Source organism: Poecilia formosa, unplaced genomic scaffold (assembly GCF_000485575.1).
Source record: "Poecilia formosa unplaced genomic scaffold, Poecilia_formosa-5.1.2 Scaffold5, whole genome shotgun sequence".
NCBI lineage: Eukaryota > Metazoa > Chordata > Actinopteri > Cyprinodontiformes > Poeciliidae > Poecilia > Poecilia formosa.
Genome location: NW_006799944.1, coordinates 2,805,690 through 2,877,396, shown reverse-complemented (window position 1 = coordinate 2,877,396; position 71,707 = coordinate 2,805,690). Strand labels below are relative to the sequence as shown.

Sequence of the window (71,707 nt, the reverse complement as noted above, 5' to 3'; positions counted from 1 at the left end):
TATTGCATAAATGTCACATGGTTGTAAGATTTGTGTTATGTTGACGTGTTTATAGTGTTAATATGTGAAGATCTAGGCTGCCTTGTAAGGCTATACTTCAACCCTACACTAATAAAGAGGCCTACAGTCCATCTATAAAGAGGCGTGAGTGTTATTAATTTAGGGATTTTAATGATTCGTTTGCACTGCTCTCTTTCTACGGTGGATTTTTTTATTTAACAAGTTATTAGCCGTAAAGGACGGCGTAATTTATATACGGTCTAATAAATATTCTATCAGCTATGAAACAACATTTAGAGTGACGTGAGCTAACCCAGCCTTCACTCTGCAGTCACTCTCCCCAATGCCGTGCCAGTATTCTCACCACTATTTATACCCCGATGAGCACCTGACACAAACTGTAAACAGTTCATATATTCACGCTAATGATTGTCTGCTGTCCACACTGACTCTCTGAGTTGCCATACTTTTTTATCTTAATTGAGACTCTGAACTTCAGCTGTTTACGCTCGCCAGTGGCAGACAAACGTTATTGCTGTTTGTTTCTTTTTTTAAGGCGAAGACAATAATGCGTTACAGCAGCTCAACATGTCATCTGTCCTCGCCGTTCCATGTTACCCAACATTATGAATTACGCTCGCGTGTCAGTGGAGGCTGTAGTGTGGAGCCTGTAATGTTAGAGGCCCGGTATTTAATAACAGAGCGGAGCTGAGGTTTGTCCTGGCTGTGTTCAACTGTTTACCGTATTTTCCGCACTATAAGACGCACCTAAAAACCTTCAATTTCCTCAAAAGCCGACAGTGCCCCTTATAATCCGGTGCGCCTTATATATGGACCAATATTGAGCCACAACAGGTCCAGCAATGGACCTTACCACAGGGGCCGCGTTTCATTGGCTAATGCCCATTTTAGGTCACAGTGCAGCTACCACGTGCGTGACCGTCTCACAAACACAAGCTAGTAAACATATGCTAATGTACATTGTGGACCATCAAAACCATGAATGCCGACTTACCCAGCCTTGCAAGAACAATAGGCATCAGTGATCTTGTCCACAGCTATATTTATGCTGAGGGTGTGAGGATCTGCTGTTTTCCTCATGTATCGGTAGCTTTTAGCTGTGACGCGCACAATGTTGGAGGCATCCAGTGGCTCAAACACCTTGATGTCGTCCAAAAAAGATGACATGAACTTGTTGGTTCCCCTGTCCATTGTCGTGGCTGATATGTTGTGAAAATCCGGCAGAAATGCTACGCTAATTAACTCAGATCGAAATGAAAGACGTCATGTTTACACAGACATGCAGTAGGCTGCTTACGTAGTTGGTCCACTACGGTAAGCAGCCGCCAACTTCTTTTTCCCCCGTAGAAGAAGTAGTGCGCGGTGCATGCTGGGATAGTTGTCAGAACACTGGTTTGTTAATAAAGTTTGATAATACATTTAAAGGGGGGGAGGGGCAGGGGAAGAGAGACAGAGACTGCAGCGGCAGCGTGTCGGTTGGTCTGTGTTACCCAGAAAGCAGTTGGGCATAATATCGCAACACCAACACCGTGAGTGAAACAACGACTGGGCCAGCCTACTATATAAAGTACTCGGGACCATTTCTTTACTAATGTGGATGTGTAATAATAGAGTATGAAGCGTCTATTCTATGCGCCTTATAATGCGGTGCGCCTAATGTATGAAAAAAGTCCTAAAATAGGCCATTCATTGAAGGTGCGCCTTATAATCCGGTGTGCCTTATAGTGCAGAAAATACGGTACTTAGAGACAGTGATGCAGTGTTCCCAAAGTAGGTTCCAGCCCGTCAGCTGACTGCTTGCTACAGTGGGTCACGTTAGACATAATCAGCTGTGGAATGTCTTTTCTCTCTCACTTTTTTTACATTTTTCCACCCTCCCAATTTATCCCTTGCCCTCAAACTAGGATCAGTGTCTTTCCTCTTTTCTATTTCTCTCTCTCTTTCTTTTTTTTTTTTTTTCTTTGTGCTTAGTCACAAGACTGCAGGGATGGTGTAGAAGCAGCGCTGCATCACGCAACTGTGTCTTGGTTTTAAAAGAATGTCCATTCAGATTTTTCTGAAATGCAAGCCAGTTGTAATGGGTCTTGACCGGAGCGCTGCAATGACAAAAAAAAAGCATAAATCATAATAATAAAAAAATGCAATGCATAAAAAGAAGAAACCTTTGGGGGTGGAGAATAAGCTCAAATCAAATAAAACACTCATGAGGGATGAAAAACGATAAACAAAATTATCAGAAGAAAGTGGGAGCAATCAAGCAGAAAAAAAAAATAATTAAAATGCGGTAAAAGCATGGCAGCGAAGTACTGGCAGTCACAAAAAGATTCCACACAAGTGTTTATCAGTTGTTGTTTTTTTTATATAATTGACTAATGGCCTCACCGGACGCATGCCCAATGTCTTCAAATATTATCCGCTTATGTTGGTAAACTTGTACTGTGCATATCCCCGTTGTGTTGATCACACACAGGACGGCTTACATTCAGTTGTGTTGTGTTTCAAGGTACGGCATCCGTCCCGAGACTGTGATCATCTACGGGCAGAGCATTGGCACGGTGCCCTCGGTGGACCTCGCCTCTCGCTACGAGAGTGCCGCAGTCATCCTCCACTCCCCGCTCACCTCTGGCATGAGAGTGGCTTTCCCTGACACCAAGAAGACCTACTGTTTTGACGCCTTTCCAAAGTGAGTGCAGCCCGACGACAGATGGCATGCGTGTGTAAACAAGGCTGACTGTGGCATTTTTACCGTTGACGCATGCCATCTGTCCTTTTAACAGATAAAAATGCCTATAAAGACAATGGACTGAAATAATTTTCATCTGATTAGCTCAAGAGTGGGTAGAAAATATTGTCAACTGCGCCACCTGCTGGGTAGTTGGTGAAATGCAGTGCAAATATATTTGTATCCCTTTTCGAATTGCAAACACAAACTTTAGGATTGCATTACATAAAGTCCCAATAAAATGCGCTGAAATCTGCAGTACTGACATTGTCCTCTTTTTCTGTTTCATTGTGAAGCAATTTTTAATTGTTATCTTCTCCAATTTGTTGTCATTTGTTTCTCTTTGGGGTTTTTGTCTCGCAGCATCGACAAGATTTCCAAGGTGACGTCGCCAGTCCTCTTGATCCACGGTACCGAGGACGAGGTCATCGACTTCTCCCACGGGCTGGCGCTGTACGAACGCTGCCAGCACCCAGTGGAGCCCCTCTGGGTGGAGGGCGCCGGACACAATGACATAGAGCTCTACGGACAGTACCTGGAGAGGCTCAAACAGTTTGTTGCACACGAGCTGGTCAACTTATAGAGCCGCTTGAAATAAGAGAAGCAGGAAAGGAAGCTGCAGTTTTACAGACAGCCTGACTTTATCGTTTTTGAATTATTAAACGGAGAATCGGTGTCTGTCTTCAACTGACTCGGTGGCGACTCTCTTCACTTAGTCGAGACGCTCTCCCCCCTCGCTCCCCTCATTTGGCTTTCCACAGGATTACCCTGATCCCCCCCCCCACTAGAAACCTCACCTCCACAAAAATCCTTTTTTTCTTTTTTTTTTTTGCTTTTAGATCTGCTTATGTTGGACACTGCAGTTTGCGACTGTGATAGGAGGGCGAAGAAGACATGTGGAAGGACAATATTGGAGTTAATACAGTAATTACAAAGTAATTAAGTGTCATATTCTGTTCCTGCCTTATAAGAGAAGGTTTGTGGTTCTCAATGGAGACTTGCATTCCGGGAAATGGCCTTTCTACAGACTAATTAGTCTAAATCGACTGAACTCCATATTATCCTAATCACTGCGTCTGAATATTGGTTCCATCTCCTCTGAGGACTCCCTTTTGTGTTTTATTTTTTATTTTTATTTTTACAGAACATGTCGGATTTGCACATATTGTCACTTAAGAGTTGAACTAGACAAACTAACACTTCACCCATCTGTGCCAGTTTTGCCAAATGTTTTAAGACGTTTCAGAACCCTGTGTAAATAACGAAGAGTGCAACTTGCCGTCATCTCCGTGTCTCTGTAAAATGTAAATGGTACAGCTTGGTTATAAATCCTTTAAGTAAAGACGGTGATCAGCAGTGAGAGGGCCTGAGAGTGGGTTCTTTCCAGCCACTTGAAAGGAGTTTGATTTGAAGTATTGTTGATTTAAGACACCCATCCTCACACTGCTGGACATCATAGTTTTCAGATCATGCTGGGCACATCTGTGGACAAAAATCTGACCTTTTGGTAATAATGATTCACCAGTATATAGAAAAAAACGATTATGAATCCCAGTTGTGTGCAAGTTCTGCCTCTGGGTTTTAATGTATCGAAAACGGCAAATAATAATGATATGTCTACTTTATGTAACTGGGTTAGATTATTGTACCTTTTTTTTTTTCCTAATACACACAGAAACGAAAACTACTGTGACAGCTGCTGTCATTTCTAGTCGACCACTATTGCTGTTCAGGATGAATTATGATCACTGCTAGTCTTTGTATGTTTCTCAGTTTCAGGAAGTGGCTAAAAATACTACAATGGGTTATTTGGGGTCGAAGTATTATCATCTTCCTCCAGCATATTTACACTGGACAATTTTTACTCCACGCATGGTTCTCGAGTCTCCACCGTACTGAGACAATGAGCTATTTCAAAGTGATTAGCTCTGCATCCAGGGACTCGGTCATGGCCAAAATGTTTGTGTCAATTTTATCTTTCTTCACCATAACATTTCTGAAATCATTGTTTTTTTTTTTTTGTTTTTTTTTTTGTTCTTCTGCGAGAGCCAAAATAGAGCTCCCGTCTTGCCATCAAACTCTTAAAATGAAAATGTCAAATTGCTGCTGCGTGCCATGGACAGCGTTTACCTTTTTTTTTTTTTTTTTTGTCTTTTTTGGCATGCAAGCATTCAATTGCAAAAGACATTTCTTTTTCCTTCTGGTTATTTTAAGTCTTTGGACACTTTAATTTTATTTTTTATTTTTTTTGCAGTTAACAATAAGCCAATCGGTGCTACTGTAAAACCTTCAGGTCTGACCGGCTGCCTGCTAAAAGAGCAGAAACAACTAGCTGTTTGTCAGATTGACCAAGATCCACGCCAGGATTGGGGACCTCCTCTTTTTACGCGCTCATGTGTTTTTTCTATTGTATTTTTATTTTGATCTATAAACATTTTTTTTGCTTATTTTTGTTCACTGTAATATGCTCAGAACGTATATTTACAGTTTTTCTTTTTTTTTTTTCCACAAAATTGTTTGGTTGGACTTTGTCTTTCTTTTAAAACCCTCGATATGCCAAGGCCGTCACTCGGGCAGCCTTTTGTACTCGCCACTCTGATGGGTGTAATCTGATTTGATTTAGTTTGTATAGGATATTTCAATGCAAAGAAACTATGTATTAACATTAATATAGTAATTCTGATAATGGATAGAGCAAATAAAATTGTATGTGGAATAATGATCTTATTTGTGACTTATTTGATTATATCAGAATCGGTTGACTTTTTTTTTTTTTTCTTGCTTAATTATAAAGGGCCACAAATCAAACGCTGTTCATTTGGCATGAAGTGAGTTTGGTTTCGACCCAGTTCCTCTAGGAACTAAATTATTTCAAAATGTTAATTTGATGTGTGAAAGTTTTCAAAGGTACTCTACAGTATGACTGTTTTAGGTTGTGAAGTACCTTTTGTCCCTCCTGAGGACCAGCAGGTGGCGATGTTGCACTAATCTCACTCACTGGACACAAATTCTTTAAATAACTCCTTGGAAACCCATGTTTTCTTTGGAAGTCAAGGAAAAGGGAAATCAACATTCTTCAGGTAGGAAGCAGGAAAGAAATCTCTGCACAAGATAACATTATCAAAAGCTTTATTGTGTAAATATATATATATTTTTTGCTTTGGAACAAAGTAGGTTCCTGATCCCTCTGGCTAAAAATAGTGTTTTTGTTGACATTGACTCAAGTGAAGGGCATTCACTGTTTTGCAGATCACCAACTTATAACTGTAATGCAGAACAAATCACAGTGAATGTGTATTTTTGTGGTGATTTTATGTATGAAATAACAGGTAGTGCTTTGACTGTGAAGTAGAAGGAAAATGAAAGATGGTTTAGAAAATCATTTCCAGATAGAAATCAGAAAAGTGTGCAGTTCATCTCTATTCAGACCCTGAGGGAATACTTTGCTGGACTTACTTTCACTCAGATTAAGGCTGTTAGTATTTTGGGAGGCATTTCTGTGAGGTTTGAACATCTAGGACTTAAAATCGTACCTGCTTATCCTTACAAAAATACTCCAGTCAGATTGGATAGAAAGCATCTGTACGGTCCCTGATTTTCTGTCCTTATCGACAGGAACTCGATAAGGACAGTAACAGTTTTTTGTTACCCAAAAACTGTTATTTTTTGGGTAACAGTTTTAAACTGTAGATGACAGTATTGAAATATAATTATTTTATGGGAAATAATGACTTTTGTATATTTTTATGCACACTGCTACTGCTGCCTTTAGTCGACTGCCCACAGAAGACAAGGTTCAGGTTTGAACTTGAGCTAGGCCAGTTTGCATGTTCTCCCCCAGCATGTAACTCATGAGGGGGTCTTTGTTGTTTAAAACTATCGCCACTTTAGTTTTGTGAGTTCAGCAGTGCATGCTTAACTCTGTGTGTCTGTGTGAGCTGGTCCTGTGATGGAATGGGAAACCATCCAAACATCCACACTGACCTCTCATCCACGGCATGCTCCAGTTCACCCGTTCATTTAGTTAAAGCAGATATATATATATAAAAACAAATACAATGGACGGGGAAAAAAGAGAGGTTTGAAAATATCTGACAGGAGTAACCATAAAATTGACGTTTTAATACAGCACTTAAGTCCATAAACCACGTTCTTCCTATTGTGTGTAGTTTTTTCCGATAGCCCTTAAACGCACCACAACTTCCTTTCTCTCCAAGCCGCGCCTGCTCTCTCTTGGTGGTGTTGGAGGCTGACCGACGGACGAAAGACAGCCTATCAGCAGAAGAAGAAAAAAACATGTGGAAAATGCACATATATAGAGGGAAGTAAAACCCAGTAAACTTCCTTGGCAGATAAGTTTTTCACTCTTCTTATCAGGACGGGGTGTTTTGCTTCTTATATCGGTTCGCCTGAGAGCGAATGGACAGAGCGGTGAAGGAGCAGGACAGCCTCACCACCAGCGGTAGACCTCAACCGTCCACACGGCCGTCTACATTGTGTCTGTGTCCGTCCGTCAACCATTGGGGGTGGAAGAGGATTCACCAGGTGAGCCTTTCAGTTCACGGTTGTTTTTGTTTATTTATTTATTTTTCTCAGGGGAGTGGTACTTCCTAACAGCTCTCAAACTTCACCAAGAGGTGACAACTAAACGGCGTGTTGCTACGTGTCCCACACTCGTTCCTGCTGGTAATTTTTGGCAATAAAAATCCCCTTTGCCTCATAGGTTTTTTTTATTTATTTTTTTAAAAACAGTTCCTCTTTTGTGATGCATCAGTTAGCAAAGCTCTCGGTTTTATCCCTATATCGCCCAGCTGCCTATTTTATTGCGGGAAGTGTCACGTTAGCCAAAAAACAATCATATAAGTTGTGACTCCCCATTTACAGAAGCAACTGACCCCATCAATAAAACACATCTCATGTCTCAACGTGGACCAGAGCCGCTCTGAAGATATTAAAGAGCGGTGACAGCGCAGACCCAGTTACGGTGAGGAAACACATGGTTCTAGGTATGTCACGAGTAGACATCCAGAGAGAGACTTTTACAGCTGAGGAATGCTTTTGTCCGTCCGTCTTTTACTCTCAGTGACCCCCACCCTCACATCTTGATATTCAGTAGCTTTTAAATCAGATAAATATTAGCGGTGAGCTGATTTCGCCCGGAGCTGTGCAAACCTCTGATTAATGTGTTTATGGTGAGATCACAAGAGGCAGCTGATCTGATGCATTAAACACGACTTCTAGGGTATTTTTATGCTGATTTTCATATTTATTCACATTATTATTATTATTATTATTATTATTATCTAATGTTGTTGCTTGTCTTCTGGTTTCAGCAAAAACGAGGTGCATGTGAAAGCTGTGCATAGATTTCAGAAATGTTCAGTTCACCCCTCTCCAATGCTTTGAAAATTGACAATTTAATGTTTTTTTTTTAAAGATGCACAGCTTGAATCAAGAACACAATACCCATAAGGTGGTGGCAGCATTATGCTATGGTGATGTTTTTCAGCAGCAAGGGCTGGTGAACTGGTCTGAAAGGGATGTTTGTGAGCAAAACCTGTTTCATTTGGTCAGTGCTTTAAAACTGGGACGAAGGTTCACCTTCCAACGGGACGATTATCCAAGCATGCTGGGTGTGTTGTTTGCTTCACAAATGAAATGTTTAAAAGTTGTAGCCGTGTTCTGTTAATGAAATGATTCAACCCCTAAATTTAAATAACGTATCTTCCATGCTGTGAGGTAGCAAAACACACACACAAATAAATGCCAAGGGTGTGAATACTTTCACAAGGCACTTTTCTTGAACTTGTTGGCTTACAAACCTGACTAAAATGATTTGCAATAGTTAAAGTACATGGGTACTAAATGGCATGTTTGTGGGTAGTAAATGGAAGTGGAAAAGGATTAAATGAAATCAAAATGTATTAACACCAATTACCGGTAGATTGGGGAAAAATTCAAACAATAGTATTTGAAGCAATTAAAGTTTTGAAGACAATTGTAACTCTAGAAGTTGAACTCTGGGTTAAACACAATGCTTAAAACCTTAAAATCCCAAATGTTTCACAATCTACGTAGAAATCTGCTGTACAACAAATCAAGTCACAATGCCAATGTGAGCAAATTTCACAACTGCAAATGAATGGATCCAGTATCTGGTAGGATATTATCTTTCATCTGCCGTGGCCTCTTGATTTTGTGCAACCCTAGTTTTCACCAATGCCAGACGATCAAATTGACTTTTGTACCTCATGTGATGCCATCCTACCAAGTACATAAAAGGAAAGTTTGTATTTTTTATTTATTTGTTTATTTTTATTTTTATTTTTTATTTTTTTAAGTCTTGCAGTGATTATCTGTATTTCCTTACCCAGATGTGTTTTACAGTCCATGTAAATTCGTTAGTGGGAAGAAAATACACATTATAATGGGATCCTCAGGCTGGAGAGAGTGTACATCCAAAACATAATGCCATCATTGTACCTCTGCCTCTGACAGCCCCGCTGTACGTAAGATGGATGGTTCTTGATATGTACAATAAATGTTTTATACGTGTTGCACGGGGAATGTTGACTTAGATAATCCAGAGAGTGTTGCGCCTGGTTTATTTCGTGGCTTGCATAAATCACAGGGCTATTGTCTTACTTGCCCCTTATTGTGAACTGCTTTGTTGAGGACTTGAAGAGGTTTGTTTGTTGCTCTTGAGCAAAACAATGACTAATTTACTCATCAAGACAATGGCTTTTTTGTTGTTGTTGTTGTTTGTTTGTGTGTGCTAATTGGTCAGCGCGATGCGGCCTTTCTAGATTTCATTGAGGCCGTTTTCGATCGTCAGTAGAGAGAACTTTCCTGCTCCCTTTTAGGACTCCGATATTAGAAAATCTTGCAATGCTGTGTTGATAAATATTGTGATTGTGGTATCAGTTGCGATAAATGCCCATTTTCTTCTTTCCTCTCTCTCGCTCATCTGTGCTTCTATCACTCTGTGACTTTTTGCATTTTGGACAAGGTTATTGTTTTCTAGTGTGAGCGTCTGCACCTGTGAATGTGTAATGAGTCAAATCTCCCTCATATATTCACATCTACATTTATCTTTGACTGTCCTACTCATCAAGTTGTAAGATACAAACTTCTTTACAACGTATTTGTGTGTATCAGGTTTGATAAAGAGGTTGTCAAACAGGAAGAAACACAAATATTTTGTCTTCTTTCAAGGGTAAACTGCAACTAGTGACTGAACAGTTGATAACATTACTTCTGATCTTCCTTCCCGAGAAAATTTAATCTGTTGTATACTTAACACATACTAATTAGAAGCTTCTTGACGCACAGACGACTTTGTTTATTCACAGTTAGGCTGGGCTTTAGATTGCTCGTCTGGGTATAAGTGTATATAGGAAAAGAAGGAAAGTGGTTGTAGTGTTTAGTGAAAGAGTGCATATTTTTGCACTCCGAGTAGAGTGGAAAAGTAACATCTTACCAATATTAAACTATTATTTTTTAAATGTAAGAATAAAAGTGAGCTAAGAGCATAGATTCCAAAAGGAACTTGACAACTTTCATCCACTTTTCTTTAAAAAATAAAATAAAATAAAACCACTTGAACTGTGATTTTGCCAGGGCATCTTCTTTGCACAGCCTTCTTCAGATCACACCAATGATTTTTTTCAATCTGATTCTGGTTTGGAGTCTGGTTAGGTTTTTCTTACTGAAACCATAACCTTTTACTTGCAAAACCACTCTTTTGTTGATTTGGTGTTGGGCCTTTAGGTCATTGTGAAAGATGCATTTCACCCTCAGCTTTGAAGCAGAAGTCTGAAGGTTCTGTTGCAACATCGACTGGGCAATTTCTGCATGCGTCCTGACTAAGCACCTAGTTACATCTGTATGTAAACAAGTTTACAAAGCATGAAGTAGATATGCTTTTTATTTAGTTAGACCACATATTACCTTTTGAAATGTCCCAAAGATGTTCAGTTTTGCGTTTATCATCATAAGATGTGTATTTGGAAGACTTTTTATGAAATTTTGTAACCCTTGTACGTTATTATTCGTAATAGGCTTTCTTCTAGCTACCTTACCCCAAGCGGATACTCCCAGAACATGAGATTCTTATCACATGTAGTACAAGAACGCTACTTGCATACATTTCTTGCAGCTCAGTTACTATGATTTGCAGGGCTCTTGGTGCACTCACTGACCAGTTTTTTGTCTGGACCTTTATTTAATCTTAGAGGGATGTCCAGTTCTTTGTAATGTCATGATTGCGCTAAGTTTTCTTTATCTGATTGTAAATCTTTTCTATCTCATGCCTTTAAAATGCATTTGCATGTTTAGATCTTTTAGAATCTCTGAGGGATCATAATTTTTGTCTAAGAAAATGTCAGGATAAGCCTGGAAGAACAGCGAAAGTTTATTCAAGATTAATGACACACACGTTAAATGAGAGCCTATGTGTATTGATATGCTTAACATGGGTTTGAATGTGATTATTATTTCTGAACACATCCACATCTCCTTGAGATGCACACTTATGGGACCAGTATATTTTAGGTCTTTTGTTTCCCCTTTTTCCTCTTGAAAGCTCTCAGATTGTTTTTCATTTGAGGTTTACAGATGACCTTAAAGGTGGAGAAAGTTCAGCAAAATATTTATCTTCTTTTTTTTTTTTTTTTTTTTTTCAAACCGCAAGATCTTGACATTTCAATTGGGGTGTGTGTACATATTTTTATATCCAGTGTATGCTAAGTGTTTGCTCCTGCCCATTTGACCTCTTTATGTTTGCATGTCTCATAATCTGGCAAAAGTCCGTTTGCACACTAATAAGGCTGTCCCGCCTCGTCCCTGGGAACGAATGAGGGGCTCTCCCACTCTTCAAAAAATATTTGCGCAAAGTTTTGGAATAGGAGTTAGACTATTTTCGAGGAATTAAATTCCTTAGGACATTATTTTAAGATGATGATGATGATAAAGATGTGTACCTATCCGTGGCCTCAGTTTCTTGGCGTTGTGTTCTCCATTTATGCTAAACAGTCGAGCTCCAGCTGAAGCGCTCTCCCTCTTCCCCACAGTAATTGGTGCCATCTGTTTGGCTGTGTTTTGGTGTTTGGAATGCTCTGTTATGTTGTGATCCATTAATGCTGACAAGAGCAGCCAGTGTCATCCCGCTCTAGACAAATCATCCAAGAAGAAGTTTGCCGCTGATGTGACAAATTACCTTGTGTTTTAAAAATCAAGTCCAAGGATATTAACCTTTAGCCCTCAAACTTGGTGGTTAGTGGGGGATTCTCTGATTGTCCTAGCCCTTAACTCACACCCCCCAGGGTCCTTTACCTCCTACTGTTTTCCTACTCACTTCTAATGTCTGTTCTTCTTGTGTTTACCTCTACTTTGACCTTCTCTTTTTCAACTCTGTTTATTCCTCCATTTTATTGTCTGGTTTTTTTTAACAACTTTTTATCTCTAACCTGTCTGAGTGTAAGAATTATGAATTGTTTATATGACTAACAACACTTGTTTTTTCGAAAATGATTCCTTTCAAAAGATTTCAGTCCACTTAATTGTTTATACTTTTTCTATCAGTTGAAAGTTGAATGTCATAAGTAGACCTGAAATCAGGAAATATATTTTTCCTAACTCTATTCATCTCTCTTGTTCTTTTTTTGTTTCCGTCCTCAGATAAGCGGATAGGAATACCATGCCGACGAGTGATTGCCCAGGCCGCATCCCCACATTTGTGGCTCCATCTCACAGCAACCATCAAAGGTGTCCAGGTTACATTCCCGGTCGGGTGGCTCCAGTCCGCTCGCCTCCACCTGCCAAAGCTCCACCACCTCCGCCGTTGAAGCCACATGGCCTGCGACTGGAGCAACGAACTACGCCCAGCCTGTCGGTGGAAAGTCAGCGCAGAGGTCCTTCTCTGAACGTATGGCAAAGGAAAAACACTCTTATCTTTTGCGGACTCTCGCTGGGGGCTTTCGTTTTTACACTTATACTTGCCCTCAGTCTTGCGAGTGGAGACAAATTAGATGGTTAGTATTGCATGTTTTCTTTTTCGGGGTTTTCTCAAAATTTGTCAAATTCCTACTGTTTGGGTTTCTAATGTTTGTGATCGATTGTACTCTCAGAAAACTGTCCAGACCACCACTTATCCCTGAGCAAGTGGAATCCAGGTCACCAACCAAACAAGGATATTCTTATCCGTAGGGGGGATTTGTATAGACTGGAATCTTCCGCCACCTTTCGTTCGCTTACCATCCAATCAGGAGGTGAGACTGTGATGTTTGCATATTGTTTTGCATTCTTCAGCAAGCAATTTTATTTATAAGACGCATTTCATTTGATTTCTCACAGGTCGTGTAGTGTTTGCTGACAATGCAGATGGAAGCAGAAACATAACATTGAGAACACATTACATCCTCATAGAAGATGGCGGTGCCCTTCATATTGGTTCACCTAAATGCCGCTACCGGTCCCGTGCCACAATCGCCCTCTTGGGTCGCTCGGACAGCAAAGCTGTTCCCGAAATCCCTGTCATGGGCCGCAAGTTCATCGGTGTCATGGGCGGCGGAACTCTAGAGCTGCATGGCACAGAACGTGTTTCCTGGTCTCTGCTGACCCGAAGCATCCCCTCGTCCGGGCTTTCCACCGGAGGCTATGCCTTCCAGAAAAACTTCAGCCGAGGGATCAACTTCCGGGTGTTCGACCAGGACACATCTGCTTTGATCTACGCCGAGCGCTTTGACACCCACAACTCTCGGAACGACAGTCGGAAACTCACTCAGCTGCTCCGCTCCCTGCCGGCGGGTCGCATAGTCGCGCTGGCTGTCGGGGACTCTGCGGTCAAGGGTTTGCTGGAAGAAACCAAGAAAGCCTTTAAAGAGGTGCTTGGCAGCCAATTTGCCGACGATCTTAAATACAGGTAACAACACATTACCAGCACGGTTCATGTCTGGATTCCTCCTGTGGGAGCCATATTGGCTTTTAAGCTTTTTGAAATTATGTTTGGCAAGTGTCTCACAAAGACCTCTGCTTCCCTAATGAGTGTGGAGTGGAAACGTCTTTAGGAGTGTCTTGTTTACTCTCAGTCTCCTGGGCCTGATAAAGAAAGTGATTGTTTTTTTTTGTTTTTTTGACAGCTAAAGTAAACACTTCCACTTTTGAACCCTCTCTACGTAGAGGACCAACATTTTGTTCCACACATATCCTCAGTGGAAAAAATGATGCCCCCCTTTCATGTACCATTGCATTTAACATGTTCACTTGAATCTTTCCCAGTTACTTGTCTTCCTGTTTCCTGTGCCTTCTCGCTGTATCGCACTGCGCCAGAAAAAGGAAGCGCACACAGGATAAGAGGGTTCAGATCAGAGGTTGGAGCATTTGCACAAAATCTGGCAATTCAGGGGAATCTGTGTTCCATATGGTTATTATCTCAGAAGAACAGAAAGAGAAATGTGCATTGTCTGTAGTTCTGTCAGTAGGAGTTGATGGGTTTTAAATTAGCTTTCAGTGGCAGATATCTTGTTACTATCACTCAGGTCCAAGTATGTACAAGGTCACCGTTTCCCATAACTGTGTGATTTGCGCTGAGGTCCTCAGATGCCTTCAGTGTCACATTTCCCATTTGGAGGTGAGTGCCAGAGCATTGCGGTTTCTGACCATATTCCCCTTAAACCCACTCCCACTTTAGAGTAGTTTACATGAGTCACATAATCATGTTTATTCTTAGAGGTGCTTATTTACTAGCAGTAGTTTAGTTTTTCCATATAGAGCTCTGATAATGTATATACTCTCTAACACGTTTCTTCAGTTTTTTTTTTTTCTACATCTACATTTTTAAGATCATTAGAAACAAACATGTTCTATCAATAAATATAAAATGCTGTTTATGAAGTGGGAAAAAAAACTACCCATACCAACCTGGCCCTATGTGAAATAAGCGATTACTCCCTAAACTTAATCACTGGTTGAATCACCCATGGTAACAATGTTTATGATAACTATTGTAATAATACCGAGTCTTTTTCATCACAGTGAAGGAATTTCAATCCTCTGTTCTCAGGGTTGATCAAAATAACTCCATTATGGCAATTTTGGAGTTTCTCTACTTGGAGAGACTCCAAAATTGAATTAAAGACAATTCTNATGAAGTGAGTTTGGTTTCGACCCAGTTCCTCTAGGAACTAAATTATTTCAAAATGTTAATTTGATGTGTGAAAGTTTTCAAAGGTACTCTACAGTATGACTGTTTTAGGTTGTGAAGTACCTTTTGTCCCTTCTGAGGACCAGCAGGTGGCGATGTTGCACTAATCTCACTCACTGGACACAAATTCTTTAAATAACTCCTTGGAAACCCATGTTTTCTTTGGAAGTCAAGGAAAAGGGAAATCAACATTCTTAAGGTAGGAAGCAGGAAAGAAATCTCTGCACAAGATAACATTATCAAAAGCTTTATTGTGTAAATATATATATATTTTTTGCTTTGGAACAAAGTAGGTTCCTGATCCCTCTGGCTAAAAATAGTGTTTTTGTTGACATTGACTCAAGTGAAGGGCATTCACTGTTTTGCAGATCACCAACTTATAACTGTAATGCAGAACAAATCACAGTGAATGTGTATTTTTGTGGTGATTTTATGTATGAAATAACAGGTAGTGCTTTGACTGTGAAGTAGAAGGAAAATGAAAGATGGTTTAGAAAATCATTTCCAGATAGAAATCAGAAAAGTGTGCAGTTCATCTCTGTTCAGACCCTGAGGGAATACTTTGCTGGACTTCCTTTCACTCAGATTAAGGCTGTTAGTATTTTGGGAGGCGTTTCTATGAGGTTTGCACATCTAGGACTTAAAATTGTACCTGCTTATCCTTACAAAAATACTCCAGTCAGATTGGATAGAAAGCATCTGTACGGTCCCTGATTTTCTGTCCTTATCGACCCATTGACTTGCATGCAAGTATTTTTTGGGCAACAGTTTTAAACTGTAGATGACAGTATTGTAATATTATAATTTAATGGGAAATAATGACTTTTGTGTATTTTTATGCACACTGCTACTGCTGCCTTCAGTCGACTGCCCACATAAGACAAGGTTCAGGTTTGAACTTGAGCTAGGCCAGTTTGCATGTTCTCCCCCAGTATGTAACTCATGAGGGGTCTTTGTTATTTAAAACTATCGCCACTTTAGTTTTGTGAGTTCAGCAGTGCATGCTTAACTCTGTGTGTCTGTGTGAGCTGGTCCTGTGATGGAATGGGAAACCATCCAAACATCCACACTGACCTCTCATCCACGGCATGCTCCAGTTCACCCGTTCATTTAGTTAAAGCAGATATATATATATAAAAACAAATACAATGGACGGGGAAAAAAGAGAGGTTTGAAAATATCTGACAGGAGTAACCATAAAATTGACGTTTTAGTACATCACTTAAGTCCATAAACCACGTTCTTCCTATTGTGTGTAGTTTTTTCCGATAGCCCTTAAACGCACCACAACTTCCTTTTTCTCCAAGCCGCGCCTGCTCTCTCTTGGTGGTGTTGGAGGCTGACCGACGGACGAAAGACAGCCTATCAGCAGAAGAAGAAAAAAACATGTGGAAAAAGCACATATATAGAGGGAAGTAAAACCCAGTAAACTTCCTTGGCAGATAAGTTTTTCACTCTTCTTATCAGGACGGGGTGTTTTGCTTCTTATATCGGTTCGCCTGAGAGCGAATGGACAGAGCGGTGAAGGAGCAGGACAGCCTCACCACCAGCGGTAGACCTCAACCGTCCACACGGCCGTCTACATTGTGTCTGTGTCCGTCCGTCAACCATTGGGGGTGGAAGAGGATTCACCAGGTGAGCCTTTCAGTTCACGGTTGTTTTTGTTTATTTATTTATTTTTCTCAGGGGAGTGGTACTTCCTAACAGCTCTCAAACTTCACCAAGAGGTGACAACTAAACGGCGTGTTGCTACGTGTCCCACACTCGTTCCTGCTGGTAATTTTTGGCAATAAAAATCCCCTTTGCCTCATAGGTTTTTTTTATTTATTTTTTTAAAAACAGTTCCTCTTTTGTGATGCATCAGTTAGCAAAGCTCTCGGTTTTATCCCTATATCGCCCAGCTGCCTATTTTATTGCGGGAAGTGTCACGTTAGCCAAAAAACAATCATATAAGTTGTGACTCCCCATTTACAGAAGCAACTGACCCCATCAATAAAACACATCTCATGTCTCAACGTGGACCAGAGCCGCTCTGAAGATATTAAAGAGCGGTGACAGCGCAGACCCAGTTACGGTGAGGAAACACATGGTTCTAGGTATGTCACGAGTAGACATCCAGAGAGAGACTTTTACAGCTGAGGAATGCTTTTGTCCGTCCGTCTTTTACTCTCAGTGACCCCCACCCTCACATCTTGATATTCAGTAGCTTTTAAATCAGATAAATATTAGCGGTGAGCTGATTTCGCCCGGAGCTGTGCAAACCTCTGATTAATGTGTTTATGGTGAGATCACAAGAGGCAGCTGATCTGATGCATTAAACACGACTTCTAGGGTATTTTTATGCTGATTTTCATATTTATTCACATTATTATTATTATTATTATTATTATTATCTAATGTTGTTGCTTGTCTTCTGGTTTCAGCAAAAACGAGGTGCATGTGAAAGCTGTGCATAGATTTCAGAAATGTTCAGTTCACCCCTCTCCAATGCTTTGAAAATTGACAATTTAATGTTTTTTTTTTAAAGATGCACAGCTTGAATCAAGAACACAATACCCATAAGGTGGTGGCAGCATTATGCTATGGTGATGTTTTTCAGCAGCAAGGGCTGGTGAACTGGTCTGAAAGGGATGTTTGTGAGCAAAACCTGTTTCATTTGGTCAGTGCTTTAAAACTGGGACGAAGGTTCACCTTCCAACGGGACGATTATCCAAGCATGCTGGGTGTGTTGTTTGCTTCACAAATGAAATGTTTAAAAGTTGTAGCCGTGTTCTGTTAATGAAATGATTCAACCCCTAAATTTAAATAACGTATCTTCCATGCTGTGAGGTAGCAAAACACACACACAAATAAATGCCAAGGGTGTGAATACTTTCACAAGGCACTTTTCTTGAACTTGTTGGCTTACAAACCTGACTAAAATGATTTGCAATAGTTAAAGTACATGGGTACTAAATGGCATGTTTGTGGGTAGTAAATGGAAGTGGAAAAGGATTAAATGAAATCAAAATGTATTAACACCAATTACCGGTAGATTGGGGAAAAATTCAAACAATAGTATTTGAAGCAATTAAAGTTTTGAAGACAATTGTAACTCTAGAAGTTGAACTCTGGGTTAAACACAATGCTTAAAACCTTAAAATCCCAAATGTTTCACAATCTACGTAGAAATCTGCTGTACAACAAATCAAGTCACAATGCCAATGTGAGCAAATTTCACAACTGCAAATGAATGGATCCAGTATCTGGTAGGATATTATCTTTCATCTGCCGTGGCCTCTTGATTTTGTGCAACCCTAGTTTTCACCAATGCCAGACGATCAAATTGACTTTTGTACCTCATGTGATGCCATCCTACCAAGTACATAAAAGGAAAGTTTGTATTTTTTATTTATTTGTTTATTTTTATTTTTATTTTTTATTTTTTTAAGTCTTGCAGTGATTATCTGTATTTCCTTACCCAGATGTGTTTTACAGTCCATGTAAATTCGTTAGTGGGAAGAAAATACACATTATAATGGGATCCTCAGGCTGGAGAGAGTGTACATCCAAAACATAATGCCATCATTGTACCTCTGCCTCTGACAGCCCCGCTGTACGTAAGATGGATGGTTCTTGATATGTACAATAAATGTTTTATACGTGTTGCACGGGGAATGTTGACTTAGATAATCCAGAGAGTGTTGCGCCTGGTTTATTTCGTGGCTTGCATAAATCACAGGGCTATTGTCTTACTTGCCCCTTATTGTGAACTGCTTTGTTGAGGACTTGAAGAGGTTTGTTTGTTGCTCTTGAGCAAAACAATGACTAATTTACTCATCAAGACAATGGCTTTTTTGTTGTTGTTGTTGTTTGTTTGTGTGTGCTAATTGGTCAGCGCGATGCGGCCTTTCTAGATTTCATTGAGGCCGTTTTCGATCGTCAGTAGAGAGAACTTTCCTGCTCCCTTTTAGGACTCCGATATTAGAAAATCTTGCAATGCTGTGTTGATAAATATTGTGATTGTGGTATCAGTTGCGATAAATGCCCATTTTCTTCTTTCCTCTCTCTCGCTCATCTGTGCTTCTATCACTCTGTGACTTTTTGCATTTTGGACAAGGTTATTGTTTTCTAGTGTGAGCGTCTGCACCTGTGAATGTGTAATGAGTCAAATCTCCCTCATATATTCACATCTACATTTATCTTTGACTGTCCTACTCATCAAGTTGTAAGATACAAACTTCTTTACAACGTATTTGTGTGTATCAGGTTTGATAAAGAGGTTGTCAAACAGGAAGAAACACAAATATTTTGTCTTCTTTCAAGGGTAAACTGCAACTAGTGACTGAACAGTTGATAACATTACTTCTGATCTTCCTTCCCGAGAAAATTTAATCTGTTGTATACTTAACACATACTAATTAGAAGCTTCTTGACGCACAGACGACTTTGTTTATTCACAGTTAGGCTGGGCTTTAGATTGCTCGTCTGGGTATAAGTGTATATAGGAAAAGAAGGAAAGTGGTTGTAGTGTTTAGTGAAAGAGTGCATATTTTTGCACTCCGAGTAGAGTGGAAAAGTAACATCTTACCAATATTAAACTATTATTTTTTAAATGTAAGAATAAAAGTGAGCTAAGAGCATAGATTCCAAAAGGAACTTGACAACTTTCATCCACTTTTCTTTAAAAAATAAAATAAAATAAAACCACTTGAACTGTGATTTTGCCAGGGCATCTTCTTTGCACAGCCTTCTTCAGATCACACCAATGATTTTTTTCAATCTGATTCTGGTTTGGAGTCTGGTTAGGTTTTTCTTACTGAAACCATAACCTTTTACTTGCAAAACCACTCTTTTGTTGATTTGGTGTTGGGCCTTTAGGTCATTGTGAAAGATGCATTTCACCCTCAGCTTTGAAGCAGAAGTCTGAAGGTTCTGTTGCAACATCGACTGGGCAATTTCTGCATGCGTCCTGACTAAGCACCTAGTTACATCTGTATGTAAACAAGTTTACAAAGCATGAAGTAGATATGCTTTTTATTTAGTTAGACCACATATTACCTTTTGAAATGTCCCAAAGATGTTCAGTTTTGCGTTTATCATCATAAGATGTGTATTTGGAAGACTTTTTATGAAATTTTGTAACCCTTGTACGTTATTATTCGTAATAGGCTTTCTTCTAGCTACCTTACCCCAAGCGGATACTCCCAGAACATGAGATTCTTATCACATGTAGTACAAGAACGCTACTTGCATACATTTCTTGCAGCTCAGTTACTATGATTTGCAGGGCTCTTGGTGCACTCACTGACCAGTTTTTTGTCTGGACCTTTATTTAATCTTAGAGGGATGTCCAGTTCTTTGTAATGTCATGATTGCGCTAAGTTTTCTTTATCTGATTGTAAATCTTTTCTATCTCATGCCTTTAAAATGCATTTGCATGTTTAGATCTTTTAGAATCTCTGAGGGATCATAATTTTTGTCTAAGAAAATGTCAGGATAAGCCTGGAAGAACAGCGAAAGTTTATTCAAGATTAATGACACACACGTTAAATGAGAGCCTATGTGTATTGATATGCTTAACATGGGTTTGAATGTGATTATTATTTCTGAACACATCCACATCTCCTTGAGATGCACACTTATGGGACCAGTATATTTTAGGTCTTTTGTTTCCCCTTTTTCCTCTTGAAAGCTCTCAGATTGTTTTTCATTTGAGGTTTACAGATGACCTTAAAGGTGGAGAAAGTTCAGCAAAATATTTATCTTCTTTTTTTTTTTTTTTTTTTTTTCAAACCGCAAGATCTTGACATTTCAATTGGGGTGTGTGTACATATTTTTATATCCAGTGTATGCTAAGTGTTTGCTCCTGCCCATTTGACCTCTTTATGTTTGCATGTCTCATAATCTGGCAAAAGTCCGTTTGCACACTAATAAGGCTGTCCCGCCTCGTCCCTGGGAACGAATGAGGGGCTCTCCCACTCTTCAAAAAATATTTGCGCAAAGTTTTGGAATAGGAGTTAGACTATTTTCGAGGAATTAAATTCCTTAGGACATTATTTTAAGATGATGATGATGATAAAGATGTGTACCTATCCGTGGCCTCAGTTTCTTGGCGTTGTGTTCTCCATTTATGCTAAACAGTCGAGCTCCAGCTGAAGCGCTCTCCCTCTTCCCCACAGTAATTGGTGCCATCTGTTTGGCTGTGTTTTGGTGTTTGGAATGCTCTGTTATGTTGTGATCCATTAATGCTGACAAGAGCAGCCAGTGTCATCCCGCTCTAGACAAATCATCCAAGAAGAAGTTTGCCGCTGATGTGACAAATTACCTTGTGTTTTAAAAATCAAGTCCAAGGATATTAACCTTTAGCCCTCAAACTTGGTGGTTAGTGGGGGATTCTCTGATTGTCCTAGCCCTTAACTCACACCCCCCAGGGTCCTTTACCTCCTACTGTTTTCCTACTCACTTCTAATGTCTGTTCTTCTTGTGTTTACCTCTACTTTGACCTTCTCTTTTTCAACTCTGTTTATTCCTCCATTTTATTGTCTGGTTTTTTTTAACAACTTTTTATCTCTAACCTGTCTGAGTGTAAGAATTATGAATTGTTTATATGACTAACAACACTTGTTTTTTCGAAAATGATTCCTTTCAAAAGATTTCAGTCCACTTAATTGTTTATACTTTTTCTATCAGTTGAAAGTTGAATGTCATAAGTAGACCTGAAATCAGGAAATATATTTTTCCTAACTCTATTCATCTCTCTTGTTCTTTTTTTGTTTCCGTCCTCAGATAAGCGGATAGGAATACCATGCCGACGAGTGATTGCCCAGGCCGCATCCCCACATTTGTGGCTCCATCTCACAGCAACCATCAAAGGTGTCCAGGTTACATTCCCGGTCGGGTGGCTCCAGTCCGCTCGCCTCCACCTGCCAAAGCTCCACCACCTCCGCCGTTGAAGCCACATGGCCTGCGACTGGAGCAACGAACTACGCCCAGCCTGTCGGTGGAAAGTCAGCGCAGAGGTCCTTCTCTGAACGTATGGCAAAGGAAAAACACTCTTATCTTTTGCGGACTCTCGCTGGGGGCTTTCGTTTTTACACTTATACTTGCCCTCAGTCTTGCGAGTGGAGACAAATTAGATGGTTAGTATTGCATGTTTTCTTTTTCGGGGTTTTCTCAAAATTTGTCAAATTCCTACTGTTTGGGTTTCTAATGTTTGTGATCGATTGTACTCTCAGAAAACTGTCCAGACCACCACTTATCCCTGAGCAAGTGGAATCCAGGTCACCAACCAAACAAGGATATTCTTATCCGTAGGGGGGATTTGTATAGACTGGAATCTTCCGCCACCTTTCGTTCGCTTACCATCCAATCAGGAGGTGAGACTGTGATGTTTGCATATTGTTTTGCATTCTTCAGCAAGCAATTTTATTTATAAGACGCATTTCATTTGATTTCTCACAGGTCGTGTAGTGTTTGCTGACAATGCAGATGGAAGCAGAAACATAACATTGAGAACACATTACATCCTCATAGAAGATGGCGGTGCCCTTCATATTGGTTCACCTAAATGCCGCTACCGGTCCCGTGCCACAATCGCCCTCTTAGGTCGCTCGGACAGCAAAGCTGTTCCCGAAATCCCTGTCATGGGCCACAAGTTCATCGGTGTCATGGGCGGCGGAACTCTAGAGCTGCATGGCACAGAACGTGTTTCCTGGTCTCTGCTGACCCGAAGCATCCCCTCGTCCGGGCTTTCCACCGGAGGCTATGCCTTCCAGAAAAACTTCAGCCGAGGGATCAACTTCCGGGTGTTCGACCAGGACACATCTGCTTTGATCTACGCCGAGCGCTTTGACACCCACAACTCTCGGAACGACAGTCGGAAACTCACTCAGCTGCTCCGCTCCCTGCCGGCGGGTCGCATAGTCGCGCTGGCTGTCGGGGACTCTGCGGTCAAGGGGTTGCTGGAAGAAACCAAGAAAGCCTTTAAAGAGGTGCTTGGCAGCCAATTTGCCGACGATCTTAAATACAGGTAACAACACATTACCAGCACGGTTCATGTCTGGATTCCTCCTGTGGGAGCCATATTGGCTTTTAAGCTTTTTGAAATTATGTTTGGCAAGTGTCTCACAAAGACCTCTGCTTCCCTAATGAGTGTGGAGTGGAAACGTCTTTAGGAGTGTCTTGTTTACTCTCAGTCTCCTGGGCCTGATAAAGAAAGTGATTGTTTTTTTTTGTTTTTTTGACAGCTAAAGTAAACACTTCCACTTTTGAACCCTCTCTACGTAGAGGACCAACATTTTGTTCCACACATATCCTCAGTGGAAAAAATGATGCCCCCCTTTCATGTACCATTGCATTTAACATGTTCACTTGAATCTTTCCCAGTTACTTGTCTTCCTGTTTCCTGTGCCTTCTCGCTGTATCGCACTGCGCCAGAAAAAGGAAGCGCACACAGGATAAGAGGGTTCAGGTCAGAGGTTGGAGCATTTGCACAAAATCTGGCAATTCAGGGGATTCTGTGTTCCATATGGTTATTATCTCAGAAGAACAGAAAGAGAAATGTTCATTGTCGGTAGTTCTGTCAGTAGGAGGTGATGGGTTTTAAATTAGCTTTCAGTGGCAGATATCTTGTTACTATCACTCAGGTCCAAGTATGTACAAGGTCACCGTTTCCCATAACTGTGTGATTTGCTTTTGGACGCGCTGAGGTCCTCAGATGCCTTCAGTGTCACATTTCCCATTTGGAGGTGAGTGCCAGAGCATTGCGGTTTCTGACCATATTCCCCTTAAACCCACTCCCACTTTAGAGTAGTTTACATGAGTCACATAATCATGTTTATTCTTAGAGGTGCTTATTTACTAGCAGTAGTTTAGTTTTTCCATATAGAGCTCTGATAATGTATATACTCTCTAACACGTTTCTTCAGTTTTTTTTTTTTCTACATCTACATTTTTAAGATCATTAGAAACAAACATGTTCTATCAATAAATATAAAATGCTGTTCATGAAGTTTCATCACGGTGAAGGAATTTCAATCCTCTGTTCTCAGGGTTGATCAAAATAACTCCATTATGGCAATTTTGGAGTTTCTCTACTTGGAGAGACTCCAAAATTGAATTAAAGACAATTCTTGAATTGTCTTTAATTCAGATACGATGGAGGCATTTTGATGATTAGCAACCTATTTAAGGTTGTGTCACAGCATCTCAATGAGATTCAATTCCACACTTTGACTAGGCCACTTTAAAACCTTCATATTTTTGATTGCTTTGTTGGTTTTAAGGAGGATGTAAGACAATTCACACATTCATTACATGTCTGTGTTATTTCTACTTGAGGATAAGTTTTGTCAGACTTTCAAGACTGACGGATCGAAGCAGCTTTTTCTTTTTATTTCTTTGGCTCACCGGCATTGTGAGATCTTTTAGCTTACTTCATGTTGACAGACAGGTTCTAATAAAGAAATGTCTTGATTCTACAGATATGACCGTAATCAGGCCAGGTTATGACTAAGAAAATTGAACTTGGTTTTTAAAAATCATATTAATCCAAGCTCTTTCCCTTAATAAATAAATACATTTTTGGGGGTTCAGTTTAAGCTATTTTTTATATTTTAACATTAGTTTGATCTGAAACATTTAAGTGTGACACAAAAGCACAAGACATCTGTAAGAGAAGCAAATACTTTTCCATGCCACTGTAGTTTTTTTTTTTCTTCTTCCAGTACAGCTTGCTTTTGGATTTGCCAATACTAAACAGTACACCTGTGTTTTTTCAGGTTATTTTATGAAGTTTCTTGTTTTAATCTTAAACTGAGACAGTGTGTGTGTGTGTGTGTGTGTGTGTGTGTGTGTGTGTGTGTGTGTGTGTGTGTGTGTGTGTTCCTTTTTTTCAGTTGCATATCAAAGGTTCAGTTTATGTTTGTTGAAAAAACTGCAGAGATTGTTGTTGGAAGAACCAAATGAGGTGGAGCTTTCTGTAAACCTTTAAACTCTTTAGTGCCACAGCATTTCATAGCTTGAACACCTTATCACCTCATACATTTGTGTACACACAAACGCATTCATTTTGAAAGGGCAGGGTGTATCCAAACTCTTGACTTGGACATCATGTTCATGACGAAAGCATAGCAAATAGTCGCCTTTCCCAAATCCATTAGAATTCTCCCTGGTTGGTTTAATGTGCGTCGGCTGGCCTTCCTGTCTCAGTTGACCTCTGTTCAGTCTTTGTCTAGGAGTAGCACACTCACACATGGATAAAGAGGTGTTTATGTTGGTCTGTTGTGAATTCACCTCTGCACATTATATGATCCATGCAAACAATGCAGTTGTTGACATCAAGCTAGTGTTGGGAATAAGGGTGTGATGATGGAAAAAAAATTACAGAGGATATATTTAGTGTCTGGAAGTCCTTAATTTGGTAGTGAATCTCTCAATTTCTTACAAAAATTTTGATTCATTTAAGAATATATATTTTCCCTTTTAAAGAGCATTTTAATTTGACCTACAGTTTGTATCTGGTGAATTTTGGGTTCATCAGGTTGCATTTGGAGAATGAAATGTTGAGCCTACTGTAAGATGTAAGATTGTTCACTGCAACCAGTCTGCTGATATCAACTGTCTTTTTGTCCTAATGAATGATTAGAAAAGTTTTATGACATGGACTTAGCATGCAATGTTTACGTAGGGTTTGGTCAATGCGTGTTATGATGAAGCTCTAAAATGTTCATAATAATGGTCTTTAATCGGCAGCTGAAGTTTGATTTAGATCATATGCTTTCAGAAGTACACCCAGTACTCGTTAATATTCACAGCCTAAATCTCATCCACTCAAATGCTTTGAGTTTCATTTTCAACTTGTAAGATCCATTGTTGTGATCTAACTTGAGCAGAATCATCTAATTATCGTTGATTTGTGCAGTGTGAAACTAATCTTTTTGAAGTATCGGGATTTTTATGTCTCAATGGAAGAAATTTACATCATTCTGTGACTCATCATCATCATTCAGATTCCTTTTTGCAAATGACAGTCAGACACGTAATAATTTCTCTGAATTTGAGTCTGTCTTCTCATTCTGGTGCTTCTTAGTGATGCTTCAGCTGTTAATTTTTTTTAACCATTGCATCAAGTTGTATATTTATTTAATGTTCTGATTAAATTTGATGATTTTGGCTTGGAATAAATGAAAACCTACAATCAGTTTTTCCCCACAATTATATAATATACATTATTCACAAAATCTAGGGGTAGACTGTTGACTCCGCAGCTCTCCAGCAGACAATCATTAACACATGATTTTTGCTTGACAATAAGTCATGAGATCATTACACATCCTTGCTCAAGAAGATTCATGTGTAGAGTGCTGTATCCAAACATATCAAAGAAAAACTGAGTGGAAAGAAAAATATGGTAGAAAAATTCTCACAAGCAACAGAGATTGCCACAGGAAGGCTATGAAGCACACATAAAGGCATGATTTTATTTTGAAATCAGGTCTGTTGGAGAAGTAAAGGGGTGTAGCATCCATGTTGCTCGAGGTCAAGTGTGAAATTTCCACAGGAGGTGATTTAGTGAGGCAGTCCGCCTGCTGGTTTTGCTCCTGTTTTATGCTGGGTTTGCTTATGCAGTAGTTTTTCAGTTTGGGGATTTAAACAAAGTGCTGCATCATCATTATTGTTTTTCAGTGGAAATATGAAACACCGTCATTCTCTGGTACGTCTTCTTTTTTCAGGCAGGCGTGGGCCTTGGTTTCTGTGGTCGGAGGTGGCAACGAGTCATGCTCAGAGGACGTGAAGGAACACGAGAACCTCAACACAGGTGGAAGAGCTCTTGCAACTCGCAATTTCACCACTGTGGAAGGAGTGGATTTCTCTGTGTCGGCCTACAGCGAGTGGAAGAATGGTAAGAATATAATAATAGGCCTATTGTCAAGTTTCTCTCTTTCTACAGATGTATCCGATTGTGGAAACTATTTCTATATAGATTGCTCCACAATATCTCAGTGAATGCTGAATAATTCAGATGCCAAGATTTGAGTAATGGTAATTTAACCACAGTTGTTATGGAAACTCTAGTCTCTGGAATGTGATTTTTTTCTCCCTCTGACGTTATTTTTGCTTCCTCTTACTGTATCGTATGTCAGAGAAAAATTCCTAATACAGATGAGGATATTTAGATTGTCCAGATCCTCTCAGCTTTGATTTTTAAACATTTTTTTTTACTATATGTTCTAAAGTCTTGTTGTGCTATGAAGGTAAAAAAAACTTAAAAAGTAGTGAAAATGATTTGATGAGAACCTTGATTCATGTATTTTCCAACAACCTCCCAGGGTTTCTGTCTGAGAAAACTGCTTTGTGAACTAATACTCTTTGAACCAAAGATCCTTTGGGCTCAACTGAAAAATACCTTTCGCAACATTAAAACTATCTCAGCTGTCTGTGCTAGATTTTGGATTATGTTTCCAAATTTATTCCAGATATATTTGGAATATGTCTCGATCTAGAGTTTGTGTGCCAAGACAATAGTCTTACTAATAATTTTTCAGGAGAATTGGACTGTGAATGTGTAACATTAACCTTCCTTTCTTTTTTTTTTTTGGCAGCACTAGCACAACTTTCAAGAGACTAAAACATCTTAAAACTGTGGTTTGGTTTCTTTCTTAATGCTTTACTAACTGAACACAGAACAACTCCACTCAGCATTAAGGAACAAGTCTGATTGGTTCCAATTTTACAAATCCAATAGCCAAATCAGTTCATGTCCTGTTTTCTGTTTTCTTTTTGACTTTCCATTATTGTGCTGTTCTTTCTCTTCAACACATCTGCCATTTTGTTTTATAGTGGACATTTTTACATCTGTAGTATACTATTATAATCTTAATCACAGTGAAAACACATTGAATGTATCCTTTTTTTCCCAAGCTGTTAACCTTTTCTTTTTAGGCAAAATATCTTAAACTCAGTGAGATTGGATGAAATCTCTTATCTGGTCTCAAGTCTAAATAGACTTTTACATTTAAATTGTTTAAGTAGTTGGTGTTTTCTCATGTGAAATGGCTCCTATAGTCCACACAGTGACTGTTTTTTTTATATTTAACCACAGTGATATTTTTAAAACTTGTGATAACTTCCCCTCTGCTTCTTATTATGCGAGTTTTACCATCTAAAATCTACATCAGAAAATTTGTTTTTACAGGCCAACACAAGTCTGCCGACCAAACTAAATGCATTGATGCCATCCAAAGTGTGAATACTTAGTTACTGAACTAAAATTGCCTCCAAAGTATTGCATTCAGAGTCCCTTTCAAATTGCTATTTTTTTACACATTGATACGACTATTACAATTTAGCATATTTTTGCAGCTCTAATAATGACTTGTGCTTTCTGTCTCGTACCCAACAGGCTACCCTATTATGGGGTTCCTGGTAGACTCTGCAGACCAGGTGGTCTTAAACCTCCAAGATGAAGTCCAGCCAACCTGGAAACCAGGCGACAACATAGTGGTTGCCAGTACAGACTACTCCATGCACCAGGCTGAAGAGTTCACCCTGTTACCCTGCCCCCAGTGCACCAGAAGGCAGGTCAGGATACAAGGTGAGACGACAGCCAGCACTATTTTCTGCAAACATGAGTGAAACTTCACTTACAGTTCAGCGTTTTTGTGCTAAACATGTATATTTTATGATAAAATGGTAGAAAAAAAGCTCAGGTACAACTTCTAAATACTGAAGATGCAATGAATGGTTTAGAGTCGAAATAGGTGCCACTGAGAAGCTCGTGCTCTTCAGTAAATTCCTTTAAATGAGATTATTACATGTCACTCTGGTAATCACCAAGTACAACAGAATCTAATTTCTTTTCCAGCCGTTGGGTTGATGTAAGGTTTTTAGAAGTTGAAAAGAGATTATCAGCTTACGTTTTACTGGAAACTTTTATCTCATGATGACTGCAGGGATTTTGGAAATCTGGACACATTTCCTGTCAGTTCATGCATTCCTACATTCTCTGCTGTTCATCACAGCTAAGCCCTCTATCAGCCATGCCTCCTTATGTCATTCCTCTCTGGTCAATAAACATCCACGCCATTTCTGGAGAGGAAGGGTGTATATTATATGCCTAGGGTTATATGGTTCCTTGGAGGACAGGCTGAGCAAGTGTTACACCTGCTAAGCATGATGATCTACAGCTGTTTTTTTTAAGTTATATACACGTTCTGGTTTTTAAAAAGCTGTCGTTTCATGTCTATTTTATTACTTAGGGATTTTGGTTTGAGGGCGGGTAGTAAGATTAGCAAATCAAACTTCCTGTCACTGACAGAATGAGGTGTAGAAGCTGTTGCCTTTTTATTACCCCGTCATTTTTGGGGATTTTGACAAGCATTAGGTGCCAAATTGTGATTTGCAAATACAATTGTGACCCTTTTCTATGCTGTTTAGGGAAGCCTCGGTACAACCATGTGGGTGAGATCATCGATGGAGTCGACATGCGGGCCGAAGTGGCTCTGCTCTCTAGAAACATTCTCATCTACGGGGAAATGGAAAACTCTTGCTATGGGGACAACCTGTGCCAGTTCTTTAACCGTGACACCTTTGGTGGCCACATCAAGGTCTGTGTTTGTAATTTCATAGCAGAATCCTGTGTTTGTATTGTCGTAAACATTTATTGTTGTGACAGAACTTTGCCTCCTCTGAAAGAGTCTGTGTTTATGCCGAGACGTTAAATGGTGTTTGGATTCTGCCACTGTAAATCTTCAAAATGAATAGAGATGTTTACATCTTTGGTTTAGCTAGTACATATCAGATTCTTTGTGCAAGTTTTCATCTTATTCTACATTTTATAACATATCTGATCTGCCATATGTCACCTTCTGAAAACAGAGTATTTAAAATCTAAACACTGCAGACAGTCCGGTACTAACTTGCATATGACATCAGTGTAATTTAGGTTAAGAAACCTTTCATGAATACATTATGGCATTTCTCAGACTTTGTATTGAGCTTTTTTTTTTTTCTTTTTATTTGAAAATGCCTCAACAATGACAATTATTCCTCTATAAGTAGGCCAAAATCGGTGTGCAGTTAGTCCAAAAGTAAAAGTTCAGGAGACTTGTAAATGGAGCATTATGTTTAGTAGACATCTAAATATAGATGTGTTTTAGCCAAAATTGCTAAGTACAACAAAACCAGTGGGCTGGGATTGATTACAAGACCTCTCCATTACAACCATAGAATAACAATAAAATTAGCCAGTCAGCTTTAAAGGAACCAGGTTAAAAATGATGTACAAACCTCTGTTCCTCATTTGCTTCAAAGACATCCTGTCAGTGCTGCAATTCTGAGTTAACTTCAAAGTCAGAGAGGTGGTGCTTCTGAATGGGAGGAGAACCGGTCTAGAAAATTCTATCTGATGCTAAACCTGGTTCCTTTTGTGAAAATCAACAAAGAATTGTTATGATGACCAGAAAGCATCTCCAAGCCTTCACAGTTTGAATGGTCAGTTGTACGGTAGAATAAAATACAGCGTTTACAGCAACAAAACAGCTGTTCCCACACAATCATTAGCACAAAAATCCCAGCTGAAAACAAGAGTAAAATGGGTAAATCAAATTAAGCAAACATTAAAACTTGATAAGCTCTCAGAAAACTTGGTTGCATAAACTGATGTGGCTTAATATGGCCATGTGTTGCAAGAGATGTTATCAGTCCTGCAGCACACATTATATTTAAAGAAATCCAAACAAATGTAAGTCCAAATTTGTATTTAATTTCTTGAATTACAAAATGTATCTATGCGTTCCTATTCTATTCTTAAGAGATTTACATTCCCCATTGTTGCAACACCCAGATGCAAAGTTAATCTCTGCGGTATTCTTTATGGTCTTGTATGCTTGCATGTCTGTGTATGCTGTATGTATTGGTCTTGCCCTGGCTTGAAGCTACATTTTTATGGTTGTGTGTTTGTGTAAGTCTAATAGAGCGGGCAATGCAGCTGGTCAATAAGGGATGTGTGTATTGGAGCCAGTCCTTCCTTTAAATAAGGAAGGAAGGAAGGAAGGCCCCAATACTTTCTTAACAAGAACCAGACTCTTTTCTATATCCATGAAAGATTTCCCAGTGAGCCTAATACAAATATCTGCTGAGGATGACGAATCAATGCAAAATTTCAAAATTGTGTCTTTGTTGCTTGACCTTCTCTTCAGCCTGTCTTGTGCTTTCCTTTTCCACCAACCCAGATCCTCCGTAACTTCTCATCAGTGCATCTGTCCCACGTGGAGTTAAAGAACATGGGCCAGCAAGCAGTAATGGGCAGCTACCCGCTTCACTTTCACATGTGTGGGGACGTGGACCAAAGGGGGGGCTACAAGGATCCAACATACGTGGATGGACTTTCCATCCACCACTCCTTCTCCCGCTGCCTCACCATCCATAGTACCAATGGGCTGCTGGTTAGTAAAATAATTGTTTAACGCAATATGTTTATGGTTGTATGAATGCATCAAAATGAGATGCAGAAATACAAGTAATTAGTTAATAATTTAAAGGCTTGTTGGTAACTGAAGAGATAGCTGTTGAAACTTTCTACATTACCCCCTTACGGCCACAAGGTCAGTGTATTTTTAGGGGGGTTTTTATGTGATGGACCAAAACAAAGTAGCCCATAATTGTGAAGCAGAAGGAAAATGCTAAACAATTTAATTCATTTGTACTCATTTTACTCCGGTATTACCACATAGAATTCACTGCAACCACCCAATAAGTCACCTCACAAGTAAATAGGGTTCGCCAATGTGTAATTTAGTCTTGAGCATCCCGACTATGAAGCATGTTCATGGCAGTATCATGCTGTGGTGTTGCTTTTCTTCATGGGTGACAGGGAAGCTGGTCAAAGTTCATGGATAAATGGTGGGGTCTAAATTCAGGTCAATCCTGGACGAAAATCTTTTTAAGGTGTTGCAGACTGGGGCTCATCATCTAGCAGAACACCAGACCTTAGCATATCAGCAGAACTATAAGGTAATCGTTTATGTCAAAGCTTATCCACATGTTTGAAGGGCTCAAAGTCCAAACCTAAATGAGAATCTTTGGCAAGACTGAGCCTGAGCCATTTTTCACTGAAGAAAGGGCAAAAATATTGGTTTCTAGATGTGAAAAGCTGGTAGTAACACACCCAGAAGACTTGAATAAGAGTAAACAGTGGCTCCAAAAGTGTCTGCATCAATGGCTGAATTAAAACGTAGGCCATATATTTCAGCCTTTACTTGTATAATATCCTGAGAAAAACACGTAACATATAATCCCAGTTAAATACATTGATGTTTGTGGTTGTAATAAAATGTAAAAACAGGGTGTAAGGGGTGTAAACATCTTTGCAAAGCACTGTAATTTTATACTAGACAGAATGTTGTTTCAAAGGCCAACTCATGTTCAAACCAGCACATTTGTGCATTTTAAAATTGTTATTGTCTGCTGGCTTGTATTGTTTTCTGTATTTTGCTCCCTGATTAGTTTTCTTGAGGAGGCACAATTGAAGCATTCTGACTTGTAGAAGAAATTAGTTTTAAATCTTGGATCAAATTTGCTGGATTTTATTTCTCTTTTTTTTGCCCTGTTTCCCTTCCTTGAAAAATCTTTAAGTAGCTTTCTGTGTAGCAATTTTCTTTCCAATTTGCTTCAACTACAGGAGCAGTTTGTTCAGAAATTTGGGGAATTTATGCCCACAGGCACAGCTTAGCACTTGTCCACCTCGCTGTACCTTCTTATGTGGGTGTTAACAGCAGATGAACAGATGTTGCCCTTGCCTTTCTGTTTCTCAAGCTTGGTTCCATGTTTTAGTGAAAAGCAGCTTTGTAATTGAGTCCTTGACCTTTATTTACGTCCTTCCTCTGATGAGCACTCTGCTGCAGTTGTTTTGTGATCTTTGGGCCACTAATTGATTTTGTTCTTGTCGTCTGGCCTAGGTGAAGGACACCGTAGGGTATGACACGCTGGGCCATTGTTTTTTCCTGGAGGATGGGATTGAACAGCGAAACACTTTATACCACAACCTTGGCCTCTTGACTCAGCCTGGGACTCTGCTGCCAACAGACCGCAACGACACTCTGTGCACCAGCATCAGGGACAGAGTTTACAAGGGCTACACTCCCTCACCAAGTACAGAGTGCAAGTAAGAGATTGTAATTTTGTGTGCTACTCTTTAAAGATGTAGACTGAAACATTGAGGTTCTGAACACAGATTACTTTGTTGTTTCGTTGCATTTCATTCACAAACTGGGTAAATTCTCAACACAAATAGTCTGACTCTTATTGGAGTTAAAAACAAATTTATACTAGCATTGAGATTTTTTCTTCTCCACTTCACAACAATTGACTATTTTGTGTTGGCTTACATAAGCTCCCTATAAAACATAGCGAAGTTTGTGGCAGCATAGTGAGACGTGAATATTTTTACGAAGCATTTTTATTATAAGTAGTTGTTTTAGTCAAGTCATGCTTGTTATTAAAACCAGGAACTATAATTTCAGGGAGGTGTAGTCCTTTTAGAGAGAAAGTAGACAGGGATATATTTAGTGCTAGCTTGGAAAGACGGATACTAGTGGGATGATTTTATGAAAGCAACAATAACCTCCTGTCTTTGTGGTGAGTTTTATGTCATAACGGGAACCTGAAAAGTCCTTCTGTGTGGAAATAGAAAGGCCTGCCTCCAAGAATTTGTGCCTGGGTGTTGTGAGTCTTGGCAGAGTCGGTCTGTTCATGGTTGATATTGGATTATTGAGAGAATTAGAGAAGACTGCAGGATTCTTTGTAACTCACAAGCTTACGTACAGAGATTAGAGTCTGTGCTGTCTTTTTAATATTGCCATGTGTGTATAACTGTGCTGCTGTGTGTGTGTGTGTGTGTGTGTGTGTTTGTGTGTGTGTGTGTGTGTGTGTGTGCATTGTTTGCTTTTCAGGGCAGTCTCAACATTCTGGATCGCCAACCCCAACAACAACCTCATCAGCAATGCAGCTGCTGGCTCTCAGGTAGCAATAAGAGATTTAACTTGAGAAGGAAGCTTTAAACGAATCTCTCAGAAATAAATAAAAAGCTCCGGGAAAAGGAGAACATGAGACACCAAAATGTGAACCCCTTTAAAGATCTATTAAATTATGTTCATTACAAGCCAGTCCATTGGCTTTGTTGTTCCTGAACTTTAATATGATGTAAAATGAAAGATTTTGTTGCTCATAACTGGGTGATCCATCAATAAAACAGGACTTAATACTTATAGAGGAAAGGATTAACTTTGTAAGACATCTCATATGTGAAAGTATAAAAAGGGGATCATAAATTTCATTTCAGCATTTGGTTGACAGCAAACTTTAACCCTTTAATCACGGATACAAGCGGCCGAAATGGGTTTTCTCCGTGGGGTGTCTGGGCTCTCCCTTAGAGATGGGGTGAAAAGCTTAGTCATCTGGGAGGGACTCAGAGTAGAGCCGCTGCTCCTTCATGTCGAGAGGAGCCAGTTGAGGTGGCTCAGGCATCTGGTCAGAATACCTCCTGGACGCCTCCCTGGTGAGGTGTTCCGGGCACGTCCCACCAGGAGGAGGCCCCGGGGAAGACCCAGGACACGCTGTAGGGACTGTGTCTCTCGGCTGGCCTGGGAACGCTTCGGGATTCCCCCAGAGGACATGGAACAAGTGGCTGGGGAGAGGGAAGTCTGGACCTCCCTTCTTAAGCTGCTACCTCCGCGACCCGACCCCGGATGAAGCGGAAGAAAATGGATGGATGGACTTTAACCCTTAAATGTATCTTTCCTTGCTGGGGCTAACAAGAAACTACAGTATCATGTCCTGTGCTGCTCCAAGTATCTCATAGTCTGTATATTTTCCTATAGAACAATTCCTCTGTTGCAGTGTAAATGTGTCTATCACCTATTTCTCTGTTCTTCCTTCCTGTCCCAGGATGCTGGAATATGGTTTGTGTTCCACAGCTCTTCCACCGGAGACTCTCATGGGCTGGTACCAGAGACCAAGGCAGAGCTTACTCCTCTTGGAATCTTTTACAACAACCGTGTGCACTCCAACTTTAAGGTATCCTTGCTATTCCTTATTCTACTAACTTTTAAGTCGCCAGATCCTTTTATTTCTGCTTCTGTGTTTCATAGAGAAAAGAAAGAAAATATCCATCTTTGTATTGAACAAACACAATTCCTTGCATGACTACTTGATTCTTGGCAAAATGTATGCATGGAAACACACATGGACACAGACAGGCATGTGAGGGGTGCTACAATGGTGCTCTGTTGTGTGATGACAGAAGTCGGGCAGATGAACTGTGAGCTCTTTATCCAGTCTGACTGCAGCAGCCTCCAACAGAGGAAGGAGCCCTGCGGTTAAAGACCAAACCTCACTTATTTCAGCTCACAGCACAAGTTTCCATATGCACAAGACACCCAAGGATATATTACATTTGCCATACATTACATATTTACCTTTTAAATCACATTTTAAACATGTAAACCTTTCTAAATGCTTTTCATGGAGATAATGAATTATTTTAATTTGAAAATTTTCTTTCATTTTCATTTCCTGTCAGATTCTGTCTAGTTCTTTTTTTCCCCCATTTTCACCTCTTTTACTGATGCACTATATGCAGACTGTTCAAGGTAATTCTTCTTATATAACCTTAGTTTTTTTTGGGGAAAAAAATCATACTATGATCTTCTTAGGCAGGACTGTTCATCGATAAAGGAGTGAAGACTACCAACGCCAGCATTGCTGATCCCCGGGAATACCTCTGTTTAGACAACAACGCAAGGTGCGTATGTGTTGGCGAGATAATTTTTGATGACGCGCTGTGTAGTCTTTGCGTTTGTTATCTAGAATTCATTCATTAAGATGTTTTTCTGAAATGTGCACAGATCAAGAATTATGTGTGAGATTTTAAATCTCTGGTTTTGGTGAAGCTTTGACCTGCTGATACCAGTTGTATGCAATTCCAATAAGAGAATAAACAAATTATCAGCAATAGATTTTGCTTAAATCAAGAGCACAGGTGATGTTGCGCTCTGTGTGTATTGAGATGTTGATGTTAAACAGAAAACATATATTGCAGTCTTATATTAATGCTTAGCCCTGTTACTGTGGCCAGCATTACAAAGATAATGGTCTGTTTGTGTATATCCCATGTGGAAAAGGTAGATCCATCCTTAACCTTGAGATTTCTGAAAGGCTAACATCTCCACATTCAGCATGACGCATGGGGAGTTCAGTGTTGTACCCTGTGCAGCCTTCCTGTTACTTGTTGAAAGTCTAACTCCCATTTGAGCCCTGAATAAATCTCAAATGTGTTGCAACATGTCGAAAATACATTGACCCTTTTTTTAAAAAAGAAAAAAGACTTTGCATGCCTGTTTCCTATGATCTCATTTTTAAACGCTGATGCTAAAATGGTATGAGCAACAACCACAGAAAGTGAAGACTATTGTTGGTGGTGCGGTTTGGTGTTGCGTTCACTGATGAGAAAATTGCGGTAATTTTAAGTTTCTGACCGACCTCTCACCAATTGAGGCCAGAGTAGCTAATTCAGATTCTGATCACCAAGACAGTTTTCATTACATCTCCACTTTTCTTTTTTTGTTTTGCATACTTAATACTCATAGTACCAACATGGCAACATTGATTTTTTTTTTTTTAAATTCTTGATTAATTAGTCACATTTTCAAAGTATTCTATGTATAAACATAACTCATGGCCTCACACTGTTGAATGGTCAGCGGTTTGTTATCGCATACATCGTGATGTATAATAACACTGTGTAAACATGAAGGAATTTGAGGTTTACTAATATATTTGTTTTGCGCCACAGCTAATTAATGCTTATGAAAAAAGTTATTGATAGTTGCCCGGCGGAGATGTTCTTGCAGACGGCCGTTGACTGAGAAAGATGGTGTTCGACTTTATAGTGTGTTGATACATTTTAGTGGGATGCCTGTCAAGTTTGTGTTGACAGAGAAAACAAGGCTTTACAGACTGAGTTTCCACTCTGCTACCTATCCAAATACGGCCCCCAGCTCGACGGGAGAAAAATCTTATGTGTCCACCGAGACTGCTGGCTGCTCCACACAGCCGAAGTATGCAGAAATCAGTTGAATGTTGAGATCAGTTTTCAACAAAAAACATGTTTTTTTTTGTTGTTGTTTTTTTTTTTGTTTTGTTTTTTATTGTTGAATAATGAAAATCTGTCTGGATTTGAAAAGGTAATTGGTAGGGAAAAAAAAGAGGTGCAATAATGGTAGTTATTTATTTTTTCCTTTCTCTCTGTCAGATTCCGACCCCACCAGAATGCTGACCCCAGTCAACCTCGTGTGGCAGCGGTCATCGATACTCTCATTTCCTTCAAGAACAACGACTTAGGAGCGTGGATACGAGGCGGAGACATCATCATCCAGAACTCTGGGTGAGACAATCTGATTGTTTTTGTCAGACAAGCATGCCCATCAGATAAACTAAGGGCCGGAGGTTTCCTACGAAGAGCAAAAGAATAGTGTTACATGTCGAATTATATTTGTTTATTTAGATTATTTAATTTGGTTATAATTTTTAAGACTACACATGTTCTTAACATCGGATTTTGTGCAAATTTCTGTTAGAGACGCACAGGTCCACCTTTTTCCGGCTTCCTTTAAAATCTGACCCGCCGATGACATCAGCATGTGCAAGCTCGTTTTTTGTAAACTTTATTTCAGTTCAACGATTAAAATATCAGAAAAAATAAACACGCACCATAAAATGTAGAAATGTGCTGCTGGTTCCTTTTTTTTTTTAGTCCAGTGGAAAATGAAAGAATCAGTGTTATGCATCAAAGCATTTGTCCCTAACTTTTATCTGATTTTCTCTAAACTCTAAACAAGCTGCATCAAACAACATGCTGTTTGTTGAGCCTTTCAAAGTGAAAAAGTGGTGATTTTTCAATTTGATCCGTTCTGTGAAGAGAAATAAAACTCAGATTTTTCAGTGACTGAACTGCTGGGAGGCTTTTTGGGGGATAACTGGCCTTTTTTTTTTCATTGCAATGTTATTACTGCCCAATAACATTGCAATGAAAAATGAGAGTTCCCCTTCATATTGCTGTTTTCACTTATTTTACATTGTCAGATCATCAAACTGCCTCAGGATTTTAAAATAACTGTATGATTTTTCGACATTGTGTCTTACAGCTTTGCAGACAACGGAGTGGGTCTGTCTTTTGCCAGGTGTGTTCTGTGCGTCATTCCTTGTTTTCTTAGCTGTACACGTCATTTCACTAATTTTTATCCCGTTTCTCCTGGTGTTAAATCAACTTTCCAAACACCACTTTTTTCTTAAGTTTTCTTGTGCTCAAAACAAGAAAACTTATCAAATGCTTGATAGGTGATGCACCTATCAAGCATTTTTAGGTGCATCACATAATAATGCATAATCTCTGCAGTGATGGTAGCTACCCTAAGGACGAAGGCTCCAGCCAGGAGGTGACACAGTCTCTGTTTGTTGGGGAGAGCCGGAACAGAGGAACCAATGGAGGGCAGAATAAATACTGGGGTATTGGAGGGATTGACGGAGAGTCGCGGACACTGCCAAGAAACAAGTAAGGTCAAGAAAATGGTGATTCAATGAATTACGGAGGAGGAGAGAACTCATTCATAGCCAGTGTGCAGGCAGGAGGTGGTGAGATTGACTCAAGATCACGAGGGTGCCACAGCCACGTTTCCCTGTGGATGAACCTGTGAAAGAAAGTTCTGTTTGACTCTTTTCCCTCATGGTATTTTTGGCAGTTTATGAAAAAATGTGGTGGTGACATTTAGACCTTAGGAACAGTAATACAGAATCTTAAAGGCATTATTTTGTTGGTGATCAAATCATATTCAGAGATGCTTTCCAGAACAGTGGAGTTTATGCAACACGGTTTGTTTATAAGCACAGATTGTTTTGCGTTGCAGAAATGTCTATAGACTTAACCTGCTGTTGCACACTTATTTGAAAACCCTTGAGCCTTATTTTGTCTTTTGAGAACATAATGTCATTGTTTTCTGTTTCTATTATTTGCCGTCTTTACAAAGAAGGAACATCATAAACCAGGTCTATGGAATTAAATCACTTTTTTTTTTTTTTTTTTCCAAAAACGTTGTTATTTTGTAATCAACGGAAACAACTGGAGCAGTTTTCTAAGCATCCAGAATACACTGGAAATCTTTTTCCGGTGTGAGAGATGTCACTAAGAAGAAGAGGAATTATTAACTATTGTCAGTGTATGCCATTTATTCTGCACTTCAATTTAAGTAAAATAGTCTTAATTTTGACTTACTGAAACTTGCTGAAACCCTGTAAGACTACTTCTATTCTTCTCATTGGTTTGTGGGGTTTTTTTTCCATGTCGATGTCAATTTCAGGACGTTCCCAATCCGAGGTTTCCAGATCTACGACGGTCCAGTGCGTCTCACACAGAGCACGTTTCGAGCGTTCATCCCCACACCGGAGCGTTACACCAGTGCGGTGGGCTTTAACTTGAAGAACACGTGGCAACTGACCCCACGAAACAACCTGTCCCAGCTCAGCTTCCACCCCACTGTGAGCAAATATCTTTTAAATTAGTTTTGTATGAGACAATCTTTCAACTTGGTTTACAAGCTGAACATGGTTCATGTTCTTTTATTATATTTTCTGACATGAACTGCCAAAAGATGCTTTGCAAAAATTCCTCTAAACATTGACAAATTTTGTCATGTGGCAACCACAGACCAGGTATTTTCATTGGGTTTTTGTGTGAAAGATCCACACAAAGAAGTTCGTAATTGTGAGGTTTACAAATCGGCTCATCTTTACATACTTTGCTCGTCTGAAGACTGAAATTTGTGCTATGGTGGAATTCATTTAGGGGTGTCAGAGTAGAGAAGCTTGAATTCATGGTATACTTTTCACCCCTGTTTTTTGGAAGACATTATAAAAATCATGCATCTATTTTTATTCAACTTCAAAAATGTAAAATATTCAGGTCTGACTGCAGGTTAAAGGTAACTGGGATCATGCAGTAGTGCTGCTAATCAAGACTTTAATTATGAGACAATGGATTCTTGTGACTCTGCTGGAAGAACTCCTTTTGAGTTCTTCCTTACATTATTATTATTATTTTTGTTTGTTTGTTTGTACATTTTGTTTTACTCAAAATGAAAATAACACGAAAGGAAGGAAGATATTAAGATAAATAGGTTTGTTCCACTTCATAATAGATCAGAATGAGATTTGTCCTTGTTGTTCTTGCCCGTCCCTCCAATCCCCTGAAGCATCCTAATTTGAAAACATCTGTGTTATTGCAGAAATGGATTGGGATCTACCTCGTCTATCTGTTCTCTAATTTGTCTCAGGGGGGAAAAAAGCATTTGTAAAAGATTGATGCCCTCTTCTGGCTGCATTGTATAGTGCATTAGGAAATCTTTGAGTATCCTTGTTGGATTTCACTTTATCTCTTGGAAAACTTTACCAATATACAAATTAGATATTATTTCATCCTCAAAGACATGTGTGTGAGATATTTTCAGTGTGATTAGAAATGGTATGAAATAGAGCAATTAAACCGAGATTTATATCAATTTAAAATTGATGTGAAACGAAATCAGGAATAAAACTCTGGGACGTTCTTTATAAGGATGGAAAGCTGAAGTGAAAATGTGTGCAGTAACATAGCATTCACATCATTCCTCACTAATTATACCCTCAGGTAGCTCTTCGAGCGTTCTTTGGCCGTCCTGGACAGTGGTTTGAGGAAAATGACCACGATGGGGACAAAAACTCAATCTTTCATGACGTGGACGGGTCAGTCACGGGTTATAAAGATGCCTACGTCGGCCGAGCAGATAATTACCTAATCCAGCATCCCGACTGTGTGAAAATATCCCGTTGGAATGGAGTGATCTGCAGCGGACGCTACTCTCAGGTAGTGCAGAGCCTGGGTGGGTCTGTCCTTCCCTTTGTTTCTTCCTTGTTGTAACCTTTTCTTCCTTTAGGTGTACATTCAAACATCGGGAGCCTCTAGCTTGAGTCTGTCCATCAACAGAGATGAATACCCTGACGCACCTCTGGTGCTGAGGGGGATTAACAGCCAGGGGGCGTCCTCTCAGCAGTATCAGCCGATCCTGATGATTGGCAAGAGCTACACTCTGCACTGGAACGGACCTGCACCCAGAGAGGTTGTCCTCTCACTCATCAATTTTGATAAGTGAGTAGATGCAATTGGCTAATTTTGATAGTTGTTGCGTATCTATAATGTCACATACAAATACAGCGGATGGCAAAAGTGTTCACACTCTTGAACTTTTTCACATTTTGGCACATTGCAACCTAAAATGTCACTGTAGTTTTGGGTAGGATTTGTTTGTGATGGACCAAAACCAAAAAAGCACAGAACTAGGAAGTGGAGGGAAAATAATACATAGTTTAAAAAAACAAAACAAAAAAAAAAAAAACATTTGTAAAATAAAAATGACCAAAACGCCACCCTGCATACCAAATGACCCATCTCCTCCACCCCACCTCTGGAATCAGATAAATTGGAAATAAATACTGGTTTTTAATATTGGCCAGTATTGATGTTAGTGNAAAAAAAAAAAAAAAAAACATTTGTAAAATAAAAAAGACCAAAACGCCGCCCTGCATTTGTGATAGCCTTACACCTGAGCTACATTCACAAGACAAGCAGCAAAGAATCAATGGCACAATAATGGAGCCAAACACATGGCAACACTAGAGGAAAACCTGCTGGAGGCTGCAAAAGATTTGAGTGTGGGATGACGCTTCACCTTCCGGGACAACACAGAAACTTACAGCCGGGGAAATGTTTAGATCCAAGCATATTCATGTTATCCTGTGCTGCATCTCAATCACTGTCACATGACCAAACAAATACCAAATGACCCATCTCCTCCACCCCACCTCTGGAATCAGATAAATTGGAAATAAATACTGGTTTTTAATATTGGCCAGTATTGATGTTAGTGACGACATATTATGCGTTTCTACATTGTACAATTGGTAAAGTAAAACAGTAAAATTAAATGATCTAGTTTTAAAGTGTGCATTATCTCTGTTTTTTTGTTGTTGTTTTTTTGTGGTTTTTTCCAGAGAAGACTGGATTCTGGTTGGACTCTGTTACCCACCAGACACCACGTTTCAGATCATGAGCGACATCAACGACAGACAAAAACTTACATTTGTAGACATGACTGATTACGGCCCCGTGTCTTCGCTGGCCCAGCTGAAGGCGAAGCCAGCAGACAGGAAGTACTTCTTTGACCAACCTGCTGGGTGAGGAACTCCAAATATGACATTTATGATATTGCAATATTATAAACTGATGAAGAGGTCAGGAGATTTGTTGACATTTGGTTAATACTGACAGATGTTCACCTATAAAGGTCAACTTTCTGACAATCCGCCACATCAGTTTTCATTGTACCCGTCTCTGATGGTCCACATTTCTAAAAGCTTATTGAACTGTTTCTTTCCTGCTGCGCTTGTCCAATCATTCCCAGCTTGCTGTGGCTCTACCTCCAAGCCCGACATGGACGGGACGGCCACAGCTACTGTTCAACAAAAGGCTGTGAAAGAGTAAAAATCACAGCCACTACATCGTCCAAACAGACCTGCAACTGTACATCTAAAGCCTACCCCAAGTACTCAAAGGCGCCATCGGCAGTGGTGCCTCTGCCTGCTCCAAGCACGACGCCTTGCAAAGGCTGTGGCGCAAAGGAGGTTTGTTGCATTTTATTTCAACATTAAGACATTAACATTAAGCTCGAGTGAGAACTGTTGATCATGTGTCGCGTTGTTGTTTCAGATTGTGTTTTCCAGTGAGCCGTGGATGCCTTACCTTCACACACAAGTGAAGTCTTTAAGCGGCGAAGAAGAAAAAAAGGGAGATAACGCCACCTTTGTCACTGTGAGCTTCCAGCACTACTAAAGCACATTAAAACCTTTCTATCTATATATTACAAATTTGAAGTTTTGCCTGTTGTAAATGTTTTCTTTTGCCCTTCAGGTGAATGAGGTCATCATACCTTTTACTCAGTCTGGATTTTTCCTGGTCTCGGTGGATGGCTGTTCTGGAAAAATTACCAAGAAAGCCTCATTCATGAAGGTGGACAACAAGATGAAACAGTATCTAAAGACAGGAATCCCAAAGCGGTGAGATTGTGTAAAAAAAAATAAAAAAAAGAGTTGACAATTTGCTCCTCAAAACTGTGCAGAATGTTGCATAATGCTCATACCTGTTTGTCTCCAGGTCAATAGTACTGATGGCAACACGAGGTCAGCCTGAAGGTCTGGTTGACCTGGCTCCACATCTGGTCTCTTTTGGCTTTGCCAAAGCTGCTGACCTGCATAGTAAAGGTAAAAGTACAAGCAGTGCTTTCTGCAGATGTGTGATGTCTGGTTTTACTAAAGTTAAAGCCACAGAGTTGGTGTCTTAAATGATCCATGACATCTTGTTTTAGCAATTAGCGATGTTAGCATAGTGAGCAATACCAAAACAGCAGTCTCGGTGGGTTTTACCCTAAAGCCAACCAGGGTAAGGTGACCGGATTTGTGAACTAAATCTGGAACATTTCTAGCTCACAGATAAAGTAAAATTAGATTGAACAAAAGGAAATGAAGAAACTAGGACAGTTACAATTGACATATTTAAATATTTAAACAATAAAAATCAAGTGAGACAGTAAAATTTCTCCCCACACTGTTTCCCAAGAGTAAGGAAATGAAAATGGTTGTATAGCACTAAGACTGGAGAGAAGGCGAAGGTGTATACTATGTAAATGAGCATGTTCTTGATTAGTATCAGTGAGTGTTGATTTTAAACACACACTGATACAGTGTCTACTTCAACGAATGTTATTTTTAGCATGACATTAAAGTTGAGATTTTGAGCTTACGACCGTCTGTTGAGGGAATACAGTCTGATTCTGGTCACCAGCTAATCTTTTATTGTTGCCTCTCGCAACAGAAAGTTTGGCAATGTGGGGATTCCTGGGAGCTTCTTCGCCTCCTCCATGGATTTCACTACAAACTGGGCAGGACGGCAGCGTGTTGGGGCTTCTGGAGCGCTACTTACCCTTGGGTTTGGAGACTTATGGGTGTGTGCCGCCTGCAACTCAAAAACGCAAAGACCTGGAGCTTCTCAAAAAAGCCACAGGGCAGCAATAACCAATGTGAACCGTACAACTTACCAAGCCAAAACGAAAAATTCTTGCACACAAACACACAGCCAGTTGCTGAATGTGAACTGCTGAACTCTTAATTTATTAACAGTGGCAAGTATGTTTACCTATATTGAGTGGGAAAAAGGAGTGATAATATGAATGGGGTAAATATTTTTTTTAGTGATGTATACTTGGATGTGTGTTTGTGTTGGCCTCCCTTAGGGCCTTTTTAAAAGTCAATGCACTTTTGCTTTATAAATCTATCAAAGCTTTAATTAAGTAACTCTCTTGGTTATCTTGTACCACAGTAAACAGAAATGAGTCAATTATTGCCAATAATTATATTGAAAGCTAATGAAAACGATATTGGCAGGAAGTAAATGAAAACAAGAATACAAACAACATAATGGATTAGGTACACAGGCCGAAAGCAAAATCTAAAAATAAATTGGGTTGTACCGTAAATTTGACTTTAATTAAAACGGAAATTAAATGTCTGAGAGTTACAATGTTAGGCCAGGTTAGAACCTGTAGTGTAGGAAATCAGAGTCAGTGGGTTAGTGATCCTAGCATAAAGAAAACCATGGAAAATAACGACTCTATTTGCATTTATTAGTTCAAAGCAACTCAATAATGTGCAGCAAGAATGAATCAGGCTGTGTTTCTACCTGAACCTTAACTGGAAAACCTCTTCTGATCGTTGTGCAGCTGAAAGACTTTAGATTTTGAGCACCTTTGTTTGGATTCCTACGTGGATTTACTGGAGCGTCTTTCATTTTTTATTTATCTTTTCTCAATTATGATCTCTGAAGGACTTTGCCTTATTTGCAGCACAAAAAGAGATTACTTTTCTTCATTGTTTTCTGAACATAACTGAATGTGTTACCTGTTGTCTGCCTCATTCATTACCTTTTTTTTGTGCATTATTACCAGGATGGTGACATTTAATTAAAATGTGCGCCATACTGTGCAGTTGTAGTGAGCAGAAAATGCATACAAATCTTGTACCTGCTGAGAGTTATATACAGTTGTACTTTAGGACGATGTGTTCTTTATCGTGTGTATGGATGTGAGCAGGGCTCCCCCACTGAGCGTCGAGAAGTATTTGTTCATGACTGATTGTGAGTAGTACAACAATAACCTTGTTGCCTTTTAACCACTGTACTGTTAAAGAGCAGAAAAATGGGAGATATTTCTATTACTCAGCTTTTGTTCAGCTGATACTTTTAAGGTGCACGAACCAGATATTTTCATTCTTTCTTAAGTAAAGAAACTGTAAATATGATTATGTACTTGTACTGTAGAATTTATAGTCAGTGTTGTATTGGCTGTCCTTTTGCTTTTTGTCTCTTGATGGGTTATTGTAAGTTTTAAAAAAATATTTTGACATAAAAAAAAAAAAATCATCTGCTTTTGTTATAAAATTCATTCAGTTGAATAAACATTTGCAATTTTTAGTAACGTGTGTTTTGGTTACCATTATCTGCTAAGGGAGTTGCTGGTTACTTTCCTCTGCCATTCCACACTGTAATACTTTTGGTATTTTTTACAGTCGAAAGAAGTCATGTTCCTGCGTTTTGATGCCCTGCAAAACTGAGTCGTACCTGTTGAGCTCCATGCTTCATAACTCAAATATCAGAGCAGCAATTTAAAAAAAAAAAAAAACTCAACTGAATTTATATCCAAACTAAAAGAAGGAATCAGGCCCATGACTGTAGAGTTTTAATCACTTGAGGCTCAAACTTGGACAGCCTTGATGCAGGAGATTCTTTTCCAGACTTTACACTGGAAGCTCCTCCGACTAGACAAACCTCCATTAACGGGAGTTCAGTCACCATGGCAAAATTACAAGCAATCTAATCCAAATCTATTGCTGCAACTGTGGTGTAATTAAATTGTTTGGATTGCCTTCTGCTATTTATTTAAAATGGTGTGGTAAACTAACACCCCAAGGCAGCGGATTTCAAATGGAACATCCCGTAATCAGCCTGTCTTTATAAAGTTTTGGAGGACATTCAGCCTTGGAAAAACACCTGATGGTAAAAACAAACACATGATACCCGGTAATCCTTCATATTAACATGAAGTAACTAACAAGCCATCAGAATCATTGCACTCACAGAAGAGAACAATGCAAACAGAGCTAGCATTTCTGTAAGCTAGTCAGATTTTACAAAATAAAAGAATTGTGTAATCATTTGTTTTTGTCTGTATTGTGTGCAAGATGCAAGAAATATCTTAAGGCAAGGGTTAGCCTATGATGGTGCACCTTAATTTTGTACATCTGCAGACTGAAATGTTTGTGAAATAGTTTAATGTGGGTCAGAAGAGTAGCAGAAGAGGGAAGTAGTGTGCACAACTCCAATGTAAAACAAAAGAAATTGGGAGCAAAAAGTGAATGGGTGCCTGGTTCTGAAGAACTGCAGAAATGTAAGTCACCAGCACTCAAAAGAAAAAAAAAAAAAAAAAAGAGGTTTTAATGTGAGCGAAAAAAAAAAAAATGTTTCAGCTACATGCTGTTGTCAAGCTACACAGAAATATCTTGGTAGGTTTGCAGCTGTGTCATAGATATCTTTATACAATCTAACTCTACTTTAGATTTCTCTACAGCATCAGCACTGAATTCAGGGGTCGCTCAGTTATTTAGTCTGACAACCCCAAATAGAGATTTGAACCACGATCAATCGTATTTGCACAAAAGATGGCATCTCCAGAAAATAAAATATCCAAAAATGAGATTTGTCTAATCTCACAGTCGTACATGTATGTACATGTATGTACATTTTAGTCGTATGTACATTATTCATCAAAATATTTGACTACAAAGAGAATCTTATACTTTACATGGTTGCTAAATGATTTATTTACAGGGAAGGGAAGAAAATTGGGGTTTTATATGTTTTGTTTTTTTTCCCCGCTTAGTTTCACAATGACATCGGAATCCATTTAGTTTCTCAGTCTATTTTCTATAACTGCTTCAACCTGTTTAGCATCTCCAGGTTTTTTTCTTCAGAGTGGGAGGAAGACAGAGTGCCTGCTCAAAACCAACTCATGCATAGAATCCCAAGTCCTCATAAAATCCTTTGCTTCCCCTTTTTTCTAGTCTTATTGCTTTTTTTGTTTTTGATTTGCTTGGACAATTGCTTTTCCCCCCTGATGCTCAATGACAACATTTTTATTTAGGTCTTCAAATGCCAGGCACGTCTTAAAACCTTCGCAAAGTGTTACTATTGCTGTCCTTTGATGCTCTTGTCTTCATGCCACACAGAGGGACGGAATATACTTGTTACAGCTCAGTTTTAATTATGCAATACTAGGAGTTTTGAACCATGCAAGATACACTTAGAGAAATGCCAAGGCTAAAAATATGACACTGGGGACCTGTGTGGGTGGAAGCCTTTAGCGTTACACAGTCTTGGTTATCATGCAAAGACTATATCTATGGCAACACGTTCTTCTTTGCAAAATAGCTTTTTTTGTGTATTTTATCTTTTATCTTCACATAATTAGTCAATACTTGGGTTTCTCTTTCTCCTGTTTATGAAACAAGAAGCATCAACGATGTTTCAAAGTGTAACTTTCTTTAGCAGTCTGACGGGTTAAATGTATCCATTCCAACTCTATATGAAATTATGAGAAAATAATTCATGTATCTGTTTTCATCCTGTAGGTTTGAAGAAACCTTAGTGCAATATGGGAAAACCCTCACATGCACAAGAGAACACCAACTCCTCATGGAAAAAACTATTGTTAAGTTTCCAACTAAGAACCCTATAAGTGTTGAGCAACAGGGCCTTGCTAAAAAAATATACCGCCTGAATTTATCACATTTTTGTCACATTACAGCCAGGAATGTAAATGGGTTTCATTTGGATTCTACGTGTTTTTAATACTGCACCTTGAACACACTATTTCCACTGTGAACCATGGTGGTGCCAATAGCATGTCGGATGGGTGCATTTCTTTAGTATTTATAGGGAAGCTCATGGGAATGATGGGAAGATGGATGAAGCCAAATACAGAGAAATCCTACGATTGGCCTATTTTGCCAAGAAGAAGAATCTCATCTCAGTACAAGGACTATGACAAAACATTGACGGTAGCTTCAGCAAAAAATCTTTCCGCACATATTAGCGTGTGCTAACAGGGTTAGCATAGCTTAAATTGTAGACACTGCAGTTGTCTTTCAGGCTTTTTAGTGGATGCAGTTGATGCCCTGCTGATGCTCAGTGATGGTGGTCCTGAATAATTAAGCAGGTCTGACAGCCATGTAGGGGTTCGTCTCCATGACTACTGCTCTCCCCGTGTCCCTACAGCCCGGAGGAGTAATGTAAATCTTCAGTGTGCTCAATGTCAATTTAACTCTGCCACGCACAGACATTTGTGTCAGAGTTAGTTGGAGCCTTTGATTTACATGACCCTCCTTGGTCTCGTCTCTGCTCTGCGTCCTCACTGTCGCAAAGTGTTCTGGACAGCTCAGGTGTCGGATGAGATGTGAACAACAACAACAACAACAACAACAACAAAAAAACACTTACAAGGTGTCTTGAAATGATCAGATGGAGACAGAAATGCTTGGGGAAGCCTTTCATACCATGCAACTGCAGAGGGCTAAGGGAGTGGTGTAGGTTACCTTTTAATGATGTCCATAACTTCAACTGACCGTATGGCGGCAGTATCTGTGATTCTGAGTTTGGTACTTCTTCCACTGCCCACAACAACTTGTAGTTGCCACACACACACACACATTCACCACAGCACTTAGACTTAGGCAATTACCCTTTAACATCAAATGGATCATCAGTCCCCCGGCCCATTAGACAGTGAATTAACCTTATCTACCTGTAGATGAAGAGGTATGGCTATGGCACATAACAGCCTTGTCCCAGTCACCACTATTACAGAAAATGTGCTCTGCACTTTCCACACAGCATGACACGGGCTAATCACACCCTGAGAGATTCAATAAAAAGAGGATTATGACACAGTTACATTTTACCAGAAATACTTGCTCTGTGTTTTAATCGTGCACTAATTTAATATCCCGCAATATGTTGGGCATTCGGTTTTTGGGTCCGTTTGATTTTCAGAAGCTAAAGCTCAGCGTGGAATGTCTAAAGCCGAACTTCATCTCAGTGGGCCTTAAATGATTCGCGCTACATTTGTGTGTGCAGGAAAAGATTAAAAGGTGCTTTAATTAACTTTAGCTTTGTCACAAAGCACGTTTTATAAGCTTTTAATAACGCTCAAATGTGATGCTCTCGACATTGTTACTGTTTTGGATTACTTTGGAGGATCCTTTCAAAAGCTTTCCACGCTGCTGTCCATTGGCTAAATCTGTTGTCATGGGGGCAATGCAATGTTCATCTGAGCATAAAGCCATCAGCGTGTGAGGATCATCACAATGATGACTATGAAAATGATGATTATCATGGTTGCAATCATGTAAGCTTCAGTCTCCAACGAGGCTAATCCCTCCAGCGAAACAGAATGGCCTGTTAAAAGAAATCAAGCCGAGGCACACGGTGTGATTACAAAGTCAAGATAATCAGTGCTCTCCAGAAAGAGCACCCAGGCGCCTATAGAGTCTGGCCACTGGCTATCACTTCATAGCTAAAATAAATCAGGACAATGCTTTTCCTCAGTCTCCAAGGCAGGTAAATGAATTAAAAATAAAATAACCTGAACCTAGGATCAGCAAAAGAAGCATCCATCTTTCCAAATATTAAGAACAGAACCCATTTAAACATTTTTTCCTTCTTTGAAACCAGATAATATGCAGAGTTAACCTGCCAATATTGTGTTAATCAACTCAAAATTTGAGTTGCAAATCGAGCTGATCAAGCAGAGTCAGTGACAGTTTTCAGATAAGTATTTAAAAAAAAAGTAATTTTGACTGCCATCAAATTATTCACGGCGGAAGCATAAAACAAGCAGTGACCATGATGGGGTCTTGCACAGTACCCATTTCCCATCTTCAAAATATTCATTGTTTGGATCTGAAACTTTATAACATTATCTGGAAACTATTACTTTAAATGGCCAAAAATATTCTCTCATTGCCAAAAGTGATGCTGTTGGAATGATTCCTCAGTCTTTTGAGAAAACATTCTTTGTACTAAAGAGACATAAGAAGAACTTTTCAAAGGTGTGTTTACCGTTACATTTGGCTTTAAAACTAACACAGCGTTACATAAAGGGAATGTCAAAAAGACAACGAAACGTGGCAAGAATACTTTATTTTACTTCAATGGAATCAGTCGAAAGTCACTTTTTGTATCAGATTTGTTTTGCTCGATCTGAAACATTTAGATGTGACAATAAAGCTAAAACACACGAGGTCTTTAGGGGAGCAAATATGAGCGTGCGCCAGGCTGCATGATGCCGTGGCGTAGCATCGACAGAACCAGATTTCACCTGATGTGACTGCCTACGATTGGATTCACGCACTCACAGCGGCATCAATGTAGGCCGGACACAATGAAAGGTGAGACAAAGATTAAGAGAACAAAAGATGCAGGGGAATAGAGATTATATAAAAATAAAATAAAAAATGCAAGAAAAGTTGCAAGGAAAACTGAGAATATAAAAAGAAATGTAAAAAAAAAGTTGCCGTATATTTATTCGGAATGGATACCAATGAGCTAAATGAGATGTAAAGTCATGCTTATGTTTCCAGGCAGCAAAGAAGCAGCTCGGGGCCCTAAAGTAATCTGATGCTTAACAGGGCCCCTCTCAATGTTGTCTCACAAGACAATTCCTCCCCTCTGTTGCTTTGGCGTCAAAGTGATCTCTTAATTAATTCATAACGCTGCACAGATCTAAATTTGCTCTCGTTAGCCACCCGCTGTTTACTTTTCTTTATTTGCTATCATTAACCCCTCTTCCCTTCAAACTGTGCACCGTGAGTGTGCGAGCACGGGGGAACTGGGGTGGGCGTCGTGACATCCTCACCTAGCAACCTGGCACAGTGAGATGCTCAAAGGCTCTGGATCACTGTGGTGGCACACACACACACGCGCGCGCGCACACCGAGTTTCCCACACTTCAGCCCCTCAGAGTAAATGTGACTCAGGTGCTTCTGCTCGTGACGCTCCATCAACCAGACAGCTCATCGGGACTGGATAGAAACTGGTTCTGCATCAACAGGTCTTTCCTGAGAAGATGACTGATAAATCAAGAGAAAAGATTAAAGGAGAAGTGCCTCATTGTTGGAGAAAAAGGGACATGATTGCTTAAGCTTTTTTTTTTTTTATCTCTAAATAAACAGATTTTTTTTTTTTTGCATACAGGAGATAAACAAAAACTTGGACTTTTATTCTTTAATGATCTTTTTTCTAATAATTTTTTTAGGCCCAGTCGTAGATGTAACTTCACATAATTTATCTAAACAAGTGAAAACAGTCAATTAGACAAAGCTGTACGCTAATCTAGTTATGAAAGAGTAACTAAATGGACAATCTCTATCCTCGTCCAAGTTTTCCTCATGGACCTACAGATACCTTGTAATAAAGACTGACAGTGTCTCACACTCACACACATGCACACATCCATGGTCTGCGTCATGCCCTGTCCTCCAACACGCCTCCAGCAGCAGAGGGATGCCTTGCCCACCTGTGGCTTCTGACTCCTGGAGCCAACCATCCCAGCACACCTGCCATTCCTCTCTCCTTTCATTCATCTGGCTCTTCTGCTTAGTCCGGTTGCATTCAGAGAAAGGAAGGAACTTTGGCCAGAAGATACTTTAGAGGTTTAGGACTCCAGTGACGTAGGAGGAGGAGGACAGCATCCCCCAAAAAAAGGATCTGGTGACACTTTCAGAGTGGTAAGACATCTGCCATTTTGAATTTTAAACCGCTTGGAGACAGAGCATAGATCAGATTTGTATAAGGACGGGAGTGATGACGATTTTAAGACAGCACAGCGGTTAACAAAAAGCAAAATGAGAGCAAGACTGACACATGAAAGCAGTAGCATGTTATTAATGCTGAAAACTGTTTGACTTCTACTATGCTAAATAAATCATTATTCATCTTCCTTCTACTTTTTTTCTGCAATGCCAGTCCATCTGTTGGTCGTTGGACACAGAAGTAACCATATGCTCTTTATGTATAAATCATCCGCCACAGCTCGTTCCATTTCAGTTCTCTTTGGTAAAACATGAATTTAGCACATTTTTCCTCCAACAGCCCTCTAAGGTATTTCCTGTCCCCTAAAAAAAGTAACCCCATAGGTTTTATTTCCCCACTTTCATTGCTATCTTCAGTCCCTTTAATATTTTTGTAAACTCCCAAACAAGTCTATTGTAACTTGATTAGTTCTTGCTTGAGTTGGGATGGTAATTTCAGTAAGAGAAACTTTGAGCATTTATTTAGTGATTTGATCATTTGTTTCTCCACTGATATGTCCTCTTACGCAGACGAACCGTCCCTCATTAGAGTGGCTTTTAGGTGGGAAACCAGAGTGGAAAAAAAAACCAAAAAAAACGCACACATGCACGTACAAATGCTCGACAGTCGCAAATCAAATACACTAAGCATATTGACAGTGCCACGGGTTTTGCTGACTGTCATTTAAGCTGTTATCAAACAGCCAGGGAGATGTGTGGGAGTTTCAGCTGTAATTTGACAGTTTTGGTGGCACTTCCTAACAGGAGAACTGTGTCTGCTGTTGGCTCATCTGCTGCTACAGCCTGACAGCTTGTTGAGTTTCCCAGCAGGAAGCAGCAACAAAAGAAAAAAAAAGCTAAAACATTGCAGATTATGTGCATTTGCTGCTCTGTTTGTAGACTCTTGTTACACTCGTATTACAGGATCGTCCTGCTTAATTTCCTCATATGACAAATTGTGACCCGGGCCCCACTCCTCTTCCCTTCGCCAAATATCTGTAAACCTGGACCTGACAACGTGAAGCAAACATACTTTTAACAAACTGACAAAATCTGGCAAAGACTACCACACATATTGTCTGTGAATGCTGCATGTGAATAATTGATGGTATCAGCCTGCTTAAAAATGCATCGCCAACCTTTCTGTCGCACAGAGAGAGGAAACAGCAATTAGTGTTCACATATGAGAGGAGACCCTGGCTAATGATCAGTTGGGTAAACACAGCCAGCTGCTAAAGGCTTTTGAAATAAATGTGCTGTTTGTTTATGACTCAATTTGGATTACAAATATATGAAAACACTGTACTGATAAGTTTAGAACCCAATTTTCTTCGCATGCTACATCTGGTTTGGTTTCAAGGAGGAAAAAGTACAAGGCTTGTGAGTTTGATATACGAATTTCCCATCTGGGTTTTGTAAATGTATTTTTTTCTGGTAGAGGTGGCCTTTATTCAACAATAGCTGGGGTTAAAGGTGACAAAGTGAAAGAAAACAAGACAGTGAGTGAAGTTGCAGCAAAGAGGCTTGAACTCTAACCTCAGTCTGCTGCAAAAAACCTCAACCTTTAATTCAAAAGGCCTCATGTCAACCAGCAGCTATAGATGTGCTTATTTAAGTCTAATGTCATTAAAGCAACTCAAGATTAGATAAGAGAAAACGTGACAATAAATAGGGTGAAGTATTACACACTCTATTTAAGTCTTAAAAGAAATCCTACATAACATGTGAGATTAAGTGCTGCCTTGCCAAAAAAAAAAAAAATATAGATAAATATTGACACATAAATTTAAATAATATTTGTGAGCATCCTATCTGATAGTTCATGGAAGTTACTTAACCCCAGCTGATGCAATGAGCAGCTTCTCACTACTTTAACATCCATATGGACAACCCATGGTCATTGGAAATATGGTCTGCTTAAGAAGAGTGAAATCATTAGCATACATGAAACAGAGAAAACATCTAGTCCGACTGCAGAAGCTGAGAACTAGCTAAGGCATTAGTGAAATCTGGAAGAATAGAGCAGTGGTCTCAAACTGCATTCCTCAAGGCTGAGTGTCCGGCAACTGTTAGATGTCTCTTTGCTTCAGCACACCTGGCTCCATTAGTAGCTCATTAGCATAGCTCTGTAGAGCTTCACTGCATGCTAGTGAGGCAGTTTCACCAATTAGTTTAAGTGTGAAGGACAACGGGCTCATCAAAAGGTTGCAAGACTCTGGACCTCGATCAATGCAGTTTGAGCCCAACGCTTTTGAGGAAGAAATGTGGTCAGAAGAAGACCCTGAATGACCGTGATTGGTGATTACGTAAATGTTTGGTGACAAATGACTGCCGAACTCAAGGATGTGTTTAATAGTGAAAGTAAGAGCTGTGTAGCCATAACAAACCACTAATCAAAACAGCTAACCAGAGAGAAAAAAACCCCTACATTTTGCAAAGGAGCATAAACACAGGACTCTGGAGAAGTAGAGTCCATCACATAAGGACATGTGATATTATGAGTCCAGATTTCCTATGTTCGAGAGGAATGGGTGCATTAGAGTAAGAAGGGAGATAGATGAAGCAATGTACAGATAATGACAAGTGTCTACTGCAGCAGTCTGTGGGGACAGCATGACCTGAGGTTGCTGCAATTGGTCAGGTTCATATGACGACGTCAGCTGACTGAATCACTAGGTTATTCCATCAATAGATTGTTTCTTGACTAATGAGATGGGGATATCCCCAGATGACAATGCAAACTTCGTTAGTTGAAATTGTGAATGAGTGGTTCAGGGAGGGTGACATTATTTTCACACGACTCGGCCACCAGAGTTCAGACCTTAACACCGCTGATAATATTTGCAATTTTCTGAGGAAAGAATTGAACATTGGTCAGACAACTTCCATCAATACAAGATCTTGGTGAAAAATTTATCCCATATGGAAATAAATCGTGTGACGTAGCAGAAGCTATGTGAGCTTAATCAAAGCAAATGTGTTAATATGTCAAAGTTACAACTGACATATTTGTTAAAACTGTCACTATTATGAGACAGATTATCTTGAAAAAAGTCAAGTTACTGTTATTGTGTTTTTTAACATTGTTTTTAGCAGTAAAAATTAAACGTTACCACTCCCAGACTAAAAAGCACAAATCCATATTTGCACTGAACTCCCCTCTGGATCTGCATGAAATGGTTCGTTCCTGCTTAGCGCACTTGACTGTGACGGTGAACAGCAGCAGTCAGTCGAAGACAAGAACGACTATGATTGTTATGCTGCCTAGAACAAATAATAAAGTTAGGTTTTCAAAAAAATAAAAAATAAAAAAATAAAAATAGAGATAAAAAAGGGAGAAAGACAAGAGTGTCAACTTGTAACCCAGTTTTTCTCTAAGAGAGGTGGGTAGACTGTGTGAGACCATTTAGCATAGTTAGCTTAGGTACAGACTTCAGTTTGCTTCCATTTCATGAGCATTTAATGAACGAAGGAAGAGGGACAGATAAACTTGTGTCTGCACCTTGTACCACACTTGACAACAGGTGAGTCAGTCAGCAGCAGCTCTAACCCCCGATACCAGTATAACCCTTCACCCCCGCCCCAGTGAAAAAGGTGAGCAACACTCTGTTCAATGACAAGGTAGTTAGCATCATTCCAGTGTGTCTTTGCTATTTTTACAATTACACAACAAAAACAATATATTTATTACTGACAGAAATTCAAACAATCTTTATAAAATAATAAAGAAAAAGCTTCCTGTCTGGACTGCAGCCAGTCCACAGTTTTACCTTAGTTTGCGTTTAAATTACAGAAATCTTATGCCACGTCCCTCCTCACCCGACCTCTCCTAAGTGAAGTTAAAGCTGTAGTAACTTTTAGAAAAAATATATATATTTTTTACATATTCGTTAATTATGTTGTGAAAGTATGGCGTGAGAGATAATGTGTGAAAAATTTATTTCCTCTGCCTTCTCACAGTGCTTGCTATCTAGAAACAACCAGAGGCAGGAGGTGGGTTTTAGTTTTGTCAATCAAAATATTATGTGGCTGCTCATCCTCCCTGCTCCTCGCTCTGTGCTATGCTGCAACTGTTGTGAATGCTCAGATTAGTTAGCATAGCTACCAATGACAGCAAATAAACAGTTTTCTTGCTCGATAAGTTGTTTCTCCGCCATTAGCACATTTAGCTGGGAGTGTATGAGATTGATTGACAGCACTAAGACCCTCCTCCTGGTTCTGATTGGTTGTTTTTGGTCGGAATGTTGCATTACTTTAGCTAGGAATAGTAGTTCAGAGAGAACGTTAAGGAGATTGATTTTTTTCCACAGATTATCTGTTTCATAGCAAACTGTCACAACATGGTGACAACTTTAACAAATATGAAAAAAAAAACATATATATATATTTTTATTAAAGTTATATACTGCAGCTTCAATAAAATGCAACTAGATATCATTTTATTGTCTGGTTTGCTTCATGTATATTTTACACGTTGTCTGTGACTGTTGCAAGTGGGGAGAGAACTTTCAGTAATCTAAAGCTAATAAAAAAATTAAGCAACTTAATTGATGTATTGTATGCAGACTGTTGCATTTAAAATTCACTAGCAGTAAATATTGTGCTAGTATCAGTATTGGGCCAAAGAAAGCAAGGCAGTTGCATGCCTTTAAAATTGTGACGCTTTATATGGGTCAGTTAGACTCAAGAAATTGTAACAGTAGTTGTGAAGCGGGGACCCAATTAAATTTTTTGTCATGGGGCCCAAGATTCCTGGCGGCTCCCTGATGGGAGTTGACCCTGAAGTCCTGAATTACTTAAGCCTTGGAGTTGTTGGGAGACACAAGGAGCTCCCCTGTGTCTCCCAACAAAGTCCCGAGGTTCAACTGGAAAGGTTAACATTGGCACGAATGCTCAGGCTAGTTAGCATGGCCACCAATGATGGCAGATAAACAATTTCCCTACAATGCTGAGCTGTTTCTCCATTAGCACATTTAGCAGCAAGTACACTATTCAAATGAGAATGCTAAGACCTTCCTCCAGGCTCTGACTGGTTGTTTTGGACTGGGAGCTGTAGGATGGGAGGAGGTGGAGGAGCTTGAATTTTGAGTATGTGTCACATATCTCTTTTCTGTTTCATTAAAAAAAACATTAAAGATACTCAATGAGATAGATAGCATCTCAATACCATGATGTATAAAACATATATTTTTAAAAAAATATAAAAAATACATACCCTACTAAGACTAAAGACTTCACATTAAACTGAATCACAAACAATGAAATTAAAAGTCAAAAACACGAATCGGGTTAAATGCCATCATTTATACTTTTTTTGTTATTTCTCCTCTGCAGTTGCACGTAGTATAACACAGTCCAACCACAAATATCAAATCTACTTTGTAGCGATTTGAGAAAAAATCCTGCTTCGTGTTTACCGAATGCGGCACACAACAATCATCTGGAGGATTCTGCTTTGGTCAGATGAGATCAAAACACTTTGATCTCATCTTGCAAAACAGTATGCGCCGTGGATGACTAAACTACACATTGTACAGAACACAGCATTCCCACTGTGAATCATGGTGGTGGCAGCATTGAGCTGCGCTTTTAGCGAGAATATTCAGACTTCTAGCAGCAGTACGCAGGTAATGAGCACAACAGCCAATACGTTTTAAATTAGTAACTCATTAATTCAGCAGGTTAGAAAAAAAGGACATTTATCTTCAGTGTGGAGCTCTCTTGCGCTTTGATTTGAACATGTGATGGCAACAATTATTCATAGTTTTAAAGAAAGTAAATTAGTTATTCTTTGTTGCTGTTTTGAACTTCTTTGAACCTTGAATCTCACACATTGTTAGCGCTCTTGTTATGTTTCCCTTAAATTGGAATTATAAGTTTGGCATGTCTTGAAGCACTCTAAATTAGGCGTTAGAGAACCAACGCAGAGAAATTCTTAACAGAACAGATTATTTTAGGAAGTCCTGACTTTAACTCTGAACATCTCATTTGTTAAGTTACTGCAACAAGTAGACGACTGAAGCAGTCGTCTACTGCTTCAGTAGACGAAGCAGTAGTAATTTTATTTAATTAAATAAAAATAACTGAATTTAATTTTATTTAGATTGAGGGATTCTGGAATGTATTGCATGTCTTGTTCATATTACAAGGGCAGTAAAGATTTTCATTTAGTGTTTGTCTTTCCCTCTAGAGTAAAATGACAAGAAAATCCCACACTAGAAGAGCCCTGACCCCGCTGTGCACAGAGATTAAGGTAGGTCACAGCACACCATCTGTCAAAGGAAGACACTTGTGGCATGTTGGATATATATTTTACCTGCAGATTTAAAGATGAAATTGACTTCAAATATTTTAAAATTTGTTACGATAAAAACATAAAAAAAGAATCTGATCGTAAGCCAAAACCTATGATTCAAGTTGAACTCCTCTGACTGCATTTTTGATTTTACAAAGTTCTTGCCTAGTTTGTGTTTCCCGTCTGCGTCTTCTGTAGGCCTTTTATTTTCCCTGATATCTTCCATCTGTTTGTTGTTAGGGCATTTAGTTTTTTGTTTCTCCCTCCACCTGTCAGTCAGTCTCTCAGTGTCCTTTGGTTAATACACCTGCTGTTACTTTTTAGCTCTCTGAGTCCATGTTGACTCCCCTGCTAGCTCCTTTCTTTTGTGTAAGATATTTTGTTCCCCGTTGCCACTTTTGTATCTTTTTATGCGTGGCTGTCTCTCTCTGTTCAGCAAACCAAAGACATTTGTTTCATGTTGTACTTTAAACTGTTTCCTGCTGCACCGTAGGACATTTTCTATAAACCATTGCTGCCTCTGGTGTATTACTGACGGCTTCTTTAGGAGCTAAAGCCTGAAGGTTTAAAAAGCATGGACCCGGTAGATGTCAATCTTTTTGAATATTTTAGTCGAACAGCCACCAGAGCCACTTGCCTCCAGCCATTAACCGGTTGACAGCTTGATCCAGCCATGGAGCTATCTTTCTGTAGGATCCCTCTGCCTCCTGTAATGCTTGACTTGAGGAAAGTCAGGCTTGCAGCAGTAATCCTGCTCAGTGTCTTCCAGCTCCCTGGCCTCATTTCTCACGGACCTGCTTCTATGCACAGCCAGCTAGTTACCCATAACAAAATTATCCAGTTAGCTCTCAATCTGATCCTGCCGTGGAGCCATATGAAACACGCTTGCCACAGATGTCCAGCCTCAGAGCTGGCACGCGTTGTGGACATTTTGCAGTCCGGCACTCTGGCACTGATTGTTGATAGGTCTGAATCCAGAGCCGGCCTGAGGCATAAGCAAAGTAAGTCACTTTTTTGAGGCTCCAGGCCGACATAAAGCTTCCATGAGGCCATAGTTTCCCATATTATGTAAATCTCAAGCCTTTTAATATTATGTTGATAACTAAACATAACGGTACAGTGATTTTTTTGTTTGTTTTTCTCCTGTTTAAATTTGCATAAGAAAATAGCTGACACAGATTGAATTATTGGATCATGTCCTTACTGCAGAAGAGAGGAAATGATTGCGTGGAGCAACATTTTCATCATTGTCATATTGACGGTAATACTTGGATGTAGTGTCAGTCTGCTCCTGCTGCGTATTGAATTCTTGTTTTTCTGACAGTTTAGCATCAAAATAGGATTAAGAAACATTGGACTACAAAGAATTATGCATTATTATGTCCTGCTGCCGCTGGACTGGATTTGAGTCGGTGTAATTTAAATATTCTAAAATAAAAAAATAACTTGAAGATAATAATAGGTCAGCTTACTAAGATGTGTTTTATAGGTCTGATTTCATATTCCAGAAAAAAGATGACCCTCCCAAATTGTCATGGTAGTGTCGTCCAACCCCTGCCAGTGCCATATTTCTGTAGCTTTCTTCTAACCAAACAACCCAGTGGCTGGAAAATTAAAATGTAAAAATCCTAACAAACCCGAATGGACTCGATATGCAGTCAGTCAGTGCCACCAGGCTCTCTGACCACCACCAATAAAAAAAATAGGGGAAATAAGTAACTGAATTATGTGAGTACCATTAACTCTGTCAGTGAAGAACATCCAAGCAGACATTCCTTATGTGTGATGTCATTCAAATGGATAAGCACAATATTTCTGTTTTTGCCCAATATTAAGTGGGGAAAAATCGAAGATTTCAACAACGCTGCTACCGTTGTTTCATACAATTATGAAGGGAAAAAGTATCAAAATAAAAAAAATCACCCTGAGAGGTTTGACCTCAGATCACTCATATCAAGTTCTCAGACCATAATTGCTCAGTGTAGTGCTTAGGCTTGTTCACTGTCATCATCAGTAAAGGTTGATTGCTGCTTTTGGCCCTCTGTAAAATGATTTTTTTCCCCCCAACCTGCACAGGGAACATTTTACTGGGAGAGTGAATACTGGGTGTGCTGACAAATTTATTTGTGCAAACATTGCACCATCTGGTAAAAAAAAAACAAAACTGGCTTCTACAGTTATATTTTCTTTTAGAAAAAACCCCCCTGAAAAAAGATTTATGTATGAGGAATTGAAGTACCCAGATAGAGAAAAGAGCCCTGAGGCGTGTGTGCATGAAAAATGCAGTTGAAGCAGGGGAATAATTTCTTCACCATTTTGCAGTGTTTTTAAAGATGGCTGGAATAACAATAGCACTACCTAAGTCCCTCTGGTGTGGCATTGTTTTTAAATCTCTTTTGATATTTTAGATGTGCAAATGTCTTTGTGTACATAACCTCTTTTGTTTGAAAACTTCATCACAACAAAACTGTTCTTGGATATTGTTTGGGCAACAATTCAAATAGTAGATTTTATATGCTGTTGTTTCTTCAGGCACTGGACATTAACTTGGCATTCTCTCACAGCTAGGTCCATTTATACTGTTTTTTCAACTGAATACATTTACGAAGTTGTCAAGTTATTGTTGCTTTAACATTTCCATTTTTCCTGGTCTATTAAAATCTACCACACATTACATTTAACAATAACTTTGCAGATATTGTAGCAGATTGAAAGTAGTACAAAAAAATGATTGCAAGTAATTTGTGCGCATGGAGAGGAGTGTTTTTATAGCACATAAATTGTGAGAAATGTAATATGGGTGCATACAATGCTTTGTACATTAAAGAGCTGTAATGAAGAGCGTGTAATGCAATATGTTAGTTTTCAGGTTAGTAACCACGGCAACCACATGACACTACATAGGTAGGACTTTGATTAAATAACTTTGATTAAATTTGATTAAATAAGCGGATGAGCTGGTCTTTGCTTCATCAAATCCAGATCATGCACAGTCTGAACTTTAAATACAGTAAGATTTTCTAAGAGGTCTTCAGGTGGACATTTTTATTCTCTAGTTACTACACATAGACACACAGACCATTAATAATAATATCACCAAAAGTGCTGCTCATCTGATGGAGAGAAGCTACTATTCTTTTAAAAACAGATATAAACATTTGTTTACCAGTTGGTTTAATAGTTAAAATACAAGAGAATTGAAAAACCAGCCGACTCATAACCAGTTTACAGGAAAGCATAGAAATGGACTCATTTATCTCCTTCCCGGCTATCAGCATTGTGGGCTGCTGATGCTGTGCTGCTGTTGGTCTCAAGCTCTCAGTTACACAGAAGAAGCTGGAAGACATTACGTTCTGTCTATTGTTTATGTTTCCGCACCGTACAGAACAAATGTGTTCGAGTGGGTCGTTTACAACCCATCAAATATGGAGCGGCAGCACCATTTCTATGGGATCATCCTTTATTCTATTTCTATGCTAACGTGTAAAATTATTAAACCAAAATTGGTGTGTGAGGTTGAGAGGTTTTGGCTAGAAATAGTCGGTCCTACCTCGACGCATGGCTCCGGTTCTGGAACCAGTCTCCTTGAGAAGATTACCTACCCTTCTTGGAATAACTTTATTATTATTGTTATTATTATTATTATTATAATAATTATGTATATATAATATACTATATATATTATTATTATATATAGTATAATAATATACTATTTTTATTATAAATAATATCTATAATAATATAAAGAATATTTATATTATTATTTATATATTGTTATATATAAATAATATATATTTATATATAATAAACACATATTTATATATAATAAACACATTGATTGTGTTTTTTAATCATAAAAATCACAATCAGTGTTTTTTATAATTAAAAAAACACTGATTGTTTTTTTTAATCATAATAGTACTTTTAGTACTATTATGATTAAAAAAAGAATAGCAATATTATATAAAGTTATATAACAAAGTTATATTATAATTTTATATTATAATTTAATAACATATCAATATTATTACTACTAATATTATGTTTTTATGGCTTGATGTTTATTTTGCGATTAAGTGATCAGTGAGGCTGCGACATACTAGCGACCTGTCCAGAGTGACCCCGCCTCTCGCCCGCAACGTTAGCTGGAGATAGGCACCAGCAACCCTCCCGACCCAATGTTGACACCTTGAGATGCCATGAGACCTAAATTCTGAACATCATGGCATGAAGTGGATCCCATGTTTTCCATATCTGGCATATAACCATTTATTTTAGCTTTTAAACTGGTTCTATTGATCCTGTGTCCAGACAGAGGGATGATCAGTAGCCCAGCATCATGACCTGTTTGTTCTGAAGATCTGTGATGTGCCACAGCAAAGGTAAAAAAGATAAAACAACCTGAACAGGTGATCAACTCAAAACCACTTGCACCTTTTTATTCTCTCTCTCTTTATCATTTAAGCACACCCGTTGCCGTGACAACTGCCTGCACAAGCCATAACATTCAGTCCGTTACGATATCAGGTTTTCAGGCTTGATATTTATTTTGCAATTATTAATAAGCGCTCTCATGAACACAGCGGTGGTTGATTAGTTAATTTTAAACTCTTACTCTGCTAGTTATTTTGATAATGGAACCGAATCGCACAGATTTGCACAGCACCTTGTAGAAACAATAATTACTGAGATTATTATTTTTGTTGGGTCATTAATATAAACACCTTGTTGATTTTTCATGTTTTTTTTTTTTTTTTGTTCTTTAATAAAGTCACGAACGTTTTAATAAGGAGCCAGAGGAGGATGTGCTGGTCTCAGCTCCTGGTGACGTTCAGTTTGTCACCTACTGCCAAGATCGACTCAAAACCTTCCGCGATTGACATGTTGTACTGCTGCTCTAGCAAAGGACAGTTCAGAAACAACATGAAATGGAGGGGAGGAAGCTATTTATTAACTGATTAAGTCGTGTTTTGGGTTGTGCTTGAAAAACTAATCAGTTACGGCTGATTAGTGGGCGCACTCACAGCTGCACAGTGAACCCAATGATTTTTTACAGCTGACAGCCGCTCCCCTCTCTTGTAGGTACTGTGTACCCCTGCTAAATCTTTTAGGGGTACGCAGTACCCTGCCATACCCCCCTACTTTCATCCCTGCTTTTGCAGGAATCACAGCTGCAAGTCACTCTGGATAGGTCTCTATATGAATATGTCACATCTTTTCAGGAGTATTTTTGCCCATTCCTCAAGACAAAACTGCTCCTTCANGAGCTGTAATGAAGAGCGTGTAATGCAATATGTTAGTTTTCAGGTTAGTAACCACGGCAACCACATGACACTACATAGGTAGGACTTTGATTAAAAAAGCTGCTCTAGCAAAGGACAGTTCAGAAACAACATGAAATGGAGGGGTGGGGGGAAGCTATTTATTAACTGATTAAGTCATGTTTTGGGTTGTGCTTGAAAAACTAATCAGTTACGGCTGATTAGCGGGCGCACTCACAGCTGCACAGTGAACCCAATGATTTTTTACAGCTGACAGCGGCTCCCCTCTCTTGTAGGTACTGTGTACCCCTGCTAAATCTTTTAGGGGTACGCAGTACCCTGCCGTACCCCCCTACTTCCACCCCTGCTTTTGCAGGAATCACAGCTGCAAGTCACTCTGGATAGGTCTCTATATGAATATGTCACATCTTTTCAGGAGTATTTTTGCCCATTCCTCAAGACAAAACTGCTCCTTCAAATTAAATGGTGTCTACTGGTGAACAGCAATCTTGTATCTTCCTGTATTTAGCATCCATCTTCCCTTTGACTCAGACCAGTTCCACGATCCCTGCTGCTGCTGGAAAAACATCCCCACAGCACGGTGCTGAAACCACTAAGTTTCATTGTCAGTATGGTCTTCTTGGAGTGATGAGATGTGGCAATTTTGCAGCAGGCAGAGTGGCTTCCAGGAAGGGCAAAAAGTTAAATTTTGGTCTCATCTGACCAAAGTATCTTCCTCCATACATGTGAAGTTTTCCACATGGAGTTTAGGTGTTTTGGTGGAAAACCCTCTCTTGGCAGGTTTGTTGTGGTAACATCTTCTTTCCATTTGATTATATTAGATCATCAGAGATTTTTGATATTTTTTATAACCCAATCCTGATTTCTACTTCTGAACAACTTTGTCCCTGACTTGTTAGAAGATCTCCTTGGTTTTCATGGTGGTGTTTGGTTAGTAGTGGTGGTGCAGCCTCCAGGGCTTTACTTCAATAACACATTTAAATACAAGTTCTAATGTAACAAAACACAAAAAAAATGCCATGGGGAAGAAGATGGATGAATACTTTCACAAGACACTGTATATATTTAAGCTGAGTTTGTTGGATTTCTACATGCCTGTGTCTGCAGGGATGGAGTATATGAAATAAAACTGCTGTCTAATTGTGTCAAATATCAAACACTCAACATCTAATGGCAAGACTGAGTCACAACTTTGGATGATGGAATTACATTTTACTGACATAATTTTTTTTTGTTCTTCCTATCTTGCAAGGAAGCAAAGAAAAACTGCTAAATTTGTTCATGAATATACAATTACATGCTATAAAGAGAGAATTGTACGAGGTAGCTATAGGAAGTATAACATGATTTGCAAATGCAGATAAATAACATGAGGAAAAGTTGTTGAAGCAGGGAAATGCCTGAAACATGCAGGGTGGTGTGCATTGAGGACCAGGGTTGAAAAACAATGTCTGGAAGGTTGATCTGACAATAACATAATATATAACATATTTATAATGCATTTTGGTGCTAAGCCATTCAGTGATTTTATGAACTTAAAAAAAAAAAGTATTTTAAAGTTCATTCTCTGAGTTACAGAGAGCTGGTGCAAGGACTTTAGCAGTGGCTCCATTTTTCTAGTTTTAGTGAAAATACAAGCAGCTGGACCAACTCCAGCTGATGATCAGCACTGAGAGGAAAATTACAAGTTTGGGGACGGCACAAAACTGGTGAAGCAAACCAGTGAAGCTTCTGTTATGTGTTGCAAAGGAAAATGTTATTAATACATTTGAAAAGATTAGTGCTGTAAGTGGTCGCCAAAAGCTTTTTGCCACTGCTCATTTAGTAGCACAAGTCCATAACCGTTGGAGCTGCGAACGTGCTTCTTTGATTTTACAGTTTTGTGTTTATTTTTCCAATCTACATTTGTTCAACTTTGCATCTTCTTGCTATGGCAAACCTTTTTGTATGCTGAAGAAAATCAAAGTGTCTTTTTTCTGTCTCGTAGCAGCCATCATATCTATTTAATATGATGTGATATTATTGCTCCTAATAGATCTACCACAAGCTTTATGCTTCCTAGCTAAAATATTTACTGGTTTCAGGGCTCTGTAACTTCTTCATTTTACCATAAAATCAATTTCTAAAATTAAACTCCAAATTCAATTAGCTGTGTTGCTTATTTAGGGGCCGAGAGGTAAAGGCCAAGAAAGGGACATGAATTAAACAATTTTTCGATAGTCAGAAAATATTTAATTGGTTGTGCCAATTCTCTTTTGGTTTTTACATTTTAATTCAGTTGTAAAGCTGAATTATTAGATCAAAGAGTTGTTGAGCTGAAAGTCAGCCTGACTTGCTGTGCAAGTCAGGCTGACATTGCAACATCCTGCAGAAGAATATGAAAACTACACAATTAATGTTAAAGCATGTAGCATTGCTAGGTGTTGAGCATTTCTAAGGATGTACTGTGACTTCTCACAGTTTAAAGTCTTGTCTTTGACAGTTTATGTATAGCTGTAAGTCTTAACAATTGAAATTCTAGACTGTTTATGTTTATGTAAACTGATAAAGAAGTAATTTTTTACACAAATGGTCCCATATTTATTATCACATTTATTGAAACGCCACAAACTTTAGTGTTCTTGTTGAGATACCATGTGATAGACCAATTATGCCTAATGTCTAATTGTAAGATGGTTGGGAATGTTTTTCATGTTTTTCAAAATTGTTACAGAAATGAAACATGTGCATTTGTATTTGTTTTTTATTCTTATTTCCCTACATAAAATGCAGCGCAGCCAGTTCCTTTCAGAACTCTGCTAATTAGTCCACCTGTGTGTCCTTTAATTTGACTATAAATGGAGCTGTTCTGTGAAAGCCTGAGTCATTTGTTTGGAACAATAGTGAACAAACAGCATTGTGAAGCCAAGGGGACAGTCCAGATCCGTCAGGGATCGAGTTTTGGATAACCTTAAAGCAAATGGCTAAATGCAGGTTAACGTTTAGCCTGCACAACTGTTACTGCAAGATCAGTAAGAGCACTTTCCAGTGCCAAATTTGATCAAAGTCCTGAAGCCACACAATGGTAAAAAGGTCAGAAAAATATACTGCAGACAGATGGAGTAATAAGCAAGAATAGCTGCCAAGAAGAACAGACATTCAAGTTGACTTGTGTTATGCTGGATGAACAACGTTGGACAGATTCTGTTGTGGATTCTGAAGTGTTTTTTATCAGGTCTGACTTTCTTTTCCCATCACCCAAATCCAGAGGTGACAGAAGGAGGTGAAAATAAGTAGTATTTACTTAACAAGATAAAAAAAAATAAAAAAAACCCCTAGAATTTAGGGAAAATCCAAAACAGGAACTCATGAAAGCACCACGAGGAAACACTGGGGTATCTTGCATTGATTGTTTGAATTCTAGACAGGTGATTGATGAGCATAGGAATGAACAATGGAAACAAAACCGGAAAGTTGTGGGTTGATTGAAATTGTCGACCATTATTTCAGAAGTGAACTTTAATTTATCTCAAAGTTGTTCTATTAGGTCGAGAGCCTTGCTTTGTGCACTGTAGTGCAGTAATGTGGGGACAGGAAACAGACCATTACTAAATTATTTCAATGCAAAGCTGGGAATTATAAGTTGTGTAAAATATCTTGCCATGCTGAAGCATTAAGAGTTTAATTTACTGGACCGAAGGTGTCGAGTCCAGCTCCTGAGCAACTGACCCACGTCATATTCTCCCTCTGCACCCAACTTCTCACTTGACACAATGTATTCAGGGCTGTGCAGTTGTCCTGGCAACTGCCCAGAGAACTAAGCTCGCCAGACAAAGAGGCATTATCCGTCACTCCAAAGAACATGTCTTCAGTGCTTTGCGCTTTACCTGGTTGATGTAAGGTTTGGATGCAGCTGCTCAACCATGAAAATCCATTCCACAAAGCTCTCTGTAAGCAGTTCTTGAGCTAATCTGTAGGCCATCTGGAGGTTGGGGAGTCTGTACCTACTGACTGCTGAAATTTGGCAACCTCCATGCTTTGGTGAGTGAGAGAACTGTTTTGGTAATAAGTGTATATGTTATATAAGTTTCAGTTCTAATTATTGTGTGGGCAGACTGTTTAAAACAAAGCTAGGCTAATGACGATAACCCAAGCTTTGAACATCCCACAGAGCAAATCAAAGCTGAAAAATAACCAAGGGTGGGTGTTGGTTCATTTTAAGCCACTTTATGTCTAAATTATTTTCCATCAGATCTTTCTTCTTCTATTTAGCCATGATTTTCAAGTATCTCTGACATTTTCTTGGCGTTGTCTCTGAACCTTTCAAGATAAGATGTGTAATGGTGACTGAACTAATGCTTACTTGACTTCTAGTTGTTTGAAACAATAGTCAATAACACCTGGAGCCTCTCTTTGCTTGATTAGATCGGCTGTTTGTGTGCTCCAGCTCCCGCTGGCTGTTTCTATGTGTCTTCTCCTTCATCTGCTCTCCAACTGTCACTTGTTCCCTCGTCCCACTCTCCCAGCTCTCATTCTTCTGGGGATCTCTGTCTTGCTTTTTCACTGTCTCTCACATTCCCAGTCAAGCCAAACTCACAAACACAAATACACACAGTGCCGTGTACTCCCAGGTGGTGAGTGGTTGCTTTGAGCAACGGCAACAATGTCCCTAGTGTTCAGGCGCTGTCACCTCTCCTTACGCCGTCTCCCATTCCATTATCTTACTTGTTGCCGCTACGTCCAGCTTTCATCGGATCTCTTTCATCTTGTCCTGGTGTTTCTTCTGTTTCCATCTTGTCTTTAGTTGCATGTCAGTGTCTTGTGGTATTATCCCAGCGGATTCGTGTGAAGACATTACTGAAATTCTCACCCTTTCTCTGACAACTCCACAATCCCTCAGCATGACATAGTTTTTGACACGTCTGAAGACTCTGAGTGAGAGGTAGAAGAGAAGAGGAGGAAGGAGAAGAGCTCACAACTGTCATTTTATATTTGCAATCAGTCCCTGATCTGGTTGTGGGAGAGAAATTGAGGGTTTGGCGGGTTAGCTGATGAACTGTAACGCATGAAAAAGAGGAATCCTTGGTGGGAGAAGCAGGAGGGGGGGGAGAGAGTGACATGGTGAATGAAAGCTCAGAGAGCAGGAGAAGCAGGAGAGAGAGGAGATGGAGATTCAGAGGCAGTGGGTATTCAGAGCACAGTGTTCACACACAGAGAGTGACTTGCTGATTGAGGTGTTTCTGTATCTCGGTCATCTTAGACCATCTCTACATCAAATTCAACAGGAGTTCGGCACTCCAAAGACTCTTGGACCTCTCTTTGTTCTCTTTTTTTATGCTCTCTGCACCTGCAGTCGGCTCTTTTTTTTTCTTTTTCTTTTTAACATGTGCTTCGATTCCTCACCTTTTCTTTCTTGAAGCCCCTTTTCACCCGGATTTAAACAACGTACCCCTGCTCCTGTCTCTCTCCCTCCCTCTGTGCTTTGCCATGTTTCCCTATTTTTCTCTCTCTCCTTCTCTGCGATGAGAGAAAACAACATCAACGGCTGAGCCACAGTAACAGCACATGCAACAGGGAGCAGGGAGGACCTTCTGCTTTCCCACCTTGCGCTCTGACTCCTGTTCCCCTCGGAGGACGATTACAACGAGGAAGACAAGAAGATTGCAGGAATGGATCTGAGCTGGTGAAGATCTGTGGAAAAAAAACGGGATAAAGAAGGGACTAAGACCGGACTTTCATGTTGGTTTTTTTTAAGTGAAAACAAGGACTAAACAAAGGGGTGACACACAGAGTGCTGACAAGTACTTGAGACTTCAGTAGAGATGCCACCTGTGGCACAAGTGTGACTCAAGAACAGCCTGCTCTTCTTTCCACATACCTCGGTTGAATTTGAACAACGATGGCATCCAAGAAGAAGTGGTCCGAGCGCAGAGAGCTGAGGAGGGAGCGGGCATTCTCCACCCGGGATGATTTATCTGTTGCGTCAGGAGCATCCGGGCCGGGGCGTCCCACCGCCAGGGGGCGTTTCTCAGAGTCCTGGAAGAGGCTGAGCTCCAGAGGGGGCTCCACCAAGAGGGGGGCGCTCAACTCTCAGCAGCCACCGGTAAGATAGTTCAGATGCAGAGACCCCCTTGACTTGTTCCCAAAGATCAATCAATGACCCGGGGTGCAGGGAGGGAAATGGGACAGGAAACACTTCATCTCACGTAGGAGGGTGTAAAGGCTTTGGGAAGGATTAGGAGGTTTGCTGAGTTGAGGAGTTTAAAAGAATCATTTATGTCACTTTGTCAGTTTGTTTATACGGACTCTAATGTCCTCATTTGTATCTATTCGTACAACCTAATTAGCCATTTGACCTCTTTTTGACTTCTAAACAGGCTTTCTGGGTTGACTTCTTGATTGTTTTTTTATTTTTATTTTCCCAATTTTACTCCATCTTTAATCATCTGCTGCCTTGGAAGTTAATCAAAATCACCAGAGCCAGGTTTAAGTTTAGTGTTACTTTCCAAGGGAGGTTTGAAGTTTTGTAGGAATGATTGGGAACTGGTGAGAGTTTTTTTCCCCTCCTGCTCTCAGAGCATCAAACCTGTTATCTGTCTAAGACTGATGAAAATTATAGTTCCTGTTCTTGCTGTCATAACTAAAATGACCCCTGGATCTTTAATGGTATGGTAGAGAGGGTAGTATGTTACTGAGCAATCATTCAAGACATTACGTGATTGATTTCTTAACAGATTTTTAACTGCAGTTGCTGATTTTATGATTCGATTGTGCAGAATCTAATCATAATAGTTTTTCTCTGAAGTATTTGTGGTTATGTAAAGCTGATAAAATTACTGACCCAGTGAAGTCATTCAGGTTTCTTAAACATGGAAGTTGTTTATATAATTGTTAAATTCAGTGACCTACATGTCCACTGATATTCCTAGCAGTTTGACAATCCCTTCACATTACAGAAGGAATATTGCTTTGGTTAAACACTGGAATTATTTGAACTTTGTCGACGGTTATAAAATTACACTTACAACTTGAGGAAATTGTTGTGAAATATGTTCTCATGCAGATTCAGTTATTGACAGCATTGCCGTATTTTTAGCTCCTGATTGCGTTTCTTTTTCTTTCGTCTCTGCACCATGTGGAAAACAACTCTTCATGGTAGCTGGAGGAAAAACCAAACTTCTCTGTAAATGTAAAATGTGATGGCTCCAGGATTCCATCGGCTCTATTTTTGAAATGTGGAACTTCACTGATGTTTATGGATCAAGGTCAGCATAACTGAAGCTGGTTAATATTTGGCAGCAACATCTGAGCTGGGAGTTGAGTGGGTTGAGAGAGATGTGCTTGGATGGAGAGTTGAGATCCATTTCTGCTTTTTGGTTTGTGCTCCACTAACTGGTACTATTTTGGACATGTACTGATATTTTAGTGGTATTGACTATAGGGCATTACTGCAGTTTTTTGTTTCAGATGTGCATAAACAGATTTTTAAAAATGTAAGTCAGATACCTTAAAAAATAGTGCATGTTTTGTCTGTGTCTCCTGGATTTATGTACCGTATCTGTGTGATGGAGGATAGGCTGAGAGAGGTCTGCTGGGGTTTGTGTTGCTTAGATATGAAGCCAAGATACTGAAATACCAAGCTAGTCTCTAATCATTACTTTGAAATCATTACAATGTCTGTGTGCTTGAGTGTGCTCGCTCACTTGTGCGGTTCTATGCAATCTTGTGTGTGACTGAATCAATAAGGCAGAAGGTGCTGCAAAGAAATTGGAAAAACTGGAAAATTGCAGGCATTTTAAAAAATCCAATACTGAGAGATCATACTGGATGGGAATTAGAGTCAAAGGCAGGTATGGAGAGTGGGATTAAAAAGCTCCAGGGAGAGAAACTCCCTCTGGGCTTCTACAAAATCTGACATTTAGGTGCAAATGTATGTTTCTTTTTTTCCACCTTTTAGATATTTATACCAAAGAAACAGCAGCATACTATAATTATTTTGACAGTGATTGCAAAGGTTAAGATTTTTCGTTTTGATTTAATTGTGAACTAAAAGATCTATATATGAATCATGTAGTTTTATCTAAAATCGAGAATTTGACTTGGGTCTATTTTTATTTTTAGCCTGTCTT

At 39.4% G+C, this 71,707-nt stretch overlaps 3 protein-coding genes and 1 long non-coding RNA gene across 4 annotated transcripts in view; all 4 read left to right on the top strand.

Moving 5' to 3' along the window:
• Window positions 1–2,313: 2,313 nt before the first annotated feature.
• Window positions 2,314–3,627, top strand: LOC103147113 (protein ABHD17B-like). Its single transcript, XM_016678447.1, has 3 exons — window positions 2,314–2,324; window positions 2,492–2,704; window positions 3,107–3,627. Exons 1-3 carry the CDS (start codon window positions 2,314–2,316, stop codon window positions 3,324–3,326), a joined length of 444 nt encoding a protein of 147 aa, XP_016533933.1. The 3' UTR covers window positions 3,327–3,627.
• A 3,324-nt stretch (window positions 3,628–6,951) lies between these two features.
• On the top strand, window positions 6,952–13,683 carry LOC103147109 (transmembrane protein 2-like). The gene is made up of 4 exons (XM_007565295.2): window positions 6,952–7,288; window positions 12,422–12,774; window positions 12,871–13,011; window positions 13,097–13,683. Exons 2-4 carry the CDS (start codon window positions 12,441–12,443, stop codon window positions 13,666–13,668), a joined length of 1,047 nt encoding a protein of 348 aa, XP_007565357.1. The 5' UTR covers window positions 6,952–7,288; window positions 12,422–12,440; the 3' UTR covers window positions 13,669–13,683.
• Window positions 13,684–16,260: 2,577 nt separating this feature from the next.
• cemip2 (cell migration inducing hyaluronidase 2) lies at window positions 16,261–45,592 on the top strand. The gene is made up of 24 exons (XM_007563092.2): window positions 16,261–16,580; window positions 21,714–22,066; window positions 22,163–22,303; window positions 22,389–22,956; window positions 26,660–26,829; window positions 28,330–28,521; window positions 29,364–29,533; window positions 31,160–31,372; window positions 32,885–33,090; window positions 33,878–33,947; window positions 34,872–35,000; window positions 35,639–35,727; window positions 37,237–37,368; window positions 38,129–38,164; window positions 38,380–38,535; window positions 39,338–39,515; window positions 40,663–40,878; window positions 40,949–41,160; window positions 42,063–42,245; window positions 42,473–42,692; window positions 42,778–42,879; window positions 42,979–43,124; window positions 43,222–43,328; window positions 43,939–45,592. Exons 2-24 carry the CDS (start codon window positions 21,733–21,735, stop codon window positions 44,136–44,138), a joined length of 4,170 nt encoding a protein of 1,389 aa, XP_007563154.1. The 5' UTR covers window positions 16,261–16,580; window positions 21,714–21,732; the 3' UTR covers window positions 44,139–45,592.
• Window positions 45,593–63,784: 18,192 nt separating this feature from the next.
• The window catches only part of LOC107837527 (uncharacterized), a 19,251-nt gene continuing 11,328 nt past the window's right edge, over window positions 63,785–71,707 (top strand). Inside the window, exons 1-2 of the long non-coding RNA XR_001663543.1 lie at window positions 63,785–63,879; window positions 71,425–71,428. This is a non-coding gene — a long non-coding RNA (uncharacterized LOC107837527). The remainder of the gene's footprint in view (window positions 63,880–71,424; window positions 71,429–71,707) is intronic.

What these genes read in the sequence shown, in the direction of transcription:
- LOC103147113 (XM_016678447.1), top strand. An exon ending in TGTTTTGACGCCTTTCCAAA is followed by an intron (nt 2,705 to 3,106) that starts GTGAGTGCAGCC and finishes TTTGTCTCGCAG; the next exon opens with CATCGACAAGATTTCCAAGG.
- cemip2 (XM_007563092.2), top strand. Translation starts at nt 21,733, where the DNA reads ATGCCGACGAGTGATTGCCCAGGCCGCATCCCCACATTTGTGGCTCCA. An exon ending in TCACCAAGTACAGAGTGCAA is followed by an intron (nt 33,091 to 33,877) that starts GTAAGAGATTGT and finishes TTTGCTTTTCAG; the next exon opens with GGCAGTCTCAACATTCTGGA. An exon ending in ATCATCATCCAGAACTCTGG is followed by an intron (nt 37,369 to 38,128) that starts GTGAGACAATCT and finishes TGTGTCTTACAG; the next exon opens with CTTTGCAGACAACGGAGTGG.
- LOC103147109 (XM_007565295.2), top strand. Translation starts at nt 12,441, where the DNA reads ATGCCGACGAGTGATTGCCCAGGCCGCATCCCCACATTTGTGGCTCCA. An exon ending in GAGTGGAGACAAATTAGATG is followed by an intron (nt 12,775 to 12,870) that starts GTTAGTATTGCA and finishes TTGTACTCTCAG; the next exon opens with AAAACTGTCCAGACCACCAC. An exon ending in GCTTACCATCCAATCAGGAG is followed by an intron (nt 13,012 to 13,096) that starts GTGAGACTGTGA and finishes GATTTCTCACAG; the next exon opens with GTCGTGTAGTGTTTGCTGAC.